Raw genomic sequence first — 71822 nt, forward strand, 5'->3', positions numbered from 1 at the left:
TTCTAAATTTGTACTTCATTTAACGGCACAGCCTGATGTCATGGATGGACATTTCTGAGACTTGATTTAATCTTCCATGAAGAATCCAATGCATCAACCCTCATCTTTCCATCTCTCCCTTCCTGAGATATGACTGGTTGTGTCATTTTGACCCTGGCCTTTATCATGATGACCTTGACCTTTGTGCCCCAAACATTAACCCTGCCATAATAATAGTGACCAACCTGCAGAATGAAGGACAGGGGTTTCATTCCTGTCTTGTGAGGATCCCCCGAGCTGACATCAATTACCTCTTTAAATGATTTCTGCACTCCCTGAAATGAAGAGCATATCGGTGTTCAACTGTTCAATAAGGTATTCAGCTGATCTAGCCTTAGCCTTAATAATTACTGTTGTTAGACAAGAGATGTAATTTACATCTCTTGTAGTCTAACTGTTGTCCTACAATACCTTTGCAAAGAGGGTCTATCCAAAGAAATCTAATGAATATATAGGAGTTAAATAAAGTTAAATAGCTACAACTATATAGATCTGCTATTTTTGGAGAAGGGATTGAAGTGTAGAGAGCTACTGTAAAAGGATGGGGCCCAAGTACAGACCACTGGGGAACCCCGGTCCACAAAGTATACAGGGTTTAAGTAGTTAAGATGGCTGTGACTTACCTGTGTGATCTACTCAGGGATGAGAAGTAACTCCTGCAGTACTGTGTGAGGGCGACGCTCTAATCGCCCTCACCCTGGGGTTCACTTGTTCCAGAGAACCCATTTCCCTTTAGACTGATATGGCACCTACTGTAACAAGAATCCCAAGAGCAAAGCACCAAGGCTACTACTGGGAACAGTCATTGATTAGATCCTTTGGGCATTTTTTGCAACCCTAACAAATGTCGGTGAGAAATCATTTATTTGAGATGCACTCCTCTCCAAGAACCCACTGAGAGCATAGAGTCACTGGCTACGTTTACATGAAGGGTGATCATTCCGAATAAATACTTCAGAATAAAATACATCCGATGTAATGTTTTTTGCCACGAGTTTACATGGGAAATGGTCATTCCGAATGAGTGTTTATATGGAGAAGTGATAGAAGACATGATACATGTTAATTCACGTGAAACTACGCCATCTGTTGGACACATAAAATATAGGCAGTTCATTCATTGTGACTTTCAGACGAAAGACGACACTTTGAAATCCCATCATTTCATTCCGCAGTAGTTTTGAGGCTGCTGCTTGGATAAGGACGGACATACTATGTTTACCGTCTTTTTTTCCCCACCTGCTGCGGCTCCCCTTCTCCGCTGGGAAGGTGATCATCTCGTTTTTATGTGTAGCCTACTTTATTATCTACAGCACGGCCAGGGCACGCAACACACTGATTATTATTGTATCGGGTCGCTCGTTATTTTTGAGAGAGAGAGAGAGAGAGAGAGAGAGAGAGAGAGAGAGAGTGTGAGAGAGAGACCGTTGAACACACACACACACACACACACACACACACACACACACACAAAATGCACGAAATAACGCGCTCTATGTGCAAACTCCTCAGCGCGCCTTGGATATGAGGCTTATGAGCGCCTTGGAGTTGGAGCGCAATGGAAATGAGCATGCTCAGAAAGACCAGAATTAATTTACATCCGAAGCAGTGTATACATGAGTCCAATTTTCTTTCAATCGCATTGAACATCGGAGTAATCCGGCCAGTGACATCGGAATGGTTTTTAGATCGCATCGAGCGTTTTCATTCGGATGTAAGTTTTTGTAGGTGTTTACATAACAACGTTTAATACGATTTAACTTCTATTCGGAATGAAAAGGGGATTTAACTGCTCATGTAAACGTAGCCACTGTCTGGTATACAGTAGTTCTAAGGTTGTGACGTGACACTGTAGGAAGTGAATCACTAACTAGAAAGGGACACTCAAGCGGAGCACGATGTGACATTGCCACGCATCATCATGTCTTACTGCGACAGTTGTAGTAATGTTTTACCACAATGTTTTATGGGATTTATTTGCCTCACGTGGAATAATAATGGTATTTTTTACTAACTACAAATTCCATAGTATGCTCAGAAGCACATTAGGTTATCTGTAATTACCTAATCTTCAACCCATTGCATACTGTTCAGCTTCTGTACTTTATACAAGCCTACTTTATGTAGCCTACAGTATGTAAAAGAAAAAATAAAATAAATATTACAGCTCCAAAATACATTTCTGTTGAGTCCTTCTATTTAAGAGTCAGTTGAGTAGAAAATAAAAACACGTCTCCACCACTACTATTGTCTTTATTTTGTGATGGTGGGGCTTCCAATTTGTCCGTTTGCCACAGCTCAGTGTTTGTTGTATTTATCATTCCTGTTGTTTCTTCTTTTGCAGCAGTTTCATCTCTACAGCAGAATCTGTAGACTACTTGCTTTAATTATTTTGGTCTCCTCTCTAAGTGGCTGCATCGTCTACTTTAAATGGTCTTACTTTCTTCATGAAAAGCTACAGTGAGCTATAAACTGACTGCGTTGTACAATGTACATGTTTAATCATCTCCCAGCCGGTCAAACAAAACCAGACCAGGGTGAATTGTCAACTGTCAATTAAGACTTGACTGGGAGCTTTTGCAAAGTTAGTGTAGACATAAATTTCTTATCTTAAAATCAGCCGTGTCATTACTAGTACTTAACTGGCTCTGCTTTGATGCTAGAAAATATCCTTGCTTATTTGCTATTGCACATTATTTACAAATTCTCGATTTTAAAATGATTTAGCAAAGAGCTTTACATTAAAGAGCATTATTAAACACAAACAGGAACTTGCGCATAATGTGTAATTGCAGAGTAGTAATACCCTATTGGCCTGAATATAAGACGGTTTTTTCAATGGAAATATCCTAAAAAACAGCGTTAATCGGGGACTAGACTATTTGACATTCAATGTTCTTTTTCCACAAATGAGTCTTGAAAAATGGGGGTCGTCTTATAATCTTATAATAATAATGGTAATTAAAGCTCTGTTCCTTTCTGGTAAAACAGAGTCAGGGTGCTGCTATTGGGCATGTTAGATCACTGGAAACACTCCAAATGGCCCTGTATAGGTGTGTACCTTACGGGTCCACTCTCAGAGTTATGGGGATTCTTGAAAGTAAAATGTTTGAGAGCCACTGTAGTCAAGAGTTCTTTCCAAAATGGCTGCTACACGTGGGTGAGGTTGAGAAGATCACCTTTGCATAGAAGCCCAGTGCATTAGCTGTGTAGGGAGGAGAGGTTTGTGTCTGTGGGGACATTTATAAGCGATGTCCAGGTTCAGATCAATGTTTCTATATACATTTACATTATTGTCTGTGTCTATTATGATTTGTTAAAGAAACAATACAAAGACACACAGATCCCAATGTCCAGATAGACCTGTGCTGGATCAAACAATGCCTTGTAGAGTTGAACAGAAAGGTCTGCACACCAAATAGCTCCTGTAGAAAGGATTTCTTTATTTTCTGCGTTCGTTTACCATGTTCTTTCATCTATTATAACAGGATCTACACTTGCGATAAATAAAATGTTATATACAACAACAAATATTTGACAGGAAATAGATGGCGAGAGGGTAGAAGCTAGAAAAGAAAGGCAAAGAAAGAGTTGGGGGGGGAGCAGGAGATCAGAGAACAGTCTTACCACCTCCTACTGTCAGGTGATGGACACTGATCCTGGATCAGAGTCCAGTCTTATTATCTCCTTGACTCCTTCTGTCAGGCGAGGCGACACACACACTGATCATGGGTGTGTGCTATATGTGTGATGCACAACCGGCAGGTAAGATGCTTTGCAAGTATTTCTCTGTGATAGCCCTTGTTTGGTCATGAGCCTGAGCCCCCTTTTTGTAGGTGACATCCAGGGAGCACAGCTATCTCTGTTTCCCCTCCTTTCCACTCTACTCCCCTTCTATGAAGGTAGTAGTATATTAAGAGCCCTTTATTGTTTATTAATTTTTTTATATTAAAAATACCTTCTAGGTGTGGTTTGGTGATGATGTAGCTAAAACATAGTCCAATGCTGTTTTTGTGCTCTCCCGGGCAGAACATGAAGGCTCTATGATGGGAACCCGACCATCCCCATGGAAGGGGGCTGTATATCTGGGTTCATCTGATCACCCAGAAAGGACTTTGGTCTTGATTATGAGGAGTAGACTTTAGTCTTCATTCTGTTCCTCAGCTTAAGAAACGAAGAAAATCCCTTTAAAACCCATTTCTGTATTGTATATTTTGTTGGCCAGACCAAACCATTCCCTGTGGTCTTTAACATGGCCCACTATTCCAGTTCTTTGAGAGAACGCCTTGCGCATTCAAATACTGAGCCTGGCCTATAGTAACGGCTGACTCACACTGTAGCATACACAGCTTATACCCTACAGACAAAACGCTGTGTCCCATATTGACGTCGAAGGCACAGATATTAGCTTTTTTGCTACGTGTGCCCCTCTGTTCCCTTTTTCATCCAAATACAGTATGTCTCAGTTCCATTTCATGTAACCTGAGTTTTCTGCTCCCTTATATCCTTTTATTTACTAAGTTTACTAAGTGATTGTTTGTCTTTTATAACTTAGCGTTATGAGGTTGTCGTTTTTTTTTGTCTATGAGATGCTTCTATATGCTGTATTTAATGTTTTTTTGTTTTTACTCTAATGCACTGCTGTTTGCGCACCATGGTGCTATAAAGTCTTAGCCAATATATTATTTTGTAGTGTGTAGCATGATTATTCCAGTTATTCCAAAGCAGTACTGCAAGTTTCTCCATATGCAGTGGCTGCACAGCACTGGTGTGGTGGGAAATATCAGGCACCGTTTGGGACGAAGGTAAGCAACAAAAGCTCAGCTACGCTTAGCTGCCACCTGCTGCCTCAGTTTCTCCCTCCTCTTCTTTTCAGTGAGCCTGAAAGGAGATGATAAAGTGCACTGGTTTGTTGCGAGTAAAAGGTTGTTTTTACATTTTCTCTACAGTCCCCTGTCTCCCTAATGTTCCCTTCCCACTAAACAGGTGCCCCGACCAACCAGTAGAAGTTGCTAGTGCAGCGACAAGAACGGCTTTTAGTTATCATTAAATTAAGTGTTTATTTCAGTTATGGACAAATTTGTAATGGTTATTTATAATTTTATCTTACTGGATATTTGTTATCCAGTCCAGTATGGAACTCTTGCTCATACTCCCCTGACCATCAACAACTAACATCTGTAGCTTCTGTTTGAACAACTGGCCTATATAAAACATGATGAAAACCCAGTCCTGTATAATATCATGATGAAAACACAGTCCCGGTACCTGCGGTTACGAGCCTCCACCAGCTCGCTGAGCTGGTCCTGAGCGGCCCTCAGCTCCTCCAGACTCTGTTGGTAGCTGAGGTCGGCGGAGCCCGACCGCTCCAGGACGGACACCTGGTTGGACAGCTCGCTGGTCCGATCCCGCAGGCGCTGGATGGATGTGTACAGGTTCTCATCATCCTCCTCCTAAAATCAGACGTACTATTTATTTTTCACATGGATGGTTCTATTATTATGGATGTTGTGTGCATACGTGCATAAGTGAATCATGACAAGTTTCTAATCTGATTTAGGACGAGAACAAGGCACATGATGACTCCTCACTGTGCAGTGTACACATAGAAGTAGGAACCATTCACTAAGCACCTTCGAGTAACTCAAAAGGTTGCTATTGGATAATGTAAATACTTCAATGTTGAAGAACCAATTCGTATACGGCATAAGATTTAACAATTCAAAGACCACTTGAATTACACAGTACCTTAGCGTTGACGATCTCAATGTGGATCAGAAGAGATGCCAACTCCAGCTCCTCACTGTAGCTGTTCTTCAGCGGGACACTCCTGTAGCCTAACAGCAGGCAATGCAGAACAGATGTTAGATTGTTTATTTGTCATTGCATATTAAAACAGGGGGTGTCCGGAGTGTTATGGTTCTCTCATAATGTTAGAGGGTTGTGACGAGACTCGGGTTTCTCAGGTTTGGTTGTGGGAAGCCGGCGATCCATTGAGCTGCTTTGATTGAATGAAGTTAGTACCGATGTTAAACGGGTTGTAAGTTATACTGTATTTCTTATTTGTTCGGTAACATCTCCATCTCTCCAGCTAAACCAGAAAATACTATTTCAGGTCAGGATACCAATTTTGTCTAATCAGTAAAGAGAATTAATACAGGATAAACTAAGGATAAACAAATGAAATTGGAAGTTATGAAAAAATGCAGACAAATTTAGAACTGAGACAGTATAAAAATAATAAATGATTATTTTAAGAGCTTAAGAGACCCTGTTATTGAACGCACGTACACACACACACACACACACACACACACACACACACACACACACACACACACACACACACACACACACACACACACACACACACACACACACACACGAGGCTATTCTTACTACTAATTAAACATTTGTTTTCTATTTTATGTAATTTCTTTGACTTTTCAGTAATTTCTTGAAAATAATTGTATATTGTTCTAAAAGAAAATCAATTTTCTTTTTTGCTCACTATTACCCACAGAAACTGTCCCCCCTCCACGCACACGCACACACACACACACCTGTTCGGAGGGAACGCACAGGGTAGGTAGCCTGGGCCAGGAAGTTTGGGTCACTGAACATGTCCTCCTCGTAGACGGTGAAACGCAGGAAGGTGAAGGCCGGGTTGTGGATGTCAAACACAAACTGTTTCTGCACCCACACAGGGTTCAGCCCGTTGTCCGCTGTATGGGGGAAAGAACGTGACAATGATTCTACAGGCTTTGGCATTCATTCAGCATGCAAGCGGATTCAAAGTCACTGTTTCTCAAATGTTGGGATACAAGATACAAGTACCCATAGGTATACTTTGGGCTACACAGTTTTAAACGTTTATATTTTTTCAAATATTGGTTGTGAACAATTTATCCTATGTTCAAAAAAGTTAAATGTGGACACTGACATACACTTTTTTTATTGGGAAATGAAAAAAACGGAAATCAAAACAAAGAACGTCACGTGTCTCACGGTGTCTCACCTACAACATCAGTCTTACTCTTGCTGCAGTCATATTCAGCACCACCTATCTCCACGTCCACAAAAGGACAGACGATGCTGCGGCCGTTCTTGGGCAGATGGCGGGCTCCCAGCACCTGACACACACACACAGCACAATGTGGTCAAATAGATAACAATACAGCATCAGAATCATCAGCCTTATTGTCACATCAGTTTTACAGGTAAGAAAGTGGGTGAAAAACCTGTTTAGTGCATAGTTTGTGCATTGTGTAAGAGTTGGGGGGAGGGGGGGGGGGGGGGGGGGGGGGGGGAGTCCGGAGATCAAGGCGGGAGGGTGGGGGGTGGGGAGGAGTCAGGAGATCAAGGTGGGAAAAAGGAAGAAAGCCTGAGTGCTTTTTCCACAAAAAAGTACAGGTAAAGGGTTTTCTTTTGTGTGGATCTTTACAAGCTTTTGCCACAATTGGTACAACCAAAAGGTCTCTTAGCTTTAGTGCTGTCCCCGACTAAGGATTTGTATAATCGACTGATAGATGAATAAATTTGCTGTTAGTCGACTAATTTTGCCCCAAAAAATTGTATATAAAAATACAATATTTACAAAAATATACAAAAATATTGTATTATTCCACTAGGTCTGTGGGGTCACTGGGGGACATAAACACATTTGAACATTCTGACTGTTCAAATCTCCAATGTGCATGTGGAGTGTGTCTGCCTGTGTGGCAATGTGCCACTGCCTGTGACTTGAATCGCACAGTGCGATTTTTTTTTTTTTTTTGTGAACAACTGAGAGGCTTGTCATTAGCCAGATTGAGCACAGCAGGTGAGATTGAGATTCTGGAGTCTATCAGGCCAGCGCACTGTGCGATTCAAGTCACAGGCAGTGGCACATTGCCACACAGGCAGACACACTCCACATGCACATTGGAGATTTGAACAGTCAGAATGTTCAAATGTGTTTATGTCCCCCACAGACCTAGTGGAATAATACAATATTTTTGTATATTTTTGTAAATATTGTATTTTTTTTTGCTCAGTCGACTAAGAGGTGGTCAGTCGACTGAGACCCGTTCCGATCGATTAGTCGACTATTCGACTAATCGAGGTCAGCCCTACTTAGCTTATTTACAAACTTTGATATACAAACTATACAACCAAAGGGTTTCTTACTCTTAACTATGTGTAAAACATATTTACACATAGTACCTACAGTAAGTACTATACCCAGCAACGGCTCCAGAACATTGTGACTGGGGGTGCTATGGGGGGGCTGGCTATTTAGAGGGGGGGCTAATGAATCTTGGTTTACATAGAAGTCAGTCAATTGGGCTTGTTTTGAGGTGGGGCTTGGGGGGGGGGCTAAGCCTCCACCAGAGGGGGCCAAAGCCCCCCCCCCTTGAGCTGTCCCTGACTGTACCTACTGTATGAGCAACTCGTCTGTGATCCACTCATATAACACTGACGAAGGTCCTATGACCAAAATGTCTGCTACCTTTTTGCACGTTTCACTTCAAAAGTTTATGTAGAGAGCAAATCTTTTTCTGCCAGTTTTCATATATGTTTTTGAGACCACCACACCTGGGCAGTTTACCCTGAACTTTGATACTGCAAGTGGGCCACCAAATAATTGCCAATATTGTATTGATAAGGTTGATATAAAAACAACAATAATACTGTTCATGTTCATTCAAATAAAAATGCTTTGAAAACACACGTGGCCTTAACACAGCCGTGTTCTGTGGTCAGATGGGTGGGCCTTCGACACATTTCGAGATCGCCAAGTGGGCCCTGATCAAGAAAAGGCTGGGATCCACTGAACTAAGAGATGGAGAGAAGAACACAGAGGCGTCCTGATTGGTGGATCTGACCTGTAGCTGTATGGTGATTGGCTCCACACGCAGGGAGTCCTTGTCAAACGGGTCGAAGGACTCGTCCCTCATGATGTCTGGCTGTGGCACGTAGCCACTACCTCCACCTAGCATGAACAACGCCTGGTTCAGCTGCATGGGCTTATCTACACACACACACACACACACACGTTTGTATTACTATACTTGTGACATCAACATCTTACGACAGCATCTAGATTAGCTATTTCCACTATTAAATAAAAATCACACGCATGTGAATTGAGCAGTGCCTTTTATCATGATGTTATGATATATAGATCCACTAAATCTCCCATGACGGTAAGCACAGTAACGGTGCCTAATAGACACACAAAGTCACATGTCGGAGCGGTTAGAAAAATGTAAATTATTATTAAATTATGTCAGTCATTTCTGTTATTCTTTATATCTGGCCTGCATCATTTGTGTTTTAGAAAGCTAAAAGGCAAACAGAAATATATATATGTTTTAATATATTCCACTGTTCAATGCCAGAACACAATGAAATGGTTCATCACGACAGCCCTAGCACTGACCCGGGGTCTGGAAGTTGAGTGCGACCAGCTGGGATCCGCAGAGCCACATGGGGAGCGGGTCGTAGTTGGAGGAGTCCAGCCTCTGTCCTCGAGGGTAGACCCTGGACAGCTGGCGCCTGTTGTACTGCAGGAAGCGCTTCCCTCGGGCCCGCGTCGCAAACTTCTCTGCCTTGGTCTCCGGGAACGAGGACATGTCCCTGTAACAGGCCCTCTCCGTCCCGATCTCTGGGAGGACAGCAGGGTGGCAGAGACCACATCACATTATGAGGACATGTCCCTGTAACAGGCCCTCTCTGTCCCGATCTCTGGGAGGACAGCAGGGTGGCAGAGACCACATCACATTATGAGGACATGTCCCTGTAACAGGCCCGCTCTGTCCCGATCTCTGGGAGGACAGCAGGGTGGCAGAGACCACATCACATTATGAGAAAGCACCGACTGCTACACCATGAGTCACGGTTCAAACCATCCTGGAACATTAGCGCGCAAAAATAGTAGCCACAGTTGCATCAATGAAAAATAATAAACTGTTTGAAATCCATGCCATTGATGTCAATGACAGAGAGAGAGAGAGAGAGACAGAGCATCCTTACTCTCCTCGTTGAAGGGGACAGGTCTGCAGTAGACCACCAGCTCAGACAACTCCACCGCTATCTTCTTCCTTCTCTCCATCTGCTTCTCCTCCTGCATCTGTTACCATGGAGACCAGTAAGGGCATACACATTACACACACATCTGTTACCATGGAGACCATGGCGGCTCAGTAAGGCCATGCAATTCAATTCAATTCAAAGGGCTTTATTGGCATGAGAAAACATACGTTTACATTGCCAAAGCTCTGCTTTTGTGTTGCTTCTTTCCAATGTGTCAGATAGTTTTCCTTTTGCTGTTTTATAATTTGGTTTAGTCCAATGGGTTTTCTATCTCGTGGCTCTGTTTGTGTTTGTGCCCGGAGTTCCAGGGCCAGCTGGCTGAGGGGGCATCTCTCTAGAGTTCCACTGTGTGTGAGTGCCTTGTTATGGAGTGCATCTAGTTGTGTGATTCTTTCTAATCGCCAGTCTTTTTTTCAGTCCAACCCGAGGGGACCGCCCGCTTATAGAGCTGAGCTTTGGAGGAGGAGCCGAGCGCTTCCAAAGGTAAGGCCAAAGTTTGACTTTTGAAATAAGCGCTAATGGTGATAAATAAATAAGCACTTTTCTAATCTTAAGATTCTTAAACATGGTTTTAAATGCCACACTGCATATTTATTCTGTAAAAATCCCTTTAATAAACTTACTGTTCCTGTGTGTCAGTGGTGGAAAATAGGGCTTTAAGCAACTAGTAGACTAGTAAATCCACTAGACCTTGTTGGTACTAGTTGACTAGTTAATACGTTTTTATAGGCCTCATGATCAGCTAGATTATAGTTATTGTCACCAATGTACACAGTTTTATTAAAAAATAAAAAATAAATAAAAAAAAGTTAAACAACTGGTCTAGGCAACTAGTCAACTAGTAAAAATCACTAGAAGTGAAAGCCCTAGTGGAAAGTAACTAAGTACATTTACTAAAGTGTGTCCAAATTTCAATACTTTTTACGTCTACTAAACTACATCTCAAATATAAATATTGTACTTTTTACTCCACTACAATTATTAGAAAACCTGAGTTAGTACCGGTAGTTATTTTGTAGATTTTGATTAATACCACTTGGTACTTTTGTACTTTTACTCAAGTAAAGTTTGAATTCAAGACTTTAAGTAAGTATTTCAAACATAGCAGTATTGATACTTTGATACTTAAGTAAAAAATGTGAGTACTTTTTTCCACCACTGTGTGTGAGTGAGGTGAAGTGAGGTGGAGTGGAGGTGAAGTGCTCACCCGTGCGTCTGCGCTCTGAGCAGCCTCCCTGATCTTGGCCACCCAGCCGGTGAGCTCCTCCAGGGTATCAGCTGCCACATCCAGAGACTGAACCGGGTGAGAAGACAGATTCTGGGAGTGCACGGTGAAGACGTGGGGCTTGGAACTCTTCCCATCCTTCAACACCACTGGGAGGAGATGGAGATGGAGGAATGGAAAGACATGGAGATATGACAGAAACACACTTTAGAAATGCATGGCATGAGTCTTGCCCAGTGGCATGATGACAGGCGATGTCATTATAGGCTGGCCCCTAGACCTATTTTTGCTCTTCCTGGACCTACTGTGGATTATACCAGGGACTAGTTGACTTGGATTGTAGTTCTTCCTTGAACCACCCATGGACAAGGTATACTTGACTTCATTATACCAATGTCAGCCCTCTATGTGGCTTACATGGACTGACTCCTTGCACCTTAATCCATGTCCTAGCACTTTGAATAATGTCCTTAGTATATATAATGCACACTGCACAGTACACAGTGGAGTCATATTATGATGTATGACTCCACATTACAGCACGATCACAGCCTGATTGACTTCCATTAAAAAATATACAACTTTCTGTGGCCTACTGGCAGTGTGCTGTGTGCACACAAAGGGCGCATTCGGAAATACTGCATCGGAGCGCACTCGCCTATTAGTTTGCATTTCACAGTGCGCTCAGTGCGCTATTTCCGAACGCACACAAATTTTGGTGCTGATCAGTCCAGCGGTTTGTGAGATTAGCTCATGACGGGCAGACACACACAGAGACCCTTAGGCTCTTGTAGAGACACATCGTAAAGAAATGCCTCCACTTTCCACAGAAGGTGAAGAAGATGGAGTTGTTTTCCACACTCACCTACATGACATGAGGGTACGTCAATGAAGCCTTTGAGGAAGGTTCCCAGCGGGCTGTTCTCTGTGGCCTGAACCCAAACACAAGGAGGAACATGAATGACAGAGCTGTGACAGTGTGTGTGTGTGTGACGTGTGTGTGTGTGTGTGTGTGTGTGTGTGTGTGTGTGTGTGTGCGTGCTAGAGTTCTCATCGGGCCCGAAATTTGAAGCCCGGCCCGGCCTGGCCCTAACTGGGTCAGCCCGAAGCCTGGCCCGGTCCTAAAAAATACCATAATGTTAGGCCCGAAGCCCTATAAAGCCCGACAAAGAAAAAAAAGAATGCCACTTTAATGCATGGCCAGCGCAGCAGCATGCGCGTGCTGCTGCGCTGGCCATGCAATAAAGTGGCGTTCTTTCAGTGTGTGTCTGTGTGAGAGTGAGAACGGAGTTCAATGGACTTATCGCCGAAATAAAGGATTTATGTAGCTCACGTTAGACTGTTAATGTAGCCTACAATTTCCATATCATTCTAATGGATTCCATTTCCAGTGGTGGTGACTGGTGAGTAGCTCCACGTTTCCTCTGAAGTGCAGCTATGTCCAAGACCCCAAGTATCGTCCCCGTTCGGTGTCCAAAAGAACAAACATAGCCTACAAAGTTTACAAACCATCCATGCACCCGCTCATGGCGTGTCTCGACAGCTTAGAGATCTGTTATTTTAAATCGGGCACATATAACGAGGAGCGCCGCTGCCGCACTGAGGGACGGCAGTTATAATACTAATCATTTTGTAAATCAAATAGCCTGTAGCCTGCAGTGGACTGTAACATTGCGTGGTCAGATCATACACTACAGAATTATATGGATGGTTGGTGACTAATACTATATGACGTTGATTAGGCCTAATGATTAGGTTATTCATCGCAGCCAGCTGGGTTTAACGAGATGGCTCAGTGCAACTATTTTTGTCATGTTGCAGTCTATCGTGTGATAATCCGATTGATTTATAAAACATTTAGCATTATGAACTGAAGCAGAAGCTCATTTGGTGCGCCGCAAAACAGAGGCCAGCCAGCGGTATAAACATTAAACAACCACCCCACCGTTCACTTCTCTCTGCCTGCGCAGTCAGTAATCCATTCCAAGCCCCCCGCCTCCACTCCTCCGTCTTCCTCCTGTCACAAGTGAATCGCCATAGCGCAGCCCTCTTCATAATAAATACATACTTGTTGCTATATAACCTACACATTACACAAATAACAGAATTGCTATTTTTATTATAATAACATTCTTGAAAAAATAAAAATAAAAAATCACGGAAAATCACAGAGCCCGAGGCCCGGCCCGACTAATTAGCATATTTTTTGCTAATAGGCCCGGCCCGGCCCTAAAATGTCGGGCCGGGCCGGGTTGGGTTCGGGCAGAAAATGAGAAACTCTAGTGCATGCGTGTGCGCGTGTGATCAGCTGATCACATACCACCACTTCATTTTCCGGCTCTGGGGTGGGACAGCAGGGCACCTCTTCCACATAGTTGGCCGGGAACCACAGCTGCTTCTTGCCTCCGTAATCACCTCGCCACCTAAGGACGAGGACAACTTAGATATGATTGATAATGAACGACAAATGAGACAGGTGGACTGTAGTTCTTGTCCCACCGTTGTATGGAATCGTTGTGTATCAATGATTTTCATAGCTATTATTCTTGCGATTACGTTTTCGATTCACTGGACAGTCTTGAAGTGTTTGCTTTTTTTTTAAATATATATTTTGCGTATTAACAACTTGAGATCTAAAGTTAAATAGTCTGAATGCCGTACTTTGTCTGCAGAATACCCACACACTCACCAGCCACCCTCCTGTTTGTCTACGTTGAGGATGAGGGCCTGCTTGGGGAAACACAGCTCGTCTTCCCTCTGAGCGCGGTAGTCATACAGTGCCTTGACTGTGCACTGCAACACACAGGAGTGACAAGCATGACTTCTGTCATTCTCTCAAAGACACAGTCCTGCACTCGGTTAACATTATTGCAGTATTTAAATCAGTGGTGCATAGGCACAGTGGGGTGTTGTTAGACAAGTTCAGGTGCACCTTGAGATTTTGCGACATATAGAACCATACAAAAAGTTAATATTATTTTTTATTGTAGTTATTTGTACGTTTGTGCACACTCATTTCCCAGTACAGAGGAAAACTCTATACCCACTAAAGCATAAACCGTCGTCAGATCTGGAGGGTTTAAGTTAAACTTACCCGTGCTGTGGGCATCTTATTGGCCTCAACGTAGAAGTGAGGAGTGCGAACTTCATATAGAGCCCCGTAATCAAGCTCCTGTAAAATAAAGGACAAATACGTTTCAACCTGTTGTGGGAATTCTGGAACTACCTGTTTTGCTGACATTATGGCATGTCATGGTATGTTTTATTTATATCTTGTGATATCTTGTCATGTCTGTTGTTTTCTTGGATCTGCTCTGGTAAAAACGGGGACCACCAGGGATAGAAATGGACCATTATGGGTCTGTTACTCAGAGAGTGTCCAAATGAGAGGATTTCACGGTGTAGATTGGGCCCCCAGAGAGAAAAAAATACTGTCTCAAATGGGGGTCCATGGCCTTATCATGCATATCAAACTGGCGGAACTTTAAATGAAAAAGGGTTGAGAAACATTGGTGTGACTGACGGTGGTGCCCATGCGGTCCAGGGTGTCCTCGTTGATGGGGTAGCGGAGCCTCATCTTGCGGTACAGAGGGTGTTTCTCATAGTAGCTGACCAGGTCCACCAGGCTCTCAAACTCTGCCGAGCTGCCCAGCATGAACAGACGACCCTCCTGCTGGATACGACAGTGCTTGATCTTACCCTCCGCTCTACGGATGCACAGAGGGAGGGAGAGAGGTCCACACCACCATAAATACAATATGTCTGCAGTATGAATAGACTAGACTCTAGTCTATTCATACTGCAGACAGATTTGATACTAGTCGCTAGACTGCTAGAGTATCCAATCTGCAAAAACAAAAAAAGACTATACCAAACAAGCTAAATTGATCTACTATCTTTTGTTTTGTTTTAAAAGTTATTTGTTGTGTTTAGATTTAACTTTATTTGCGTGTGTGTGTGTGTGTGTGTGTGTGTGTGTGTGTGCTCCACCTGAAGGAGATGGCAAAGGAGTTGAGCTCGGAGCGCTTTCGCACCAAGAAGGCTCCATCCCTGGGCACCCGCATCAGCATGTGTTCAGCCTGAACGCGGGACAGACTGGAATGGAACCATCTAGAATACAGGGAAAGACTAGTTAACCTCCATGTTGTCTCATTCAGTGACGTCTCATTCAGCCATTCATTGACTCAGTTCCCTCACACTTTCACGCAAAGACAACTCGGGAAAGATTAGACTTTTTGGAGATTCCTAAACCACCAATTACTGATGTTTATATATTATATTATTACAGTAGGTCAAAAATACAAAATGTTGTTAATTTAATCGACTGGAGAACTACTGGAACTAATTTAAATAAACACAAATTATTATTTGGCAGATTATTTATTTTTGACTAATGCTATATTTGAACATTTGGGAAGTTTTACCCCAAACCGGTGTATCGACCAGGCTCTAACTCATACACACATGGCAATAAAGCAACTTCACACACATTTCTTTCCTATGCTATCGCTCTCCCAACACACACTCTTCTTCACGTCTCACTCTCTGCTCTCGTGTGCGTTGGGCTGCGGCACAGGGCTGCCCAGCCTCATCTCAAACTCGTTGCAGCGGAGTGGTGTGTCCCTGTAGTGGCAGATGAGGCGGTACAGGCTGTCGAACACCAGGTTGTCCGTCAGGTAGAAGCGTGTGAAGCCCGACTCCTGGCGGGAATGGATCCGGCAGTGCTGGACGCGTCCGGAACGCCTGGAAAGTTTTGTTGTTGTTGTTGTTGTTTACAGGAGGTTGGAATTAATTGGAATTGGAATTAATTGTGTTTTTGCATTATATATTTTTGTACCGTGTGTTTGTCATGTATGTAAAATCATTGCTGTAAATGTTCTTTGTTTGTATACAGGGCGCAATTGAAAAAGAGACCTGGGTCTCAATTGGATTCCCCTGAAATAAAGGTTTCAATAAAAAACAGGCGGAGGGGGTGGAGTTCATACATGTTGGTACCTCTGCTCTATACCTTGAGTATTTCTCTAGTCTCCTCATTATTCATCCCTACTTTCCTCCTATTATTCAAGGCCAGAAAGTAGTATAACATACAATGATGTCATGTGCATATCCTCTATAGAGCGTCGCAGTCCCTCCCCCTTTCAGAACAACGAGTGGCCCAGGAAATTAATCCCAATGCATTTTTCCCATTTTTATTTAATTTATTTAAAGACCTTTTAAGCGTCGTAAGAAGCCAACTCTTGTCGTGACAAATCATGACAACACACACAATTTTTCGGGCCAAACAAAGAATTAGAAAGTAGAAAAAAACGGCAGGTTACAACACTTTTTTTGTTGCTTTTCTTCTTTGTAATTATTTGTTTGGTCCAAAATATTGTGTGTGTTGTCATGATTTGTCACGACAAGAGTTGGCTTCGTACGACGCTTAAAAGGTCTTTAAATAAATTAAATAAGAAATGCCTATGGGAAAAATGCATTGGGATTCATTTCCTGGGCCACTCGTTGTTCTGAAAGGGGGATGGACTGCAACGCTCTAAAGAGCTAAAGCCAGACGCGAATCAGCCATTGGCAAAAATAATTGCCACACGACAGTGTGATTTGAGTCTGGCTTATTAGCCAGGCTAATCCTCTATAGTAGTGGTTCCCAAACGTTTTAGCCTGTGACCCAAAAGAGAAATTAGATCTACAAGCTCACAATGTGGCGCTTTGCCCCGCGTTGTGAGCTTGTAGATCGTCTATTTTCTTTGATTTCTGATTTGATTTCTGATATTACTGAAATAAATCATTTAATTTTGTTTTTAATTAATGAAAATGATTGCTTTTTTTATGTTATGAAATAATACTAATTAAAAACAATATGTAGGAAACAAATATAAAGGGACCCACAAGAATGTATCCGCGACACAAGACATGGGTTCCGACCCAGTGTTTGGGAACCACTGCTCTATAGGACCGGAATTGCCATTTACTGGTGAAAGGCATCAAAGCAGCTACTGTACATGTAGCTACAAAGCATGACGCACCAGAACGATAGGGTGTAGTCTCCCACAAAGGTCTCGCTCTCTCGGACCAGGAAGGTTCCGTCTTTGGCCCCCCCCTCACAGTACTCCTGCAGCAGTTTCTCAGCCACCTGGCGGCCATCGCGGCCGCCTCCCAGCTTCCCGTGGAACCAGCGCTCTGCACAGTGCTGCTCATTGTTGTTACACTCCTGGTGGCAAAGAGAACCCGAGGCAAGTTCGAGTTATAATTTGGGCTACAAGTTTGAGAAAAACCCACTTGCTTAAAAAGAAGACACAAAGAAAATGGGAGATGTAAGACAATGTGGAGATGCAAGACAATAAAAATAAATCAAGTGTAATAAAAACTTAATTTTCGTCATGTAACTATGGTTTCCAAGGTCGTACTGCAGTTGTTCATGTCGCAAAAACGAGGGCGAGGCTTGATTTCATAGGGCGTGCCAGATAGATTTCAGCCGTCACATTTATTAACGTCGGAACGAAATTAAGTAAGGATCAGCTGTTTGCGATCACTTTATAAATGCTGCGGCGAGGTGAGTGTACTACAAAACCTACACTCGAATTTGGGGCAGATTTTACACTCAATTGATAAATGAGGGCCATAGAGTGAATAAGTCGCTAGTGCAGCGACAGAGATCGGCATCCCAACCCACTTTTTCCACCCATAAACACATAAACTCTCACAGTCCTCTCAACATTAACATCGTCATCAGCATTATCATCAATGCTATCTTCATCATCAAAATTGTCATCATCATCATCGTCATCATCTGTACCTCTTTTCCTTCATCCTCCTCCTCTTCCTCGGTTGTCTGGTAGTGAGATGTTTCCTCTGAGTAGTAAATCTTGTTACGGGTCAATACAAAGTAGTGAGGAGTCCATGTCTGAAACACACACCCACAATAACATCACCTTCAACGCTGTAAAACGCTCTGACATTGAGCCTCTTCCACCCTCTAGTGTTTACACAGAGAAAAGCAACGAGCGTTCAAAACACAGAGAAGCTATATAAGTTATACTTTATTGCTAACCTGGGATCAATACGATTTTATAAAGTTATACTGTATTGCTATCCTGGGATCAATACCATTTTATTAAGTTATACTGTATTGCTATCCTGGGATCAATACCATTTTCAGGTTTCTGATCCGGTTGGAGCTTTTACGCTGATCGACCGTGAAGAACAAATACCAGGTTTTCCTCCGAGGTAGAAGGTCTGGTGATGCGAGGTTACTGTTTTGCTTGTAACACAAAGACGTGTACAGTACATACTGTAAGCTAGTAGTGTTATACTGTAGCTTGCATAAAAGTACTATTATTGCTTCCCTTGCCCGTGCAACACACTTGTGCATGCACGCACACACACACACACACACACACACACACACACACACACAAATGCACGCTCACATGATCGATAGGGTCTTCGAGGTACAGGATGCCGTTCTTCTGTGAGTTGCTGATGTCATTGTCAGACTGGCTGGCCGAGGCCACCTCTTCATACAGCGTCCCCTCCACCAGCTTCTTGTGCTGTGTGACACATTGACATTGTTTTTTTTTTTGTTTTTTTTTTAAGATATTTTTTGCGGCTTACGCCTTTTATTGATTTTTGAAGGGACAGACAGTAGGCTGACAGGAAACGGGAGAGAGATGGGGGGATGACATGCAGTAAAGGCCGTGTCGGTTCCGGGAGTCGAACCCGCGGCACACTGCGACTGGATTACCAGTCCGGTGCCCAGACCGTTACGCTACGGCCTGGGCCCACATTGACATTGTTGAGCTTTAGAAAAGGCTACAGTCATTTAACCACTTAAACCCTGTATGGTTGAGCTTTCGTAGAAAACGAATTGACAAGCTCACGTGTTGTCGATTTGCTTTTTTTTTTAAGCTATATGCGTAGGGCGCAGGCACACACGCACGCATGCATGCACCTGCGAATACACACAGTGTTCTACTTCTATGCTGCTAAGTGTTGATGGTAAACCGCTGTGGACAACCGCTTACCAGTGACATCATCATTAGGCAGGCTTTATTTTCCAAACAATATATATATATTATTTTTTTAGATCATAATGAGCATTAGTGAGTACCAATTATATGAAGATCGTTAAGGGACAGCGTGTGTGTGTGTGTGTGTGCATGTCTGAGTGAGTCTGACCTTGATGAGGATTTTCCTGCGCAGCTGGTAGGGTGAGGGCAGCTCCTCTGCATTGGTGTCCACTGGCTTGGTCAGCAGCAGCTCCCCAAACACCTTCTTGAAGTGAGTAGCCATGTTCCTCTGTTGTACCACGCTGCAGTGGTCCTCTATGGACAGGACCACAGGGTACCTGCACACAAGGGTTACTCTGTTGGGTACTCTGTTGTACCACGCTGCAGTGGTCCTCTATGGACAGGACCACAGGGTACCTGCACACAAGGGTTACTCTGTTGGGTACTCTGTTGCACCACACTACAGTGGTCCTCTATGGACAGGACCACAGGGTACCTGCACACAAGGGTTACTCTGTTGGGTACTCTGTTGCACCACACTACAGTGGTCCTCTATGGTCAGGACCACAGGGTACCTGCACACAAGGGTTACTCTGTTGGGTACTCTGTTGCACCACACTACAGTGGTCCTCTATGGTCAGGACCACAGGGTACCTGCACACAAGGGTTACTCTGTTGGGTACTCTGTTGCACCACACTACAGTGGTCCTCTATGGTCAGGACCACAGGGTACCTGCACACAAGGGTTACTCTGTTGGGTACTCTGTTGCACCACACTACAGTGGTCCTCTATGGTCAGGACCACAGGGTACCTGCACACAAGGGTTACTCTGTTGGGTACTCTGTTGCACCACACTACAGTGGTCCTCTATGGTCAGGACCACAGGGTACCTGCACACAAGGGTGTGAACTTATTTTTTTGTATGAATAGGCCATAACACTAACCAATGCCTTACTCCAACACAGTGTCCTGTCCTATAAGATACTCACTCAGATGTGATGAAAGCATGTTCTTTGATCGTATGCAGGACGTCAAGGAATTTGATCTTAGAGGTCAAGGTGTGGCCGTGGTAGATGATTGGGAGGTCGTCGGGCCCGTCCCAGCAGTCCACTAAAAACCAGGGGACAGGTGCCACAAATCATTATTCCTCCAAGCTAAGACTCTTCTTTCTTTTATCTTTCATTTTATTTATTTGAGATGCTTGCCTTTGAAACAAGAGGGGGCATCCGCAGTTCCGCACATCAATAATTTACACTTTTTATGCGTTTGTAGCAAAGCTTGTAAATAAGATAAGAGGCCTTTTGGTTGTACCGTTTGTGGCAAACACTTGTAAATATCTAAGACCCACACAGAAGAAACCCCTTTACCTGTACTTTCTTTCTTCTCCTGCCTTTGATCTCCTTAACCCCCACCCACCCCCCCCCTCTCTCTTTTCTTCCATTTCTTTGTTTTTCCTGGAAACATGACAAGATGGGAACTATGCACAAAAATACATTTTACCCACTTTTTTTACCTGTAAAACTGTGATGTGACAATAAAGCTCATTCTGATTCTGAATGTCTCTCACCTTTCCAATCTGTCTGTTTAAAGAAACAAACAATAGCAAGGGGAGCGGACTTCCCAGCCCACTCTAGTTTTTAAAGAAGAAAAAAAAAAAAAAAAAAACGTTTGGGAGGCTCTCACGTTCAATGCAACGGCAGCCCATCCTCAGACAGCGAGCGTAGGCTTCAAGAGATGACTCGCTGGAGAACTGGTCGCCTGTCAGATACCTATAGGAGAGACAGAAAGCATACAGGTGGTGCAAAGGTTCACAGACCTTTCCGTGAAAGGCAGAGGGAGACACAAACAGAGAGAGGAGAGAGATGGGGAGGGAGACGTACGTGTTGTGCGATGAGGAGATCCAGTATTGGGACAGGGGTCTCCTCATGTCGTCGGGGACAGCGGGAGAAGGCCGAGGCTCACACACAGCGTTCTCCTTGGAGAACAGGAAGGTCAGGAACTGGGAGGACATTTTGAAAGATTACCTTGCATGTTCATAGCAGGACTCCATCGATTACCTTTTTGATTCATCGAGATGTGTGTGTGTGTGTGTGTGTGTGTGTGACCGCGCGTTTCACCTCATCAAGTTGTAGCGTGGGCTCCATCTGGGCTCCACCCCTCAGGTATCCCATGAGGAAGTCCCTGACGCGACCCAAGTCGGATGCCCATGACTCCTGTGAGAGACAGCGTTATAATGCCTACCTCATCATTACAGAGTTGTTGTCGGCAGTGCTGCTGGAAAGTACTACTTCAATACTTCTACTACAATTATATGAAAACTTTAGTTACTAGTTAGTAGTTACTTACTTTGTAGATTTTTATTATACAAAACAGTAACCACTTCAGCCCTAGATACATTTCGGCCATTTGAAAATAGCCGATCAGCAATTTTCTAAATATTTTTCATACATTTTGAACTGTGAAATAGGGACCTTCTTCACAATGACTAAACTTTTACGATCTACATTGCAGTATTGATACTTTTACTTAAGTAACACATGTGAGTACTTCTTCCATCACTGGTTCTTTTGTCTGTACCTTCTGGTCCATCTGTAGGAACTTCTGGAAGTCGTAGAGGGAGATCTGACAGAGCTCTGGCCTGTCCACATTCCTGCAAACACAATGATTTAGAGCACAGTGGCGTCAGAGAGAAAGAGAGAGAGAGAGAGAGAGAGATAGAGTGAAAGATGGAGAGAGAGAGTTCCAAGCTGCCAGATGGCAGAAGAAAGGTGAAAGGTGGAGTGGTAGAGCAAGAGAGAAGTGCAGCTGGAATGTGAGAAAAAGATATGCGATAAATTAAAAGGGGGGAAAAAAACATTGTTGTTGTTTATCTCAAATTATACCTTATATTTAATATTGTATCAATTCAATATAATAATGTATATTATGTAGCAGAGGTTAAATCACAACCCATGTTTTTGTCCTGTACTACAGAGAAGTATAGGCTACACTTTGTCCTGTACTACAGAGAAGTATAGGCTACACTTTGTCCTGTACTACAGAGAAGTATAGGCTACACTTTGTCCTGTACTACAGAGAAGTATAGGCTACACTTTGCCCTGTACTACAGAGAAGTATAGGCTACACTTTGTCCTGTACTACAGGGAAGTATAGGCTACACTTTGTCCTGTACTACAGGGAAGTATAGGCTACACTTTGTCCTGTACTACAGGGAAGTATAGGCTACACTTTGTCCTGTACTACAGGGAAGTATAGGCTACACTTTGTCCTGTACTACAGGGAAGTATAGGCTACACTTTGTCCTGTACTACAGGGAAGTATAGGCTACACTTTGTCCTGTACTACAGGGAAGTATAGGCTACACTTTGTCCTGTACTACAGGGAAGTATAGGCTACACTTTGTCCTGTACTACAGGGAAGTATAGGCTACACTTTGTCCTGTACTACAGGGAAGTATAGGCTACACTTTGTCCTGTACTACAGGGAAGTATAGGCTACACTTTGTCCTGTACTACAGGGAAGTATAGGCTACACTTTGTCCTGTACTACAGGGAAGTATAGGCTACACTTTGTCCTGTACTACAGGGAAGTATAGGCTACACTTTGTCCTGTACTACAGGGAAGTATAGGCTACACTTTGTCCTGTACTACAGGGAAGTATAGGCTACACTTTGTCCTGTACTACAGGGAAGTATAGGCTACACTTTGTCCTGTACTACAGGGAAGTATAGGCTACACTTTGTCCTGTACTACAGGGAAGTATAGGCTACACTTTGTCCTGTACTACAGGGAAGTATAGGCTACACTTTGCACACTGGCATGGTGTGTCAGTTAACTGGCACGGTGTGTCAGTTAACTGGCATGGTGTGTCAGTTAACCCATTTTCGGCGGGAACCTCTTTTGGTGTTTTAAACATTGTTATAATTTAGCAGATCTACAAGCTCATAGCGAGCTTGTAGGTCTGCTATTTCTTTTAAATCGTGAAAATATTTATTTCAGAAAACTGGAGGATTCAGAAGATTTTTTTATTATTTTGAGGTCAGGCCTAAATGGGTTAACTGGCACGGTGTGTCAGTTAACTGGCACGGTGTGTCAGTTAACTGGCATGGTGTGTCAGTTAACTGGCACGGTGTGTCAGTTAACTGGCATGGTGTGTCAGTTAACTGGCATGGTGTGTCAGTTAACTGGCACGGTGTGTCAGTTAACTGGCACGGTGTGTCAGTTAACTGGCATGGTGTGTCAGTTAACTGGCACGGTGTGTCAGTTAACTGGCATGGTGTGTCAGTTAACTGGCACGGTGTGTCAGTTAACTGGCATGGTGTGTCAGTTAACTGAAATGGTGTGTCAGTTAACTGGCATGGTGTGTCAGTTAACTGGCATGGTGTGTCAGTTAACTGGCATGGTGTGTCAGTTAACTGGCATGGTGTGTCAGTTAACTGGCATGGTGTGTCAGTTAACTGGCATGGTGTGTCAGTTAACTGGCATGGTGTGTCAGTTAACTGGCACGGTGTGTCAGTTAACTGGCACGGTGTGTCAGTTAACTGGCACGGTGTGTCAGTTAACTGGCACGGTGTGTCAGTTAACTGGCATGGTGTGTCAGTTAACTGAAATGGTGTGTCAGTTAACTGGCACGGTGTGTCAGTTCACTGGCATGGTGTGTCAGTTAACTGAAATGGTGTGTCAGTTAAGTCAAAGGAGAAAGTTGACGCACAGGAGGACAAAAACAAGGGAGAGTGATTGAAAGGAGCAGCAGCAGCTGGAGGAGAAACTCACCTGAGGGGGAAGGAGAGTTCCAGCTGCTCGATAATCTGAAGGAGCAGACGCGAGGAGTCAGGTGACGACAGGAGAGAGGCAACAGGGAGCAATGGTGACACAAACGTACTTAAGGAGTGGGTGAGCGTGTTTGTGTGCACAAGCGCGCGTGCATGTGTGTGCATGAGGGGTGGGTGGGGGTGAGGGGTTGGAGTGGTTACCATGGGTATCTGGGCCTTCCGCTCGGCTGCTACTCGACTTTGGAATGACCTCCCTGACCACCTGAGAGCACCTCAATCTGTCAATGCTTTTTATATATATTTTTAGCTACACTTGTTTTCCTCCTATGCGTTTTTGATATTTTATTATGCAAATGCTTACCCCGTGTGCATTATACTGTATATTTTTGCAGTACTATTATTAGTGTGCACCTGTGTGTGTAAACACAAAGTCATACTCACACTCCTTTGTGCGTCAAACATCAGTGTTCTGTAAAGCTGTGCAAAGTTGGGGTAGGACAGATCACTCCTGGCCTCCACTTCCTGCACAGACAGGAAGTACAAGTGTTAATGTTAAAACTTGCTGTTATACGGTAACTCAACAATAAACAATGGAACTTTTATTTTATAAAGAAAATGCCACCACTTGTCACTCTATAACTGAACTGAACTGAACTGAATAGTGTATGGTTTGTCTAAATTGGAGGTAATCAGAGTTAGATTTGTGTTGCATCAGAATGATCAAAGTTATGTTTTTCTTTCATTACAATTAGGGATGGACCGATGTAACATTTCTGGCCAATACCGATAACCAATGTCAACATTGCTGTTATGGTTAAAACCGATATTTACCGATATCTGTATAAAACAAGTTCAAATGTTGTCCTTTCTGAAAAAGGCATACAGTATGCTATAAACACAGAATTTCAAAAAAGCATTGCCTCTTTATTCCAAAACTACAGATGCACCGTTGTTGGCCCATATCCCAACAAAAAAACATCATGCATGTAGTATTCCAACTTGTTGACTCTTTTGAAAGCTTCCCCAGAAAACACTGAATCTGCAGCCTTCACTATCACAAAGGCTTTTCCAGCTTCAAACATAATTATTATAAAATAAAATATCAGCTAAAACCAATATTTTATTTTGTTCGATACCGATATTGCATTTTAAGGCCAACATATATGATGTGTTGTTTTGCTCCCACCTGAAGTTTGTCTTTGAGAAAGCGTGTGTTGGGGACTCTGTAGTTGACCTGAGGAAGAAGAGCTTTCACGTCCTTCACTGTGATGCTGGAGTAGAGAGAGAGAGAAACAGACAGTGAGGGGAGAACAGAGCAATAGAGGAAGAACTTTAGAGGTACATGAGAACAATCTACTAGAATTAACTGGAACAGTGGTTCCCAACCTGTGGATCAGATTAGGAAACCTCCCCCCCTCTCTCTGTCTCTTGGTTTGAGAACAAATGTGGTTCTAGCGTGGAAGCTGTTTTCATGTCTCCTCTTCACCAGGAGATGGCGCTGCGTGGCTAGAGGAAGTACCATTCGGCTTCTACTGTTCCACAGTGAGCAGGGAGAGGAAAGAAACGCCTTCTGTGAGGCATTCATTGTTTGGGCTCTACAAGGATGGCTGGAGAGCAGGGGGTGGGTGAGGGTGGTGGGGTGTATCTCCTTTACTGTAGGTATAAAGCTGAGTACATTGATCCTCAGCCCCTCTCTAGACCAGTGTTTCTCAAACGTTTTTAAAATCAAGGACCGCCAGGCTGGTATGCAACTATGCATTATAGGCCACGGACCCTCATAACTCTGAGCGTGAACAAATTGTATAATTTGTACAAATCGTTTGTATACGCTCAAGCGTTACAGATTGATAAGGGCCCATTTGGCTATAAATCAATGTTGTCTACTACCTCAGTAAAGATGACAAGTCATCCTTCTTTGAAAACCCATCGATATAAAATGTTTCAACAGAGCATGGTATCTCTCTCTCTCTCTCTCGGAAATCTTTGGTTTCTTCCGTTGCTCCCTTTTCCTCCCCAGATTGTTCACGCACAACCCTGATGTCTTTACCTTTACCTCCGTCTCCCTCTTTCTAGGGTAAACGAATGCCACATGGACAATCACTTTGCTGATTAACAAAACACACACACACACACACACACACACACACACACACACACGCACACGCACACGCACACGCACGCGCACAGAGGAAAGCAGCAGAGAAAAGCAGATGCAGAGAAACCCAGGAGGTGGACGGATGTTGCAAGTCAACTTTCTGTGACAGAGATGAACTCCACCTGTGCGGTTATGTGTAGGGAAGGAGAGGCTGTTCCATGAGCATCTCTGGCACCCCGCCAGGACCCCCACCCTCACAGGTACCTCCCTCGTTCTGTCCAGCCCTCATTTCTGCGTTCAGATTTTTTAGCTACTGTTATTATTTCTGCGCAGACAGGAAGTTGCCCTCTCCCAATCACAACGCATCACTTCCTGGTCCCTTATCAGGCGGTGGCAGGCTGTTTGCACTGCTGGAGCCGCTTCCACCCAGACCACTACTCTGGGCGTGTCATCACAAGCCAAACATTCGGCGAGAAGAGGCAAATGTTTGGCGAAAATAGCAGATCAACATCAGGTTTTCGGGAGGTTTGGTGTTGAGGGATAAAAGGAGGGGACCTAGTACAGAGCCCTGTGGGACCCCAGTCAACAAAGTACTCTATAAGAGAGCGGTGCTGAAAGAGAAATAATAGAGAGAGAGAGAGAGAGAGAGAGAGATTGTGTGTGTGTGTGTGTGTGTGTGTGTGTGTGTGTGTGTGTGTGTGTGTGTGTGTGTGTGTGTGTGTGTGTGTGTGTGTGTGTGTGTGTGTGTGTGTGTGTGTGTGTGTGTAAATGGTGCATTTATATAGCTTTAGATAGATTATGCATTACATTCACCCATTCACACACACATTCATACACCGATGGCGGCAGAAACCATGCAAGGCACCAACCAGCACATGAGGAGCAATTAGGGGTTCAGTATCTTGCTCAAGGACACTAACTCTGGGGGAGCCCGGGTTCGTGTGTGTGTGTGTGTGTGTGTGTGTGTGTGTGTGTGTGTGTGTGTTTGTGTGTGTGGAGGGTGCAGAGTCGGGGTCAGAGCAGGTCTCTGGGAGGGGTCAGATGCAGTCTTTGATGACATCTGGATTGGATTCCACCTTGCATTCCACCTGCTGTTGTAAAAAGGCACAATCTGGTGATGACGGCATCTTCACGAGTGAAGTTACCCACCTGCCCTCGTGGTTCCTGTCCATGACTTCAAACTGCTTCCTTAGCCATCTACAGAAGGCAGGAGGGAAAGGAAGGAAACAGAGGGGGGGAGAGAGAGAGATAGATAGAGAGGGGGGGGGGGGGGAAGAGGGAGAGAGAGAAACACAAAGAATGAAAGAAGAGTTTGGTGTGGTGGAAAAGACGTGGCACAGTTTGTTGTAGCACAAAGGCTTCATTCAATAGCAACAGTCTACAGGGGACAGTGTTGACAGAGCACTGCTTTCAAATCGGTGCAGTGTTTGTGAAAGTGTGCCGGAAAAACGCCCAAGGTTTACGCTCATAAACAGACAAATTTGGTTTTGTATCCCATTTAAAAAATAAGTTTATAAACAGCAATCCCTCATATTGTACCGAAAACAAAACTCATCTATTTTTTTCCTCTCCTACGCATCCTCACAGTCACAGCTTCTCTCTATTTTGTCCTCTGTACACTGCCTCCACACACCACTCCATGTCGAGTAAATATTTCTGTCCCAAAACAAATATTTGTCTTTGCTTCCTACCACCAAGTCTTACCCCCACTTTTAACTTGCTACTCTTCTCAAGCTGTGTGGGTATCAACTTTTCACTCATTGAGGCCGGGCAAAGTCAAGTATGATATACAGTAAGCAAGTTCCTCTCAAACAAACAATCCATTGTTGTGATATTGTATGTGTTATTTGAATTGAAATGGGTTGAGCTCAGTTTGGAAAATGTAATCGGTGGACATCATTTAGCCATTTATTTGTCACATAAATATATACCAGCTATGAAACCATGGGGGAAATGGCAGTTGCATTGCAGTGAGCTACATTCATTTTCATATCATTGTGAGGACATTTACCAGATGGAAAAAGAGATAAAACTGTCTCTCTGCACGCGCACGCGCACGCGCACGCGCACACACACACACACACACACACACACACACACACACACACACACACACACACACACACACACACACACACACACACACACACACACACACACACACACACACACACACACACACACACACACACACACACACACACACACACACACACACACACACACACACACACCTGTCTATCTGCTGTGGTGCTGGGGCTCTCTGTGTGTCCATCATCAGCCAGTTGAGACCGGTAATCCACATGTTCACCTCCTCTTCACTGAACGCTAGTAGGGAAAGTAAACCATAAGCAATAATCGTTTAAACCTCAGGGTGACACCAGTAGCACTGAAGCTTACTCGGCCTCCCTCTTGAGCCTCACATCCAAGCCACAGTTATTGCATGCACTCACTGCTTGCTGCACTGTTAGGACTGAAATGACAACTGAGATTATGTTGCTGAATGCTGTAATCATGATTATTGATGATGATAACATTGTACTTCTCTGTGTCATATATTTGGTCAAATAATATGTCATTATCTCTGCTGGTCAAGATATTACGTTGTTTTCACCCCTGTGTGTCCGTCTGTCTCTGTGTCTGTGTGTTCTGGGTTAATCTCACAAGCCACTAAACTAAACTGTGCGGGTGGTTTCCTCTACCTCAGGTTTAGAATACCCTGCTTATTTTCTTCCAACACCAGTTTTACAATTCAGACAGAAATAGTGACCAATGCTACACACAAAAACACAGACACACAATAGCAAGTAGCGACCATGGTATGACATGCTTAGGTACGTGCACCATCACACAGAGACATTGTGACATCTGACATGTGCCACATGCGTCACATGCGTGTGCATGTGGCTCGCAACACAGATACACAGAGAGACAGAGACACTGCACAGTACAGACATGCCTTCAGTTAAAGCTAGGGTGATTACTGGTTACATTTTGCATTTTGAAGGACAGCACCGAAGAAAGATATACAGTATATAATATGCACGTGTAGTCGTGTACATGCGCTGATGATTTTCCACTCTCTCTTTTCATTTTTTAGATCTTTCTACAGTTTCATAAGTTTTACTCTTATGTACCTGTACACAAGATGTAACAACAATAAAGCACAACCTTGAAGTTGGAACATTTGTGAGAGAGAGACAGAACACAAAACCATCTCAACAAAGGCCAAATATAAGTACAGCTGCACCATGCCAGGAGTATTACACTTCTGTAGCCTACTAAAAGAAGATAGATAATGCCGGACTCTGCCCATTCCAACAAGAAATACAAGTTCAAGCACAGTATCAATTAAGAACATACAGTTCATGTGTTTAAAAAGCAACAGCAGGTGGATATCTGCGCTCCACAGAGCACACTTTTGTACTGGTCTCTATGATTGTATTGCTCCCCTGTGAGCCTTATGGATGGAGACATCCAAAAACATATAGATTGTCTATTTTCATTATTTTCTTTAATAAGAAAATTGGGATGCCAGCTGGTGGTAAACTGCTACATACTTTCAAGTTCATTCATAGTACTGTATTTAAAAGAAAAATCACACACGTGTGAACTGAGTGTTGCAATTCCCCCTCCCCCCCCCCCCCCCCCCCCCCCTCTCTCTCTCTCTCTCTCTCTCTCTCACTCTCTCTCATTAGAGTCACTACCCCTCTCACTGTTTCTGGCGCCCCCTACTGCTATTATTAAGTCACATACTCATGCTCACACAGACACACAAACAAGTACGAGACAGACACACACACAGACACACAAACAAGTACGAGGACATTGCAAGCTGGTTGTAGGAGTGGTTGCACCACTCAAAAAATCACAAGCAAAAGTTAAATCCCCCAAATACATTATTGCAATGAAATAGATTTATGAATAAATCGAGATAAGCTCAAACCCAGTTGCACCCCTTGAGGATTTCACAGTGTGTGCACATACTGACCAGCCACGCTGAGGGTCTTGAGGCGAAATTCCAGTCCGTAGAGCACAATGAAGCAGAGGGCGGAGTCCAGTTTACGAGCCTCCTCCGGATAACGCTCAAAATCCCGGGAGCCTTTTCCCAACCGCAGCTCCCTGATCTCCCGTATGTCAACTGGAGGAGGAGGAGGGGAAGGAGGGATAGGGTTGCATGAGTACCAAATATGCACGGCATAAATCTGCCTTTAGCATGGTGTACATGCATAGTGTAGTCCTGCAGAAACCTCACTGCCAAGGAGGAACTGTGCACGTATGTGCACACGCGCACGCACACATAAACATATCAGCTGTCAGCCGCAAGACACTCAGGACAACGGGCTGAAGGTCTCTCTGGCAGAATTCTTCAGCTGCAGCTACCCACACCCACACACACACACACACAGTACAGTCTTAATAGAGACCGGCCATGTCGGGTTAACAGACCACAGAGTATGATGTAAACTCTGGACTCGTGCAGTGTCACCACACAGCTGACACACCCGCAAAGAAAACCTATTCCTATTGACTTGCTTAGCAGATGTCTTCAGCAAATACACGGAAATGTATACTAGACACAGAGAGAGAGAGAGAGAGAGAGAGAGAGAGAGAGATTTTCTGGCGTGAATAAACTAAACACAGGCCTACCGGGGCCCACACATCTTTCCTTCCAATTCACTTCCAAAAATGTTACAATTTGATGAGAAGCAAAGGACTGGGATAGAGAGAGAGAGAGAGAGAGAGAGAGAGAGAGAGAGAATCTTTCAAACGTAACTTTAAGAATAAAAGTTACTGTTTTGACATTTTAATCTTAACAGATTATCTTCTCTATAATCTCAAAGACCAAACAGCGAGAAGGCTTTTGGCGACCGGGCCGTAAAACGGGTCGGGCCTTGTCGGGTTTGTGCAGAACTCTACACAGAGTAAAAGTGAAACGCCAGTCAGCACCATCTTCATAATAGATAAATACACAAACAGACATAACGGAACTATTATTTTTATTATTATAAACAAATTAAATATATATATTTTTTTCATGGAACCCCTAGGCCCGGCCCGGCCCTACTGATTAGCATACATTTTAGGCCCGGCCGACATTTAGTGCCCTCTACTGTACTGTACTGTCACGGCACACCCGAAATCATCATATATACGGTTAATATATGCGTGTGTGTTTGTGTTTGTGTGTGTGTTAGGTTGTGCACAGGTGGTGAAAAACATGCTGTTTTCGTGCTCAGACCCACCCAGCCACCCAGCCACCCAACCACACACATAGTTCCGTAAGGGAGTGGTTGCACCAAACGGTAGAACTAAAGGGTCTCTTAGCTTTTTCACAAAAGCATATTTACTGCTGTGTACTGTGCATTATATATACTCACGCAGGTCACATTCCCACCTAATACTTCGGTAGACTCGATGCGAATGGGCGGAGAAGTTGGGATTCTTGCATATTTAATTTGCTGCGGTTTGCCTTCACACTGCGCTGTATAACCGCAGCAATTAGAAACGCAGCAGGGACCTTATCAATGTGTTCAATTCATAAACTATAGCCTGCACAGTAAAATCAAAAATTATACTCATAACGTGCATGTGTCGTGCCATCGGGGACTGGATCTGTAGGCTATACACTGCAGTGTTTTTATGTGTTTCATTAAGCAATTGATTAATGTACTCATTTCGACCAGGGCTTTGGTCTGTAACGGGACATCATTGCGCTGTGTAAAATATGCCTTCTCCGTCTCCAACTGTGTTTAGTTCCTCACCCGCCACAGTAGTGTAGTCGTGTACACTACTGTTGTCAGTGTGTAGTGTATAGTGTAGTGAAGGGGTTCTCAAGTTATCTCAACCTTTTCAGGAAGTGACCCCCCAAAATAATCATATTTGAACTGGGAAGTCGGGACCCCCCAAAACCAAAATAATCATATTTGAACTGGTGACCACCCAAAATAATCATATTTGAACTGGGGACCACCCAAAATAATCATATTTGAAATGGTGACCACCCAAAATAATCATATATGAACTGAGGACCCCCCGCCCTGATAAGCACTTGGAATTGTAGTTGTTCAGACATTAAATTTAGTTTGACTCGGTTCCACAGATAATTATTGTGAATATAGCCGAAGCTGTGAGCTTGTAGATCCGCTGTTTTGAAAATGTTTGCCTCTTTCTTATATTATTTCAGAATTTGGCTAATGTTTCACCAGTTTATATAGTATAGTTTGATTACTTCTGATGCAGTAATGGTCTTTCATCATGTGGGGACCCCCGCCCTGGGGGTCCCGACTCCGACCACTGGTATAGTGTAGTGTACTGTAGTGTAGTACAATGTACTGTAGAGAACAATACCCTACCCAAGCCTCTCCACTTTTCTGTATCTGGCACAAGTTAGCCATCCTCAGCAGGTTATATATGAGATTGTATCAAACAGTGGACGGGCAGATAACGAGAAATCTGGTTTATATATTGGCCTGAAGTGTGCCGAGATGACAGGGGGCAGCTTTGGCACAGGATTAATAGAGAACCAGATTATCCTCAGATGGAGATGTGTCTGCCCTAGCCCTTTTCTTTTTACTGCGAGTCGGCTCATTGCCGGTCTGCGCGCACGGACACGCACACACACACACACACACACACACACACACACACACACACACACACACACACACGAGATGCAAACCTCACAAAGCACACAGTGAGACACCCAGCACAGAGTTTGGCCCAGACTGAGTGCAACCGCCTGGTCTCCGTTTGATGTCGACGTAGAGCCAAAGGGAATTTTCATTCAAAGATCATTGTTCTCTTGAAAGGTACTGGATAGAAATCCCTTTGTGCAGGACTTAGAAATTAAACGCTTGGAGGAGTAAACAACACAAACACATGCTCCCGGTGGATAAGCCACAAGCTATAAACTTGACACGACATCCTCCTAAAGTTGAATAAAAATACCCAACAAAACCAGTTCTGATTTTGTTTTTGCGTGCATTTGTCTCACCCTTTATTGCTTCCTGTCATTTAGTCTGGAAGTGGGACAATAAAAAGTGAACAGGCATGCCCGCCAAAAGTCACGCTTCTCTCACGATAACCACCACTCCCACTCCTCTCTTTCCCCCCCGTATGCTTGCGGGAGTGATACAACACACCACAAAGACACAAAGTTCTAGAGAAAGGGGATAAGAGAGGACTAGAAAAAGACTGACTCACACTCTAATCCATCTTTCTTTCATCCCAGGCTAGCTGAAAACAGATAATAAGTGATGAATACATGTCTAATGCAAACATGATTGTTGATTTTCTTCTTAGACATTATTCTATCGCAACATTTTTTAGTTAACCAAGAAGCGTAAAAAAATATATATATAAATAAAAATCATTTAAAGCCCTACTTTATTATACTTCTTCTTCACACAACGGTGTTGCGGAAACATAGTGAAAATAGCTAATCAAATAATGAAAATACCCAATCTACAAGCTCACGTGGTTCACTGCAAGGTAATGTGACCTTGTAGATCTGCTGTCTGCCTGCTATTTGTATTTTTTTGTGTAAAATCATTAAATCAACCAAATTGATTAGATCGGTTAAGTCTTGCACACCAACTCATCACAGGACACAGGCCAACACCATGCACACAACTTCACCTATGCTTGTTATGATTCTGCTGTGGAATGCTGTGTTGTAGTCAGTACCTGCTCAGCGTATAGCATACTTAACTCCCATTATTAAGTGAATGCCAGTGAGGCAGCAACGCAGACCATTGTTTCTTTTTTCGGGCCGCGGCACAGTGCACGGCGCCAGGGTGGTGTTATGCGGTACAAATCACTGAATGTTCCTGTAGCCCAGCAGTGTGCGCACCGCTAACCTCAACCACAAGCGTTGATAATTACAGTGTAGCTGTACTTGAAAACAAACTGTTCTGCCGGTGACATCACGGCACACCAGATGGCTGGGATCCGTTTGCAGATTTGATGTAATAAAGGGTAGAAAAGCAAATAGAGAAATAGAGTCCCTAATGTTGATGGTATAATGGTATAATTACATATAGCCGCCCCCGCCCCAAACCTTTCCATCCCCTGTGATACCGCTACATTGCCTGTGACCATCTCAGCTTTTCTACCGTTAGCCTAGAAAAGAAACAATAAGTAAGGAAAGAAAGAAAAAAGACAAACACGATGTAACAATGAGAATTCTCAAATCTTGATAAAATAAGCATGGCTGTGTGGCAGTGGCTGTAGTCATTCAAAGCACTTTTTTTAAACAATCATAATTCAGAAATATCAGATCTACAAGCTCACATGGCACGAAGTATAACATAGGGCTCAAGAGGTTAAGAAAACAACTAATATATTAACGCTAGCTGAGAAGTTGAATATTGAGGCTAGTGAAGGGCAGGGATATAGATTTGTCGATAGCAGTTGATCATGATATCTACTACAATGAGGTATGTATATAATGTACAAGCTTATGCAGAGTGCAGACATCCACTGCCTTTTTGGCCCCTGCTCGAGACGCCGGAGCCTTTTGTTTTCCCGAGCTAGGTTCTTCAATCTGAGACAGGAAGTGGGACGCTCACTGATAACCCTGAACTTCCTGTGCCTCGGGGGTTGATACCTTCACTGTTTGCCCAAGTGCTGCTCATCTCAGAGAACAACGCCAGCGGTGTGTGTGTGTGTGTGTGTGTGTGTGTGTGTGTGTGTGTGTGTGTGTGTGTGTGTGTGTGTGCGCAGGGAGTGTGTAGACTACTGATGCATTGCATACCGGGATCAGCCAATGCACTGGCCTATCCACAAGGTTCCGGTGAAGAAAGTCTAAAGTAAACAGTAGGAAAAAAATTATACTGACAAAGAAAATAAACAGCAAAAAGACAGCCGAAAACAAAGGAAGGAAAAGAAGGGGGAGGATGGAAGGTCTAAGAGGAAGGGTGTGTGTGTGTGTGTGTGTGTGTGTGTGTGTGTGTGTGTGTGTGTGTGTGTGTGTGTGTGTGTGTGTGTGTGTGTGTGTGTGTGTGTGTGTGTGTGTGTGTGTGTGTGTGTGATATGACTAAGTTGGTGGACAAAAACTCAAAACACAACACAACCTTGAAGCATTAAAGTGTACACAGAGAGACAATGACAGACAGAGCAGATGAGAGGCTGGTAGGGGAGAACACAAGGGAGGAAGTGGCAGAGAATGTGGGAACGGGTGGGATTGGGAGCAGATAAGTTTAATCGTCAATATTATCACATAGATTGTGAAGGAGACATGGGGGGTACAGATTGTGCACTCTCTCTCTCTCTCTCTGATTAGAAGTGGTTTGTGTGGTTTATGATCATAGATAAATAATTGACTAGGCTCTTAAGCAAAAACATTGCCTAGATGTGTGGAGTGGCTATTACACCCCCCCCCCCCCCCCCCACACACACACACACACACACCCACACAGCTCTTACTGAGCATGAGCGAGGGGGTGGAAGGGTGGGAGGCTTAGAGAGAGAAAACAGACCAAGTGAAGGAATGGGATGAGCTGAGAAAACAAGTGTACATTTCAGTCTCAGGTGTCAAAGAAAATATTATATCCCACTCCCACACACACACACACACACACACACACACACACACACACTTCATCAGTAAGGGGCCAAGACTGATGTACTATACTTGCTTGCATGTCGCACACCAAACATAGCCAATTTACAAGCTCACAGCATGTCACGCTGCAGTGCGTTGTGAGCTTGCAGATCGGCTATTTTCAGTGTGCGGCACCAGTTCTCAACAAAGTATAAATCACCCTTGAGGCGGTGATGTGCATCCCAAGCCACGGAGATGGAATAACATGTGGCAGACGGTAGGAAACCCTATCATGCCGTTTGTGAGTGCAGTGGATTTTTCACTGCATTAACAGCCATTGTAGCTACCAATCCCTCCCTCGGGCCACAAAATCCAGGGCCCACACAATAGCCTCCACGCCCCTGACAGACACACAGATCGACAGAACGCCACTGCTCCACCAAGACAATGTCAAACAGTACAGCCGCCCGCGGCTCCAGCTCCAAGTATCACACCACCGCCACTTGACTCCACTCCAGCCAGTCTTTTCAGGAGCTCAAAGCCACATTCGGCCAGTCTGTCGGTACATCGGGCTGACGGGAAACTGTTGTGGTGTGATAAGTCCACATGGATCATGGCCAGCATGCATGTATGCACATTGCATGCTACACAGCAGAATCCAGAGAATTCGTTTAGGATCTTACTGTGCACCAGACCAGCATGGCTCAAAAAAACAGCTAAGGAGGCTGACACAGAGGAAGCAGAGGTCATGATCTGTCTGTCTGCTGCTGAGGAGACCGTGACAGGCGGGGGGGTTGGGGGGAGACTGCTGCTGGCTGCCTGCTGTAAGGTAGCTTGGCCTTTGCCATGTGATAGATGCAACATCATGCTAAGTGTGCATACTGAATGCAGACATGCGAACAAGACAGACACGCAACGCAAGCAAACAAGCCCACACGTACACCACACACGTGTGCGCGCACACACACACACACACACACACATACTGTACATACCTTCAAAGCACAGGCTCGTGTTATGTTAGGCCTAACACACAGCATTATCGTATGTATATGTATATGTATGACAATAATTTTACTAAAGAACGTTCTGTTATATCAGTGTCCTAATGCAACCAATAACTATGACTAGAATGTCTATGACTGAAACTAAATCTAAATGTTGAGTAAGGAGAGATGAGCTCAAAACCATGAGACCACAGCTGGCCGCTTATCCCTTTGGCTCTGTGTGCCATGTGGGGGTGTGGGATGATGGGGCGCGGGTGCGCCATGTGGGGGTGCACTGTAGGGAAACATGTGATTTGTTTTATACTCACTCTCGCCCTCAATTTTGTCAGGGTTGCGGCTCCACGCTATCTGTCGCGTATCCTGCCTTATCTGGAAGGTTCTTCTCTCAGGCCTCTGGGACTTCTTCTGGTAGAAGACGGTCATCACCGTGCCCATCTCCAGGCTGTGGAGGATGCGGGGTCCAGCCTCTGTCCAGTCCAGCATTCGGGTGGCTGTGGCAAGGCCCCCCATGGCTCCGAGGCCATTTGTTGCCTCCTCAGCACAACCGTTGTTGAGGCTCACAGCAAACCTGGCAGCACACATCTTCACTGCATAGGGAATGCCTCACAGAATTGGCGTTTTGTTCAGGTGTTCAGGAAAGGATGGCGGTCATTTAACTGTTGAGCATTGGGCAACGTATGCACTGTGGGCAAGATTTATGCAACATCCCAAAGTCACTATTGGTGCCAAGTAATCTGATCATGACCTCAAATTATGCCACAGTGGCAAGCAGCCCAGTTTGTGTGCCAGTAGTATAGTTAAAACCATGCAATTGCACAGTAAAATACATAAGTCAGCAGCCATAAAATGTAAAAGCTTAGGTTGTCTTGAGATGTGAATTCTTCTCCAGTCTTCTGGGGGAAGTGTATCCCCGTGTTATCCTTTCCAGATGCTTCTGGCAGCACACCAACGACGTGATCCACTTGGAGGGGGAGTTGGTCTTCTCATCACCGCTGAATTTAGGTTTCTACCCTTCTGCCCTGCTGGCCCTTGGTCATTCAGTCCATGACAACCAGCTGCTAGTCCAGTCTGGCCCAGGCCGATGTCTGCTGATACACCACCACCAACCTCCTCAGCCTGGTGTAGACTACACCACGGGACGAACACCCACCATATAAATCCCTCTGCTCTGTTCCCTCGCCGGGAGATGAAGTCAATGAAAGACAAGTGTTATGTAATAACGAGTCGGACGAGCACCCGATTGTAACGGCGAAGGTGTGTGCAATGGAGCAGCTGTGGTGTTATGGAAGTGTACCGACAGGCGCTCGCTGGCTTCGCGGTGAGCCCGGTCTGGTGGATGGGAGAGCCCGGTGCGGCGGAGCCCTGTGCGTTCCCACCGGTCGAACCATCCCGGTCTAGTAGGCTACGGTCTAGTACGGATACATTCCCAAGCACACGCCGCCGACAGGATGCATACAGCCCGGAGTAACAGCTCGGTGTGAGAACACCGGATTAATATGCCGCGTTCATCACCCAATATCTCAAGCCGCGAATCCTCGCCTGGGCTGCCAGCCTGCGCTTCCCCCTGCTCGAGAGCCTGAAGGTCCTGAGAGGAAACTAGGGCTAGCAGACCGGAAAAGCTTGAGCAGATCTCTCTCTCTCCTCTCTCTCTGTCTCTCTCTCTGTGATCCTCCCCTCTCTCTCGCTGTAGGAATGATGAGTGGAGGAGGGAACTGCTGAGAACAGAGGAGCCTGAGGAGGGATGGCCGACGACGAGTAAATAGCGACCTCCACGGGCCTCGATGAAAGCTGCAGCCGGTAGTGGAAGTTGAAGTCCGTCCCCAACGCCCCCCAAAACGCACACACACACGCGCACACACACACACACACACACACACACACACACACACACACACACACACACACACACACACACACACACACACACACACACACACACACACACACACACACACACACACACGAGACACACAAGAGGAAGGATGGACGGGGAAGGAACATATGGAATGTCAGAACAGGTCAGCTCCATATATGGAGATCTAAGGGTTTGAGGTCAGATGTAGAGATGCTGGCCAATATTGATGACATCAGGGATCTCCATATATGGGCTTAATTTTGATGACAATTTGATGATGTCACGTGTTGTCACATGCTCCATTGATTGATTGATTGATTGAAATATTTATTAACAGTTTGTAGAATTTACAGTACATTTTAAGCACAAACTCAATACAAAGACTGTTAACTGTGAGTGGACGACCCAATTAAGCATTACACTTGTTTACAACAGGGTCCACATTGTTCAATTCATCAAAACATTTAGAGACATACAAACATTTAGAGACATACAAATAGACATTTCTATGTAGCTAAAGAACAGAACAGGAATTCATCATATAGGAAGCAAAAAAGGGAAAAGATACATTATATGAGGGGAAATGGGGGTGGGGGGGGGGGGGTGGGGGATACAGATTTTACAGAGGCCAGTTTCGAATTGCAGCCATCCGTAGGTGCCCTTTGAGAGCGGTTTTGAAGGAGTCAAGGGATTCACATGTCTTAATGACTGTTGGTAGGGCGTTCCACATTTTTGTGGCATAGGAGCGAAAATAATTTAGTCCCTTGTTTGTGCCGAATCTGGGTTGTACATGGTTTGTTGCACTCCCTCTGGTGTTGTGGGTGTGGACTTCGTTTACATTAAGGAAGTATTTAGACAGGTACATGGGTATCTTGGTGGTGTATCGAATCTTGTGGACCAGACCCATTGCAAGATGCTGTACTCTGTCGTCGACCCTAAGCCATCCCAGCCTGTCAAAGTGGGCAGGGGTGAGGTGGGTTCGGGGGGTGAGGCCAAGTAGGAGCCTGACCAGTTTGTTTTGGGAGGTCTGGAGCCTCCAGGATGGAACCTAGGTAGGTAATTTGATCTTTTCGTGTGATAATATTGTCACCCACTCTAACCAAGAAGCCATCTGCCTTGCTGAGATTACTATTTGATCCGAAGAGGATCATCCCTGATGATGTCACGTGATTTCACGTGCCCGACCAAAACACTAACTTACGGGAAATGCACGAGTCTATAGTTAACTGTGACCTTCGGTCGCAGCAAAAGCCTATTATTTGGGGCATATTGTGAAATGTCATTATATATGAGTAAACATGTTTGTGTGTGTGTGTGTGCGTGCATGTGTGTGTAATATATACATACACACACACACACAAAAACCCAAAATTGTAAAAAAAAGAATATATATATATATATATATATACTAGAATTTCGCGGCCGCTTTGCGGCCGCTAATCCCAGAGTTACGTTGCCGCGCACTATGGGAAGAAGGAAATTGCGGGAGTTGACTCCACATGTAGTAACGGATGGGTTATTAGTTATTATTATGTGTCCCGACTCCTTATTAGTGTAGTGTAGTCAACACGTTATGGCTCATACACACTGCCCGGTATTTGCTCCGATTATGCTGTCGGGGAGCATTTTTGGCGCTGGCCGACAAAACCCCTGATCTGACGTTAAGCGGTGCCCAAAAGTTATAGATCACAAAGGCTTTGCAGGTAGAGCACATGACATGGCCCTAAAAATATATATCATTTTAATATAAAAAACTATTTTTGCATCTGCCGCTTGAGATGACCTGAGATGACTTGATTGATTGACATAAAAAAGGGCCTGTCAGCTCAAACACACAATGCAATAGTTGTTGTTGCGTACAATCATCAGTAGAAAGTCAAATACCAAAAATAAAAACCCTACCATTTCCATTTCCCCCCCTCTATTTCCCATTCCATGTGCGTTTGTCTTATAGTTTCTCTGGCCTCTGTACTACTGCCACCTACCGTCCATTCATTGTATTACACAGTGGGTGAAAAAAACACACCCCTTAAGACTAAACCCGACCAATCAGAGGTGTGGCTTCCAGAGGTACCTTTGACATGACATTTTGTGTGTGTGTGTGTGTGTGTGTGTGTGTGTGTGTTTCGATGTGCAGGGCGTTGCTGAAAATGAGCACCTGTGCTCAGCTACTTCCCTGGGTAAATAAAAAAAAAGAAAAGAAAAAAAAAAGAAACGTACCTTTCAAAACCTATAGAAGTCAGCCTGGTACAGACGAAGGGAACACCACTGTATGTAGCCTCAATTACATTTTTTAACTATTTTCTGCAATGGGATGATAGTTTTATTTGGTGGGTATATGAGCTGGTTGTTTTGAAAGTAGCTCTGAAGTAAAAAAAAAAGTGTGGGCAGCCCTGGTATAGATGAATATATATATATATATATTCATTCCGTGGGTAAAACCCTGTAGGCTACCCACATATTGGTAGCCTATATTAGCCCAATATTGGCGTTATGCATTTCACTCGAATAATGTTGTGTGCGCACGTGCGCGTGTGGAGAAAGACAGTTATTTAATGAAAGTGAAGAGAGAGAGAGAGATCTTGGCTTCCAGGCGTGCGTGTGTGTGTGTGTGTGCAAGCCAGGCATCAGCGCTGGAAGGGGGGTGCGGAGGGTGCTCCAGCACCCCTTGCTGGTGGAGAGGATAATTCTTTGACATGTCTATCAGAGCGTGCTGAATTCAGAATGCACAGGGAGTGAGTTGACAGATAGACACAACATGACGAGACAGCAAAAACCTATTGTAGTTTTACTTTCACCTGCACCAGGTTTAAAGAAATGTAACCCAAACAACAACACAATAAGAATCACATACTGTTATTATGATTAACTCGCTTAACTAGGTCCTAAATAAGTCATTATTAGGCCAATTATACCTGAATAAAAAGCGTTCCGTGTAATCGTAATATGTAGGCACAAACAAACTACTGACAAAGTACAATGTTGATGTAACTAAGAGATTCGCTGAGAGAGCGATATTTTAAATACAGAGATTTAGAAGGAATAAGCAAAATCGTGAGGCTACAATTCCTCTCACCTTCCTCACCCTGGGCAAGACCTAAGCTGAAAAGACTATCAGCGGAAGTTGCGGGATTTTAGCGGAAGTGAAATCGTTGATGCTTTACAAATCAGTTTACATTCTCCGCGAATGAAACAAGTGTTGTGATTGGTCTGGAAAATATCGTATCCGTGGGAAATACATTTGACGGCTGTGTTGCCAGGTTTGCGAATTGTAAGCGAGTCGTAGTGTGTGTTGAATGGCATTTGAATGGCATTTGTGGGCTTGTGAATGAATTTTCTCACATGTAATTTGTGCTCACTTGCATAGACCTGGCGAATTTAGCGTGGTGAAAGGGCAACAGTGTTCCGGGGGTGTGGGTGCTTCGGGCAATAATGTTTGTAGTAAACAAATGCATTGCCGCCGTGAGTGTGGACGGGAGGCATCTTTGGTGGCACTGCAATGATCATTTTTTGGCGGGTGGTGTCGAGTGTTGGCGTTGGGCGCGATAGGAGGAGAATGGAGATAGGTCCCGCACACTGCGAAGGTAAGTGTGTGACGTCACTGCCGTGTGAGTGTGTATGGGTGTAGTGTGTAAGATGGTGTTGTGGGTGTTGCAATAGCGACGTAGCTGTTGTGGCTTTGGGTTTCTTGCCATGTGTTGGGTACAAGTTCTCTAATATATAATAGATATGGGTCACATAGTGCTTAAGTCAAAATGGTTTATAAGTGGTTAACAACACGATGACCCAAGTCAACACTTTTGAGCTTATGTGCTGGAGTGATAGAAAGCAGTCACGGATGACATCACAGCCTTGCTATGGCTAATCAGCTCCATATGTCCTAATTTATGTTACGTTGCATGCCGGTGTCGCGCATGGAAAATAGCCGACCTACAAGCTCACAACACGTTGCATCTGCGACGTGTTGTGAGCTTGTAGGTCGGCTATTTTCATCTGGCTGGGTGTCTCTGCGCTGTAGCTACTACTGGCCAACCCACAGCCAATCACAATTCTAGGAAACCCATCCCAGTGTCCTCCTTGGGAGGAGGAGTACAGCCAGGGGTGGGGGCGTTGCGTGGGATAGACTCTCCGATAGAGGGTCAGCTGTTCCTCAACAGAGTTGAGGTGAAATAGAAAGAGCCTTTTAATAACACACACACACATTGTAGTGAAATTACAATACAATTCATCAAATCGTGAATACTATCTCGCGAACACACACACACACACACACACACAGACGTTTCGCCAAGAGTGAACAACACAAAAGGGTGTTGCCTCTAGCATTATTCAGACTTATCTAGTTTATTTTTAGTGCCATCAACTTGAAACTAAATGCAGACTTAAGACTGCTTTCAATTACAAAAACACTCACGTAATGGAAAGTGACAGACAAGAACAACAAGATGTGTTGTATGACTTAACAACACAACTAAGTTACTGCCAACAAACCCATAAACTGCAGACATCACAATCCAAATCTATCTATTATGTGGTGTAACAATGGTTAAGGCAGTGTGCAAGATTGGTCACAAACATAACAATCATTATGACCCCTGCACATGATGATGTGATGTTCCAACAAAAATATACTTTTCTTTGGCAGCCAACAATATAAGTTATATAACACTGTTGATACTCAATTTATAGTTATTAGGTAAGGTTGAAGTGACTTGTCCTGCCTCAAAGAAGCAAGGGTTGAAGGTCACTTGATAGCAATACGACTGCCTGCCTGCCTGCTTACGTACATTCCTTTCCGGTGTAGGAACTAGGGAGTAAAAGCTATTGAATTTTACTCGTGTATATATAATGCACCATGTGGTAACCTATATAGGTTACATAATGTGTATGTATATGTGTAGGCTATGTATGTGAATCAATCTATAAATCAATCCCATAAAGGCAAATGTAAAATAATGCTTTAAATATCTTTTATTTTTTTTGTCCCATGCTTCTTTTCGTTTCACCACATATTGTATAGTTACTCCTCTTTAGTTAGCCAGCCAGAGGTATTGGTGCACTTGGTTTTACTGTAGCTGTGTACAGTAATATGCTGTGCAGCTCAAAGGCTAGAATATGGCAGTAATACGGTTTAATACAGACAGGGCTAGAGATGTTTAATGCACAAGGCCATTCATATATACAAACAAAGAAAATAAACAAGAAATGACTGAAGTCATATTTTATCAGCTTGTGTGTGTGTGTGTGTGTGTGTGTGTGTGTGTGTGTGTGTGTGTAGGGAAAGTCTCAAATAGCCAATGGTCAAAAGGTGTTGAGAAGTGTTGATGTATGAGCTTCCTGATACATGATCAGCTCTTCAAGCTGATTAAAAGAAATGCATGAATAAAAGTGGCCACTCAATGGCATGAACTTCAGTGATGACAATATAATTAACCATGTTTAAAAAGACAGTCTCTTTCAGTTGGCCAGTAGAAAGTTGCTGCTGTTGTTGCAGCTGCCTCCCCGGATGGCCTTGATCAGGTTATGAAGATTCTCTGACACTGCTACCTAGTGGAAAGATAGGAAAGACAAAATATCCCTTTATTTAATTTCAAACTTGAAAAAGTGCTCCTCGGAGCACAGGTCTCCACCACCAGTCCAGGTCAGGTTATTCTTACACCTCCTGGTGGCGCTATAATAGGCCAATGTGAAAATGGTGCTATTTCTTCTTATGCCTTTGATGGCAATTTTGTTCAAATTTATGATTTGTGGCATTTTGTTCCAAATAATGTTGCAAAAATGCACCTGTTGCACCTGAACAGGTGAAAGGGGTGGGATTTTTGCCTCGGCCTAGTAGGAAAGTGTGTGAAAAATGTCACGTAAATTGCACGCTGTGTTCATGATTTGAGGCTTTTTATTCAAAACGGGTCAATCCTGCAAACTTTGGAAGCCAATGATAGCCAATTAGGATGGAATATGAAATATCGGACAGATTCGTCTTGATCACATGACTATAGAGATACTGTGTACCTATTTGCAGGATCTTTGGACAGAATCTGGAGGAGTTACTTCAGTCAGATACAGTATACTCGAAGAGTTAATACGCTGCATTACTATGTGGGTGCAAGACCCACATGTCAATTGGGCAGGGTATTTAAGCTCACCTATTTAAGACTTACATGAATTATTTCTGCCTTCCTTCTGTGTTCCTGGTTGTTGTTATGCGCTGTTTGCTCCCACCGCCACCCCAACACCACCGGTGGGCTGTGGGCTCTGCTATTTCTGTTCCCCATGGGGGGTTGTTATTGTCTCCACCAGGCCGAAGGCATGGGGGGAGAGTATGTTTTGCACTCCGTCCGTCCGTCCGTCCGTCCGTCCGTCCGTCCGTCCGTCCGTCCGTCCGTCCGTGTGTCCGTCCGTGTGTGTGTGTGTGTGTGTGTGTCCGTGAGCAGCTAATCTCGGCCACCGTTAACCCGGTCGATGCCAAATTTTGCACACACACTCCCTGGATGCCAACGATGAACCTCTGCCCCAAACTTTCCAGAACGGCCTGTTATAGCGCCACCAGGAGGCCGCTTTGTGCAAAACAAGTTTTTGCACAGTACACCTACAGATTTTGTCCAAACATCACGCAAATTGGTACACAGTCTCTCTAGAGCCATTCAACGAAACCGGTCTTTCAGATTTCTCAGACTCCATCCTGATTGGTTAAGATTGGCTTCCAAAGTTCACAGGAGTGCTCAGTTTCAAACAAAATGCTGCAAATCATGAACACATCGCGTGATTTCCGTGAAATTGTGCACCCACATAACCCACTAGTTTACTTTTGTTGCCCTTTTATCCAACCACCAGATGAAGGCAAGCTGCAATGTCCTACATTCCTATCCTGGTGGAGACCTGTGCCCAGAAGGGCACTTTTTCTAGTTGTATATCTATCTCCCTGCTCTGGTTAATGATGGTTGCATAATTGTGCCGAGACGGGAGAAATAATTTAGCAGAGCCGAACGCCAAAATAAAATTCTATAATAAATACAGTATTTGTTCAATCTATTCGCGAGTTATCTGACTGAAATGTGTTTCACAAAAGTCAGACTCCTGGTGGTGCTATAAAAGATGTGAAAGATGCAGGTCAAAGGTTTTTCCTTGGCCTCTAGGGAGTGTGCATGCAACGTTTCACGCAGATCAGTGCAGTTGTGTGTGAAAGAGAAACTCACTGTGTAAGAGTCTGGATCCTGCAGTCTCTTGTGTCGAGGATTCAGGTTCTGAAGGGAACTCTGGACTTTCTCCCTAGTTTCAGCAGCACTGCATAGAGGGTGTGTGATCTAGAACGTAGTAAAGTACAACATACATACAACAGTTTGCAATATTCAATTATATACAAAGTACCGGTGAAAGTACTGGCTTACTTCTTTAAAAAAAGTACTTAAGTATTCAAAAGAACATGCTTTCCTTTTCTTATATATTAATGCATTGATGTAATAAAATGTTTGTGAAGAAGAGACTTGCATACACCCAGTTCCTTTCCAAGCAGGTGCGTATGTGATAAGGCAGTAGCCTATATGTAGGAGAGAATAGACACACGCACTGCAACTTGCTGGATCAAGATAATTATTTATTAAGGAGAGCAATGTTTTGCTCATGAGACATTCCTCAGGCTTCGAGGCTTTGTATTAAAATGTTGAAATTTTCTCAAAACATTAGGGATTTTCCAGAAATCTTAAAAAAATATCAACAATAGTTCAAATAGTGAAACGCATCTCGTTGTGAGCTGGTAGATCTGCTATTTTCACGTTGGTGCTAAATAACGGTAGTTAATTCATAATGTACTTTTTCCACTCCTGTGGATAAAAAAAAAAAGTACTAGTAATATGTGTAGTATGTAATAATGTAGTTAACTACCATTCTTGTATGTACTGGCAATAGGCCTGTTCCACTCATCTCCATATAGCCATAACTTTAATATGTCTGTGAAAATCTAACAGTGACAGTGTGTAATGACAACAGTCAATAATATGTTTCTGTGTCCGTTTCACCCCTCACCTGTCCTTTGATAAAAACATCTTTGCGCAGACAGGTGACCTGAGCTGGAGTGACTGACTGACGAGTGTCATCCCGTCCCAGGGGGAAACAGCTCATTGTGACGCCTGCTTTGGGAACAGGCTCCTCTGCCAGGCACAGCAGGTCCAGGAATGGATGGCCTGCAGAAAAATAAAATGATGGAGCAGAGAAAAAGAGAGAGAGGGACAGAAGGACACAGGGAAAAAGTGAAGCGAGTATAAGAGTTATTAATTGGTTCGTCTCTTGAGACAGATTCTGTCAAAACGAAAAGAGGGCGCTGTTTTTCCTTTATTTTTAGTGAATCCGTAACATTAGTCAAATAATAGATTTATGGAGGGTAGGAAAAAGGGACTAATTGGAAACCAAACCACAAAATTTGACCAAATGAGCACATTTCAGAGCAGTGCTTTTGCCTGTTTTTTTATTTCTTTATTCACAATCCTGCCCAGCCATTTAGGCAGGATCGTGAGGCCAGTGCCAGAGAAATGCGCAAAATAAGCAGAGAGGAAGAGCCACTTCCGCCCGAGCCGGAAGTGATGTAGTCCACATCTGTAGTCTAGCGAGGGCTCTAGGTGGTGGACGATCGCCAGCGCGAGCTCGGATTAATGTTTTAATAGGCTCTAAACATGGCACTTTATGCCATTCTGAGCATAAAAACCACTAGTAACTAGAACTGCACTCTGTCGAGTGCCTACTTGCACGTTGCACAATAGTTTTATGCGTATGCCGTGGCTGCGTTTGACGTAATGAAGATATGTACCAATGTCAGGGTATAACTGGCTCTAGATGGTGACTTAATAATGATGATGTTTCGGGTGGATTAAAGGTAATGCCCCTATGTATACATGTATGTAATCTGAAACCAATGCCATATCAAGCACAAATTAATCATTACGTCATACACAGCCACAGGACATACGCATCGGAGCACCGGACAAACAACATTAATTGCACGCTCTGCTTGCGCAAGTAACTTTAAGGCACCAACCTGCACATTGGGAGCAATTAGGGGTTCAGCGTCTTGCTCAAGGACACTTCGACACTAACTCTGGGAGAGCCCTGGATCACTATTATAGACAAATTATTGAAGAGAGACAGTTAGTAAACCAGGCAGTGAAAATTAACTCTCACCCTCAGTGTCTAGCAGGCGGTAGACAGATTTCCTCCCAGGAACGGTGCTCTTCTCTGTGTCCTCACTGAACTTCATCCTGGGGCTGCCTCTCACCTCCACCAACTAACACGCACGCATGCACGCACGCACGGGATAGAGGGGGACAGAGGCCATACAAACATAAGAGTACGGAGTATGGATTGTGGACTGAAACACATATGTTCTTGCGTATTAATTTAAAAGCATTACTTTGTAGACACAACCAAGTGAAGGCTGTCTCGTGCAAGTGACCAGGTGTGTTCCCACGCCGACCACGTCAATCTCATTCTCCTGAAACACGGGCAAGACAAGACATATCAAGGAAAGTGAAACGGGTAAGACCAGGCTTCGCAAACACAAATGATGTTCCTGTCTCTTACCTTCTTGTTGAGTTCTATCATAGTTTGCTCTGAGATGTTATTGGTGCCAACGATTGTCAGTGATGGGAAATCTGAGATGGAAAATCTGTGGGATTGGGGGGAAATATGATACCAGGTGGAATACTGTAGCCTATATTAGTAAATCTCTGGCAGGCATTAACCACTTCAGTCATATGTACTTGGTTCAAGGTTCAAGGTTCAAGTTAATTTAGTGTCCCCGAAGGGCAAATTGGGTTGCAGTATAGACAGTACATTAAACAATGAAACAGTACAAATAAACAAACAGTTCACATAGCAGATACCAAAGTACAAGGTACACATAAACCATTAAAGTGCAGGCGTTAAAATGCTATGCGAGAGGTCATAAAAGTGCATGTGCATAGACATAGGCACGAGACTAATACAGTAAAAAGTGATTATCGTAAGTTAACTCCTAGATCTACCCACAGCAGCATTTAGTGTGCAAATAGAGACAGGGACAAAGGAATGTTTGTGCCTGTTTTTTGTGGCACAGGGGGCTCGCAAGCGAAGGCCAGATGGGAGAAGGATGTACTCTCCGTGTAGTGGGTGAGCAGCATCAGATCGGATACACAGGGCTTTGTTAAGCACCGGTTTCTTAAAGATCTGGTCTAGGCTGTTCATTTGTGAGCCAATTATTTTAGAGGCCACTTTTACAAATTTCCCTAGGGAATTCTTATCTCTGATGCAGAGATTACCATACCAACAGATAATCGAGAAATAAATGACGGACTCGATGTAGGCACTGTAAAACAGTTTCATCAGAGTCTTGTCGACATTGAACTTTTTCTTAGACAGTACAGGCGTTGTTGACCTTTTTTATACATCACATCAGTATAATGTTACTTGTATAATGAATAGCGAATATAACATATTAATAAGTTCACAACGCATCACATTACAACACATCGTGAGCTTAGGTCCTTCTGCAATTGAATTTTCTATACATTTATGTTTTTGGGGGCACGGTGGCACAGTCGGTAGTGCTGTCGCCTCACAGCTAGAAGGTTCTCTCTTCCACGTCATCAGTGCCCATACCCGAGGCGGGGTTGGCGAAAGGGCCTTTCTGTGTGGAGTTTGCATGTTCTCCCCTTGTCCCCTAGGGTAGGTACCCTCACAAAAAACATGCAGTAATCCTGGTCTCTAAACTATACTACCTCCCCATGGTCAACCACCCCGGCCTAATGGAGGAGAAAGGAACTGGTTCCTTCCACATGCTACGTCCGGCCGGAGAAACTCTCCCATGTCAGGTGAAAAGAAGCAGCTTGGACTACTCAGGTACAGTATAGAAGGAAGCATGAGGTCAGTCCGCTGCCCAGCCAGGTTGGCAGAAAAAGTGTAGCGCCCAGGATTACATTAGACACTGGGTAAAAAAATGGGTTGCAAAACCGTGAGATAAAAAATTATAAAAAAACATTTATGTTTTCATTTTTTTAACATTTTCAAAACCCTTACTCACTGCTCGCCGCATAGTTTGAAGGCATTCCGTACGTCCACCGACTGCCTGCAGAGGTCCCCGCTATCCAAACGGACTCCCAGGGGGCAGTAGCCGAGCTCAAACAGGGCCAGGGCCACTGCACAGAAGTTCAGCAGGCCACTACTGCAGGGTCAGTTAGAAACACAGTCATTCATTTAACTAGGAATGGAACATGTTGTCATTGTCTAATTTTGGACTCAGGTCTTTCCCAAATTATTTGTTATATGAAAGTAGAGCAATGTTGGAAACTTTACCTGAGCTTTGTAGAAAGAGTACTAGACTAGTACATAAATCAAGCCTGTAGTACACAGCCTTCAACTGGGAAACCATTATATCTCTCTATTACTTGCTAGTTGCTACACAGGCTAATGACTTGATGTCAATGGTGATGCTTATACATTTTAGAGTGTTGGCTTTTGGGCAGTTTTTAGAACTGTGGTTCTCAAACATGAGTGAGCATGGATTACACACATTATTAGTACGCCTGAAAGAGTGCACTGGTGCTCATCAGACATCAGAGCAGGCGAATACCCAAAATAGGGCAAAATACTGTTTTGCCCTATTTTAACATTAACATTAATAATAGCAACAACAGACAAACTGTCCAAGAGCAAGAACAAACATTCAACACATCATTCTGTAATAATAAGAAATAATGTCTTGTGTCTCTTTGGATTATGTTTGTGTAGCTAAGCTTCTATAGACTGAAGTGAAAGTGTTGTTAAGGAGGTGAATTAATGCCCAGCATTCTATTGTTATGTAATGGCCCATTAATCACAGTGGCAGCACTCTCTGAGAGCGGACAATTCACTTGACGGCACCATGTGGGGCAGACTATTATTGGCACACAAGACAGGAAATGGACAGGGTGGGCAACAAGGCAAGGCAGGGTTTCAAAATCGGGCTAGAGCTGGTAATGGGTGGGCCCAGTCCTGGCGCAGCACCCGTGTCAAGGTATTAGGCTGTAGAGTGCAGACCCCCAAAGAGAGAAGATCATGCGTCTTGTTAGAAGTACAACATTTTACAACTGTCCATACTGTAGGTGGAGGCAGTGAAATCTATCATCGTCTCATTGGGTGAAATAATTGTGAAATTAACCCCCTATTTTGGTCATGTATTATATTTATGCAACATTTGTTTTTTTTAAGTGAAAATAGCAAGATCAAAATGCGCTGTCACCTTACAGATTGGACATTTTCGCTATTTGTGATGAGGTCAAGTAAAAAATAGGGTTCAAATGGTTCATTGTTAAACTGTTCAATTGTTCATAATAATTATTATATAATAATTTTGCTGGGGACTTTTGGAACCCCCTCAATAACCACTGTCATTTCTGATGTAGTCATTAGTTACAGTATCTCCTCATCATCTTTATTGTACTAACAGCACCATGACAAGTCCCATCATTCTAGAAAACACGGTTACACGGTTTGTAAACTTGCAACAGCTTATAATTATAAAGCTATTAATTCAGTCGTAAGCATGTGCATGATTACCAACTGACGCTGTAGCTATCAATGACGGGCAGGAAGTTGTGTGGATAGGCGATAGCGTAGGACAGGAAGGCAGCCAGCTCGCCCTCACGGATCTTCCCGTGCTCCGCCCCCAGCAGCTTGCACACGCGACCCAGCCAGCCCTTGGTCAGTGAGATGAGGTCGACTGGGTCCGAGCCTCCCTTTGCCGCCACCAAAGTCTGATCGGTTCGACAAAGGGAAAAGTAGAACTAGAAATCATCTTAAACATAAATTCTAAATGCTTGATTGACCAGAGTCCCCCAGAGGTCTATAATAGGGCAGGCTCCCTCCTTTTATTACTCTACATCTCGTCTAAAATACAGTAGCTGATCTACAAGCTCACAACACAAGGGTTTGTGAGCCTGTAGACCGGCTATTTTCCCAGAATAGGGATGCTAGGGTTCATATTCTTAACCATACATTACTTGGTGTTGTGTCGTTTGAATAATTTGAGAATAAAGCTTGACTGTACGCAGCAGTCGATACTCATTTCGGACATTTGCAGACGATCGAGGAGGGGACAAGAGAATCACCTGTGGCCAAACTTCTTCCAAGGAAGAGAAGGAAGTGACAAAGGAATGTGCCATGGTGCCTGCTACGGGAATCCCAAACAGGAAACCGGCCTGAACGTTACTGGTGAGATCGAAACCTGGAGGACAGATTACAGTGGCAGCCTATAAGTATACATATACTGTATTTATGTATGTATGTATGGGTATGAATATGGCCAAGTGTGGCTGTGTCTTGTTCACCTCCAATGTGTGTGTAACGTGAAGCGGTGAGGCCGCCATCTGGGCCCTGAGCTCTCCGGAGCCCCATCTCCAGCAGCTTTCTCCTGGGGCCCGCTGCCAGGCGGAAGCGGGCGGCATTGCTGCACACCAGGCTAAAAGAAAAGGAAAAGCAACAGAGAATGACAGAAAAGCAGAGAGGGGGTGAAGATTGAGAGGGAGCAAGAGGAAGGGTGAGAGTGAAAGAAAGAGATTAAGATGTGGTTAGGTGACCATGTTTGCTTAAAGTTTCATCTTCCTCTAATAAAACATGTTTTTGGAAGCATTAAAACAGTGAGTTGATTGCAGGAAAAAGTGTGGGATGTGCTTAAATCTTTTCCAAATAGAGAAAGAGAGATACAGTATAGAGAGGATGGACAGAGTGAGAGAGGGGATACAGTATGTGTGTGATCGGATGTACCTAATACAGATAGAAACTGTTTATACAATAACCTGTAAAATTATCTGTGTGCAAACCTGGCATAGTTGACCAGACACAGCAGGCTGGTTTCCAACAGCTGAACCACCGCCAGAGGACCTGCCACTTCTATCAGAGGCACCTGCATGAGATCACACAAACATAACAGATCGGACCTGTGACCAGCCTGTGACCTTTTGACACCACACTGCATGACCCATGATGCCAGCCCTGCAGCTCACCCTAGCAAACACCACGGTTCCCTCAGGGACGGATCGGATTGTGACCCCAGAACAGTCCAGGCCTCGCAGGAATGTGAAGAAGGCAGGGTCAGTGGCAGGGGGCAGGACCGAACGCAGATACTCCACATCTGAATGGAGACAGATTTACCCAACAGACAGGGCAACCAGGACACATTATGGTCTTTCCGACCCGTCAGCCTTCAAAGTACTTTACAATGTTTGTACATCAGTTCACAATCTACCCTCACAAGCCAATGGCGCATGTGCGAACCTGCTCTTCAGGAGCAGTTAGGAGTTCAGTGTCTTACTCAAGGACACAAGGACACACAGTCAGGAGGAGCCAGGGGAAGACGAACGCTCTATATGAATCCTGAGCCACTGCCACCCACAATACACTCACAGCACTTTTGCATCATAAATCACATACATTACAAACCAGCTGGTACAAACCACCGGCTTAGCAAAGATTGCCGATCACAAACTCACGTGTCACACAACCCCACCACACACATGCACTCACAAAGTTACAAACACGTGCATCTGTCACACACATGCAGTTTGCACACGCGCACATACACACACACACACACACACTCACACACACGGTCCACAGAGGCCTGAGTGAGTACACACATTTAATAGAAAGAGAGTTGAAAACTAATAATGTGCACCTAATCTCATTAGACCAGGAAAGACTGAGTTGGAAAACACAATTTTCTTTGGCTAGTGGGCAGTGTCTGAAGACATGACGCAGATGAAATGACATAATTTGAGGCCATATTTGACTTTGTTATAGGGCTATTGCTATATTGTTAAAGGTACAAATAATACACGCACATCACCTCAAGTCAAATTCACCATGGTCTACACAGTATAGTATGTATGTAGTTACAAAATGGCTATGATTAGGCCTACTTTACCAGAATAAGCTTACAATGTGATGTTGGGTTGGCTTCATGAGTTGCTAAATTCCTGTCTTTGAACAGACTAAAGCACTAGTAGTAGCCTACTAATACAATATATGGCGGCTTATGAGTCAAATGTGGCCGAGGTGGCAACATTGTTGAATTTCCACATTACAGTGTAATGAGGAAATTCACTGTTTACCTTTTACTTATATAGATAGACTAAATCGCATGAAATAGCACACGCTAAAAACATGGGTACAGACAGTGGGAACATATAGACTTGTTATCTGTCAATTCACTCAAAGTATTCTACTAATTACAAAATATAAACAGAGCGTCTGTGGGTGATGATGACACCGAGTTAAGACTCAAGAGTCGTCCGTCATCCAGTGCACTGAGTGCAGTTCAGCAGTGACTCACTGTAAAGTGTAAAGTTCATGACATTACCAAACAGTCTCTGAGATATTCATAGAATGTCCCTGAGGTTGAACGCAAACTTCTTGCGCAACATGTACAGTACACTATCATGCATGCGACAAGTGTGCTATAGGCTACTGCTATTGGACTTCATGGAGGAATATAATATAGGCTACGTTAAATCGTTTAAAAAAAAAATACTTCCGTTGATGAATCTACCTTATAATTTATTATCTCATGTGGATCGTGGGCAGTGAAAGCAAAGCCCTCACCTTCATGTGTTAATCTGAAGGTCCGCACGAACAGGAGACAGTCGTGCAGTCCGGAGAACAGAGAGAAGCCGCCGTCAAACGGGTTATCCCTGAAGAACAACTCGAACACAGCCGGCTCGTTGTGTCTGGCAGCTCGCCAGTAGGCATATGCCATGGTGAACTGGTACAGGTCCGTCAGTAGCGGAGGGACCCGGTCCCTGATGGACCGCTCCATGGTCTCACATGCTTCCCTGGACGGCGCTGCCATGTTCCCGTCCAAGTTGAACTAGTGCCGACTGCCGAGATCTCTGGGACTTGCAGTTTTTCCAGGCGCCCCTTTGGACGTCTACTGGTGACATTCCAAAGACTATAGTGTAACAGGTCAAATGCGTCAATGATAACCTAGGAAATGGAATACAATTACAAATCGTTGCGGGTCATTCCAGTTTAACACTGACTGGATGCTGTATTTCTGATGGGACGCGGTCATGCATGCTATTGATGAAGACACATTTATGAAACGGCCTTTAACAGGGGTAGGTTATATGGGTTAAACTAACTACAACTTCATCAATGTTTTTGAAAAACTTTTAATATATTTTTAGTATTCCAACAATTCCACGGGGGAAAACATCCACTTACATAGCCTACACCAGTATTGAAATCATGTGAACTCCAGCACAGCAGCCAGCTATCTGAGCTAGTTGAGAAACTACAAAAATGACTAAATTGTTTATATGACGAAGTAGGCCTATATAGACCTATACAGGCAGCTGAACTAGACTTCTTCATACTTGAGGTGGCCATCTTCATTGACAGGAATCACAGGATGGTCATTGTCATAGTAGGCCCCTGCAGGTTGAGCTTGAGATCCTTCTCCCAACCGGTCTACCTGCACTGCGATTCCCAACCTGTGGTGGGTGGGCCTGTGGGCCATGAGGATATCATCTTTTGGAGCATATGAGTGTGCGGGTTCCCTTCTCTTTCCATGAGGATATTGCCAGTGGGCACTGGGCACCCAATAATTGGCAAAAAAGATTTTAATAACAATATTCTTAAACGAATGGGCGGGGAAATTCTTTAAAACTTAGGGGGGGGATGTTAGCTCCATTGATCCATTCATGCGGCACAACATCTGACCATCTCAAGTGGTCAGATGGGTGGGCCAGTGCCACAAACACTTTCAATATTTTCAAAGAGCCCTGATCCAGACTAGGTGGGGAACCACTGTAACATTTCCCCCAAAACATTTCAGTTCACAAATATGGCTCCATGATAGCAGTGATGTAAATAGGTTTTCAGTGTAATGCGTCCCGGGACCCAGGGGTGGTCTTTTAGATGGGTCCCAGGGAAATGTTATGAGTCCAACTTCAATGACATTAGAGTACAGTACAGTATTGCATCCCAGGAGCCAGGACCCCCGGAGGGTGGATTGCGTCCTTTCTCAATTTAGTGAGTCTAAGGATGCAGGCCATTTGCATCACTGATATAGGATAGATCCATAGTGTATTTTTGAGGGGTGCTAGCCCCTCCTATCAATCAATCAATAAATCAACTTTATTAATTCAGACTCAGGTCCAGTTAAAATAGACAACATAAAATACTACATACAAACAGGAACATGTTATGTCATGATGATGTACAGTGATAAGAGCGCCCCTCACTTCACATGGGTGTGATTTTTATTATTCTGGACAGGATTTGAATCCATCTCCTGTTGTATGTATAACTTGCAACACTTGCAGGACTTCATATCTGAAGATTCAATGTATTTCACCATCCTTTCTATCGACATGAAAGGACAGCTCAACTGAAAAGTGCTGTCACATCACATTTATTATTAATTATTTTTTACTAGGTGTTCTAAATGATGCATCATTCCAAATCTGTGAATAATATATATATATTTCTCTCACAATAATCACAACCCAGCAAAAATATGATACAAGGCTCTAGCAGTGTGTTTACATTGATCCATACATTTAAAGTTTATTTTCAAATTAAAGTACCGCTACCTTCCACCTGCCACATTAGCCTGTACCTCCCTCTCCCCCCCAGTCGTCCTCTTCCCTGGGGAAGAAACTTGCAAGCTCATTGGTTAGTGTGAGCTGTTGCTCTCCCCATAGGAAGTGTGTTGGCTGCCCCGATTGGCTCTGATCCGGAGGGTAAATGAAGGAAGAGCTGAACTCGATTGCTAGGGCTGACCTCACCAGGCCCACACCCCCCTGCCGCTCTGAGCAGGGGTGGTACACCCGTCCACTGGCCGGGTGCATGTAGAGGGCCTCTGGGCGGAATGGCACTGACAGCCCTTCTCCTCCCCAGCAGTAGGACAGTGTTCCTGCGGATCCCCCAGACCCCTGCTCCTGCTGTAACAGGTGGGTAAATACCAGGGGCTGGTCATCACAGCAAACAAAGTTTCTCTCCCGCCCACACAGCGACAGGAAGGGGAAGTCCTCCTGGTACCTCCCACTCTGATTGACACGCAACCGGTTAAAGAAGAAGACCAGGAACTTCTTATCTGGAAAGACAATGAAAATGTGTATATTATTGTTGAATGTCAATCAAGTTCAACTTAAACTGTATTGTCATGTGTATTACTATTATTACTCTATATTAATACAATGCCATACTTCTCTCTCTGCCCAGTTAAAACAAAAGGACACACCATCACAAACACAACAAAAACATGCCTACATTGTCATTCATTATATGCAATATACAATAGATTATACAACAAGTGCAGTGCATATGGTTTTGTCACCTGGCTGTAGAAAAAACTGTTACCGACATCATGTGTGATTTGATGTTCTGAGCGAGAAGAGAACATGAGCAGGGTGGCTACTAGTGTCCTTAAAGGTGTGTTATTCTTGTGTGTTTGCTCTATCTTGTGATAGTAATTATTGCTATAGAGTGTGTGTGTGTTCAGTAATAAGGGATTCTCTGTCTCTCCAGCTCTTTAGTAAACAGAAAAGAATAGGTTGGGATACCAATTTCATTCAATCAGGAGAGAGAAATCATACAGCAGAATACAGGATAAACAAGTGAAATTTAAATGATGAAACAAAAATAATGAGCTAACATGGAATTGGAATACTAGAACACTTAAGATGATAAATAGGCCATATAATCTGTTCTAAATGATGATGCATCCTGCCAAATCTGGGAATATCTATTTCTCTCATACACATGACACAACCTAGGAAAACTTTGATACAAGGCTCTAGCAGTGTGTTGTGTGGAAATATATTTATGGAAATAAAATGTATGCAACACAGTTCCATACATTTTCTCTGAACTGGAGAGATGGGGAGACCCCTGTTACTGAACAAACAGCAGTATCATTTTAACAAGAACAAAACAAAAACGGTTTCATATTTAATCAAAATCACATATTACAGTGAGGGATGTACATGTTACACAATTGTGGTTGTAACGCGGTAGTTCTGGGTCCATGAATTTAGCTGCTAGTCTTTTGCAGCAGTGTGCACTGTGCAGTTATGTCAGGTTGTCAAACCACACTGTGAAATGTGTGAATACAGCCTGTGTAAGCACACTCTCAAGTTCAAAAGAGATTTTCTTTTTACTCAAATCAAATCTATTGAGATACATTTGGTGTATTAGGTGCCAGTATTATTACTGCTGTTGCACTGCTTTTGTCTATAAAGTGCATGGGCATTTATAAGTTATTAACAACTTCATATTAAACCTGCACAGTATTAGGGCTCAAACATGCTTAGATTTGAAGCTGAGTAAACTAATTCAAGGCATGTGACACATGTTTTGTTCAAGAGGGTTAAATGGTCAGCTTGAGGTAATCATGTTTTTTAATGGTTTTACAGGCTTATGTCAGGTGGAAGGGCTTTCCAGTAAACATACAGTAGTCCCAACAGTAAATGATCGTTGGGCATGTCATATTAGGTTGTCAGTCAAACATGTGGCATTTTGATGTGTGAGGTCTTAGTTTTACCTTTGAAGCAAGTGACAAAATTCTTCACTTTAGTGTCATCAAGGAACAGCTGTAAAGAACATGATCAAGATGTTAAACTTAAAATAACCCATGTTCAAATTAGCAAGATTGTGCACTCGTGCAGTGAGAGATGTGTGTGACATCAGGGACTAAATTATTTTCGCTCCTATGCCACCAAAATGTGGAACGCCCTACCAACAGTCATTAAGACATGTGAATCCCTTGACTCCTTCAAAACCGCTCTCAAAGGGCATCTACGGATGGCTGCAATTCGAAACTGGCCTCTGTAAAATCTGAATCCCCCCCCCCCCCCCCCCCACCCCATTTCCCCTCACTGTATATGTATCTTTTCCCTTTTTGCTTCCTATATGATGAATTCCTGTTCTGTTCTTTAGCTACATAGAAGTGTCTATTTGTATGTCTCTAAATGTTTTGATGAATTGAACAATGTGGACCCTGTTGTAAACAAGTGTAATGCTTAATTGGGTCGTCCACTCACAGTTAACAGTCTTTGTATTGAGTTTGTGCTTAAAATGTACTGTAAATTCTACAAACTGTTAATAAATATTTCAATCAATCAATCAAAATCAGTCACCTGTCCTTGGTGATCAATGTAATAGAAGTATTCACGGATGCGAGGTTCGGGGCTCTGGCCCTGGATATAGGTGACATTGGTCCGAACAGAGTTGGATAGGTTCACAGTCACACTAATGTTAGAAAGGAATCGTACAGCCTTTAGTCCACTTCTGCTACTGCTGACAGCCAAAACCGACGGCCAAAACATGACTGAATGACTGGACCACACTAAGATCAGAGCCTGTTGAAAACCATCCGGAATCGTAATCGAGATTCAATGAGCAACAACACGCGTATACAAAATAAATAGATCGCTTCTAGTGAGCTAATTTAAGACTTCCGGTGGACGATCTCTTCAAAATAAGAGTACCCTCTAGAGTATTGAAAAAAAGTTTAATTTGCACATTAAAACTACAAATTAAGCATTTAAATGATGCTATATGATGCTATAAGACACACATTATGTTTCTGTGTAAGAATAAGTAATTAAATCCTTATAATAATAATAATAATAAAGTTATCTAATGGATAAATGCTATTCACTGGAGTGCATGGACTTTATAAAGTGGACACTGGACAAAAGACGGCTCCGCAAGGCAACTATCTGGACATACCCACGCGTTCGGGGAGATGTCCTATAGGGGAGGATGGGGGAAGATGAACCACTTTTTACTTAAGTTGTCCTGGAAGCAAGGCAAAATGAGATGGCAGTCAAATCTAATGATCTACACATATTTCAGGATGTCCTCTGTCAATTGAAATGATGAGTAAGCAGCTATGACAAAGGGCCATGAAAATATGACCTTTAAAAAAAAAAAAAAAAAGTGGCACAATTTGCCCCAGGTAAGGGGTAAGTTGATCCAAAATTGAACCACATGATATTTTAATGTAAAGAGCTTAAACTTGAACAGATAATGTATTCACGTATTGAAAATAATTTAATAACAGTTTTCCCTTTTGCAAATAGTCTTATTTATCTGTTTATTTATTATTTAAACAATATAAAGACAATTAAATAAAGTTTTTTATTCAGAACCTTATAATATTTGCAATATTGTTAATACAATATAGCAAACTTGCAAACATTTGCAAACATCCAAATTAAAGGTCATTCAGTATAATTTGAGTAGCTAATACTTAATACAAAAATATGAATGGTGATTCACATTAAGAAAATTGGCTCAATTTACCCCAAGGAATTGGTTCAACTTGCCCCATGGCCACTTTTTGACAAAACATGGCTAGCTTAATGCTCCAGGCTAATGTTTAGCTAAATGATTCACATGGGTTTTATACATTGGTATATCACCAACATGCATGATATATAAGTTTAGACCTGGGTGCTTTTGCTTTAATATAAAAATGATTATTCCAGAAAAGTTTATTTTTTTACTTTGACCAGCAAAAAACACTTTTTTGTGTATAAATGTACTTTCCACTTTGTCCATGTGTCTCTCATCTTCACAGTCAGGTTGAAATGGTGGGTGTGTCCTGATTTTGAGGTCACATGACAACTCATGTGTGTAGTTTTAAAGATACAGGGGGTGGTTCAACTTACCCGTCGGTTCATCTTCCCCCATCCTCCCCTACCACACCCCACTCTCCGCTAAGCGGGAGAGGTGTAAAATTCACAGCAGCAGACCTTCTACTGGGGTCAAGGCTGACAAAAAGTACCGTTTCCGGACCCAGAATGGACACTGGACAAAAGACGGCTCCGCGAGGCAACTATCTGGACATACCCACGCGTTCGGGGAGATGTCCTGTACCACACCCCACTCTCCGCTAAGCGGGAGAGGTGTAAAATTCACAGCAGCAGACCTTCTACTGTGGTCAACGCTGAAAAAAGTACCGTTTCCGGACCCAGAATGGACACTGGACAAAGAGGCCTCCGCGAGGCAACTATCTGGACATACCCACACGTTCGGGGAGATGTCCTCTACCACACCCCACTCTCCGCTAAGCGGGAGAGGTGTAAAATTCACAGCAGCAGACCTTCTACTGGGGTCAATGCTGACAAAAAGTACCGTTTCCGGACCCAGAATGGACACTGGACAAAGAGGCCTCCGCGAGGCAACTATCTGGACATACCCACACGTTCGGGGAGATGTCCTCTACCACACCACACTCTCCGCTAAGCGGGAGAGGTGTAAAATTCACAGCAGCAGACCTTCTACTGGGGTCAAGGCTGACAAAAAGTACCGTTTCCGGACCCAGAATGGACACTGGACAAAAGACGGCTCCGCGAGGCAACTATCTGGACATACCCACGCGTTCGGGGAGATGTCCTGATGTACTCATTTTGGTGGTACAGACAGGATAAATTGAACGTTTTTGGAATTTTTGTGCCAGCTCTTAACAGGAGAAGTAAGGTCTGTGGGCTGTTAATTATTAAACATTAAACATATGTTGATAAGCTCTTTTCCTGCTGACATGTTTCACATTGTTCAGATTGAGCAGGTAATATTTGTGCAATAGTGTCTAAGATGCCTTTTTGTGACACGTCAAGTGGCTGCACTATGAATTGTGACATGTTCTTTGTAGATGGTAAGGCCTTGTCACCACATTGAGTACAACTATACAGACTAAGACTTTTCAGGCAAAGCAGGTCATCTCCAAGGAAAGGAGACCGAAGTGTGTATTCTACAAAGCTGTTTAATATGGTGCATTCTTCTGTCCTAGAACATTTCTGAGACACTAATGACACTGATGTGTTGGCTAGATTGAATTTCTCAAGTTTCCGTCTAAATGTTGAGTCCTGCGCTGCTGCTTCTTCAAGCCGTGTGTGACATTTTTTGATAGCAGATGTTGTAGAAATGTTAGAATTGGTAATGGTATAGCTTCACACATATTGTCATTTAGACTTTCATTGCATAAAACCACATCATCATCATCTTCTTCCAAATTGTCCTCCGTTATTGTTCTGTTAATTGCTTTCAACTGTCCAGGCACAGAATGTACAGATGTCTGTATGTTTTGCTTGAACAACTGTGTGGACACCACACATACTCAACCAAACTACTAGTTTGTGTATAAAATCTAATGGGTCATTGTGCATTCCTAAGGCCAAGTAAGATGCTATTCACTAGTTGTTGAGTGACACCACAGATTGTTTTGCAATCAAATGTGTGACCTGGATTTTGAAAAAACGCTTGAATGAGAGCTGCTAAATTCCCCGGCATAGATGACAACTGAACCATCGAAGTAGGTGTCAATGGTTTCAATTTATCTTGTACTACTTGTAGATGCAGTATACCCACGCGTTCGGGGAGATGTCCTGTACCACACCCCACTCTCCGCTAAGTGGGAGAGGTGTAAAATTCACGGCAGCAGACCTTCTACTGAGGTCAACGCTCAAAAAAGTGCTGTGCCTTGGGGCATTGACAATTATTTAATTAACGAATTAAATAACCTTATTTTATTCTGAAGGCAACCGGATGTCTTAAATTAGCTAGCTCTCAGACAGGAAATTCTAAATTAGCTCATAAGACGGAGCCAAATATCTGTCTGAGAGTGGAGCCTGCCTGGCAAATGACATGGGGGGTCCTTTTTGTGGGCTTGGCCGAAAGTGGGCGTTACCAAAAGGTGGGCGTGGCCATGGCCGCCAGAAGTCTGTCAGATTTTGACAGCTTCAAATTAGTGTTAAACATAATATAACCCAATTGACTCCAGTCCTCTCTGTTTAATATATCTATAATGAAACTATATAAACTATGCATATACCATGAAGTGCTATGACTACTAGCTCTGGTCCATAGCTCTAATGCGTTTCATTTAGAGCTATGTTACTCTAAACTTCCCCGCTCGCATGAATATGAATGCAGACCAGCCTCTACTCTTTGGCGTAAATAAAAAGAACGTTTTTGCTACACATAAAAACAAAGGCGAGTTGTGTCATTAGAAAGCCTACTTTGGTAATTGGTTCTAGTTCTAGTGAACAGAAATAATAAATAAATAGACTTGGTAACCTAACTGTAGGGAGTGCAAACACATTAAAGAACCTGGGGGTTATCATCTATGAAAAGGCAACACAATGAGCAGAAAATAAAAATGAACCATGTAAATACAACAAATTGAGCAGAGCACTGCAGGGAGTTGAACCCCATTCCGGTAAACCAGAAGTACCACAACCAGTGCCTTGGTTTTTGTTTTGTTTTACGAGGTCCATTCGTTGAAATGTAAATTTTGCATTGCAACGGTAAAGTAATTTCACAATTGACATTGTAGGCAATAATTAATAACGGTATGGCACCAGGCCAAAGCCATGGGGATAGAGTATGTTTTGCACTCTGAGTGAGTGTGTGTGTGTGTGTGTGTGTGTGTGTGTGTGTGTGTGTGTGTGTGTCCGTCAGTTTGTTAACAGCTAATCTCCAGCACCATTAACCCGGTCGATGCCAAATTTTGCGCACACACTCCCTGGATGCCAACGATGAACCTCTGTCCCAAATTTTCCAGAACGGCCTGTATAGCACCACACATTTTTGTATGCCCTCCGTGACCATGGACTATAGCCTTTCGCTTTTCCGCAATTTTACCTTTTTTCAAATCGTAAACAATGATGAAGAATCGCGCACTATAGCATGCCACTTAATGACCTTGGGGTCATCAAGGTCATTGATATTGATCAATGACCTTGAGCAGTATAAATGACCTTCAATAAGACTAGTAAATGACCTTGACCAGTATAAATGACCTTGACAAGTACAAATGACCTTGACCAGTATAAATGACCGTGACCAGTATATGACTGACCAGTATAAATTACCTTCATGAGACTAGTAAATGACCTTGACCAGTATAAATGACCTTCATAAGACTAGTAAATGATCTTTACCAGTATAAATGACCTTGACCAGTATGCGGTCCGTGACCATGGACTATAGCCTTTCGCTTTTCCTTGATTTTCACCTTTTTTTTCTGCCTTCCTCATGTGGAAGCTGCGTAGTTGAGTTTGTGTGTGTCTTTCTTTTTCTGTCTTTCTTTCTTAGGACGAAGATCAAGGTAGACGCCGTTGGAAGGCTCAACACAAGCCGATGCCCCTAGAGATCCATCCCAAAGCTTCCCTCAGGGAGCCCAGCTAGCCAGCAAGCCCGCCCAGTCAGCCAACGCAGCCAGCCAGCTCCGCCAGTCAGCCAGTGTAGAAAGTCAGGCTGCCAAGCCAGCGCACATCAGCCCTTGCAGTCAACCATTGTAGCCATACCAGCCTTGCTCAGTCAGCTCAGCCAGGCCTCTCTCGAGGCCTGGCTCTCTGTCTGCCTGGCCCGGTCTGCCCCGCCCTGCCTTGCAGCAACAGAACCAGCCTTGCTGGCAAGCCAGCCAGCTCAGAATACGAGCTCAGCAAGCCAGCGCAGCTGGCAAGCACGCAGTTAGTCTAAACCAGTTTCAGACTGGCAGGCCAAGGCAGACAGACAGGAAGACCGAGGCGCCTAGGCAGGCAGACAGGCCAGGAAGGCAACAAAGTGCAGGCAGGGGGACTGTCCGGCCTAAGGCTGCGCTGCAAGGGTTGGAGCCTGGCCAGCTCCTGCTGGTCTAGACTGAGTGGCTGTGGCTGCACAGTAAGGCTGCGGTAACCTAGTCTGGGCTTGCTGCTGCACTGGCTTGCTCAGCTCGCATTCTGAGCTGGCTGGCTTTCCAGAAAGGCTGGTTCTGTTGCTGCAAGGCAGGGCAGGGCAGACCGGGCCAGGCAGACAGAGAGCCAGGCCTCAAGAGAGGCCTGGCTGAGCTGACTGAGCAAGGCTGGTATGGCTGCAATGGCTGACTGCAAGGGCTGATATGCTCTGGCTTGGCAGCCTGACTTTCTACACTGGCTGACTGGCGGAGCTAACTGGCTGCGTTGGCTGACTGGGCAGGCTTGCTGGCTAGCTGGCTTGCTGTGCTCCCTGAGGGAAGCTTTGGGATGGATCTCTAGGGGCATCGGCTAGTGTTGAGCCTTCCTATGGCGTCTACCTTGATCTCCGTCCTAAGAAAGAAAGACAGAAAAAGAAAGACACACAAACCCAACTATGCAGCTTCCACCTGAGGAACCGAGACGCGAGAAAAGAACTGAGCGTCACTTGGGATGGTCACAAACTCTCCAACCATACCCACCCCATGTATCTTGGAGTTACACTGGACAGGACACTCTTCTTCAAAAAAACACCTGGAGAACACAAAAGCCACGGTCAACACCCACAATAACATCCTGTGAAAACTAGTGAACTCCCAAGTGGGGCGCAGACCCACAAACAATCCGTGCAACTGCCATGGCCCTGTCTTTCTCTACAGCAGAGTATTCCTGCTCAAGCTGGAGCCGATCACGTCACACCAAATTGGTCGACACAGCCCTAAATGACACCTGTCGCATCATCACGGGATGGGTCAAGAAAACACCTGTCCCGTCCGTGCCTTTATGCGCTAGCCGGCACCTCCCCCCGCACATCAGACGACTGTGTAACGCTCAAGATGAATGGAAAACACAGGAGATAGACAGTGAAGTCTGGAATGAAATGATAGAGAACACCTCACACACACAGTTTCCTTTCGTGGCTGTTTACATTCGAGGGTCGCCGGTCCTCTCAAACGGAACAGTTTAACGTCATGCCCAGGACGAAAAGATATAGAGAACACCATAATGACAAATGACAAATAACAGCAGGAAGGCATGGGCCACAATCCACCGTCTTGGCAAAGACCACACCACCCATAATTCACAACGGTCACAGCAAATTCTGTTGCATCACAACTAGTGTAGGTATTGGATGGAGCCCGCACACCACAGGTATAAGAAAGACGTGATGCAGAGGAGGGAAATGGGTCGGTAGCTCTTCGGGGATAATGGGTCTTTGCCAGGTTTAGGGAATGCAACCACTTTGGCCTTTTTCCAGACAGAAGGGGTGGTTTTCTGTGCTGTGCATGTGTTCAGCATCCCCACAAGCCAGGGCCTTGAGTTAGGTCCCAGGTGCTGTATCATTTCTGCCAGTAGGTCATCAATCCCTGCTGCTTTTCCGGGTTTCAACTTTCCCATTGCAGTTTCAAGTTCTTCTAGGTCGAAGGGTTTGGTTTGAGTGATGGCTGATTATGGTTGGTCTGATACCACTGTGCGATGGTATTCTATGTGGGTCGGTGGCGGTGTTGGTTACAACTGTTGGCCACCAGTTGTGACCAAGACCGCCACCAACCCACAGGAGAATACCATCGCACAGTGGTATCAGACCAACCACAATCAGCCAGCCTTCAAACCAAACCCTTCGACCTAGAAGAACGTGAAACTGCAATGGGAAAGTTGAAACCCGGAAAAGCAGCAGGGATTGATGACCTACTAGCAGAAATGATACAGCACCTGGGACCTAACGGAAAGACCTGGCTTGTGGGGATGCTGAACACATGCATAGCACAGAAAACCATCCCTTCTGTCTGGAAAAAGGCCAAAGTGGTTGCAATCCCTAAACCTGGCAAAGACCCATTATCCCCAAAGAGCTACCGACCCATTTCCCTCCTCTGCATCACCTACAAGCCTATCCCGTCACACCAAATTGGTCGACACAGCCCTAAATGACACCTGTGGCATCATCATAGGATGCATCAAGACAACACCTGACCCTGTCCCAACACCTGTTTACATTCGAGGGTCGCCGGTCCTCTCGAACGGAACAGTTTAACGTCATGCCCAGGACGAAAAGATATAGAGAACACCAACATGACAAAATAACAGCAGGAAGGCATGGGCCACAATCCACCGTCTTGGCAAAGACCACACCACCCATAATTCACAACGGTCACAGCAAACTCTATTGCATCACAACTGGTGTAGTTATTGGATGGAGCCCGCACACCACCAAAAAAAAAGAAAAACAACATACTATAGTATGCCCTCCGTGACCATGGACTTTAGCCTTTCGCTTTTCTGCAATTTAACCTTTTTTCAAATCCTCAACAATGATGAAGAATCGCGCACTATAGCGTGCCACTTAATGACCTTGACCAATATCAATGACCTTGAGCAGTATAAATTACCTTCAATAAGACTAGTAAATGACCTTGACCAGTATAAATGACCTTGACAAGTACAAATGACCTTGACCAGTATAAATGACCTTCACCAGTAGAAATGACCGTGACCAGTATATGACTGTGACCAGTATAAATTACCTTCATGAGACTAGTAATTGACCTTGACCAGTAAAATGACCTTTAGAAGACTAGTAAATGATCTTCACCAGTATAAATGACCTTTAGAAGACTAGTAAATGATCTTCACCAGTATAAATGACCTTGACCAGTATGCGGTCCGTGACCATGGACTATAGCCTTTTGCTTTTCCTTGATTTTCACCTTTAAAAAATCCTCAACAATGATGAAGAATCGCACACTATAGCGCGCCGCTCAATGACCTGAGACCATGGACCAATGAATGAAATACAACACATTGAGCAGGGCACTGCAGGGAGTTGAACCCCGTTCCGGTAAACCAGAAGTCCGACACCAGTGCCTTAGTTTTTGTGTTGTTGTTCATTTAAAGGTCCAGGTGTGCATACGCATGTGCCCCTGTGTGTGTAGGTGCATGTGTGCATGTGTGTGCACGCTTCAATGACCACTGTTGGACCCAATGGCGATCAAGGACCTCAGGGAGCCACCCATAATTCACAACGGTCACAGCGAACTCTGTTGCATCACAACTGGTGGCCAACAGTCGTAACCAACACCGCCACGACCCACAGGAGAATACCATCGCACAGTGGTATCAGACCAACCACAATCAGCCAGCCCTCAAACCAAACCCTTCGACCTAGAAGAACTCAAAACTGCAATGGGAAAGTTGAAACCCGGAAAAGCAGCAGGGATTGATGACATACTGGCAGAAATTATACAGCACCTGGAACCTAACGCAAAGACCTGGCTCGTGGGGATGCTGAACACATGCATGGCACAGAAAACCATCCCTTCTGTCTGGAGAAAAGCCAAAGTGGTTGCAATCCCCAAACCTGGCAAAGACCCATCATCCTCAAAGAGCTACCGACCCATTTCCCTCCTCTGCATCACCTACAAGAGAGGCTGCTACTCCAACGCCTCATACCACTCATAGACACCAAGCTGACTAAAGACCAAGCTGGTTTCCGTCCCGTCCTGTGCTGGACAGAGCTCAACCTCACCCAACACATTGAGGATGGGTTTGAGGGAAAACAAATAACTGGAGCAGCAACTGGAGGGCGAAGCAAGCACGCAGGCAGCTTGTGCCTGCCTGCGTGCCTGCGTGCCTTCCTCATGTGGAAGCTGCATAGTTGAGTTTGTGTGTGTGTTTCTTTTTCTGTCTTTCTTTCTTAGGACGAAGATCAAGGTAGACGCCGTTGGAAGGCTCAACACAAGCCGATGCCCCTAGAGATCCATCCCAAAGCTTCCCTCAGGGAGTCCAGCAAGCCAGCTAGCCAGCAAGCCCGCCCAGTCAGCCAACGCAGCCAGCCAGCTCCGCCAGTCAGCCAGTGTAGAAAGTCAGGCTGCCAAGCCAGCGCACATCAGCCCTTGCAGTCAACCATTGTAGCCATACCAGCCTTGCTCAGTCAGCTCAGCCAGGCCTCTCTCGAGGCCTGGCTCTCTGTCTGCCTGGCCCGGTCTGCCCCGCCCTGCCTTGCAGCAACAGAACCAGCCTTGCTGGCAAGCCAGCCAGCTCAGAATACGAGCTCAGCAAGCCAGCGCAGCTGGCAAGCACGCAGTTAGTCTAAACCAGTTTCAGACTGGCAGGCCAAGGCAGACAGACAGGAAGACCGAGGCGCCTAGGCAGGCAGACAGGCCAGGAAGGCAACAAAGTGCAGGCAGGGGGACTGTCCGGCCTAAGGCTGCGCTGCAAGGGTTGGAGCCTGGCCAGCTCCTGCTGGTCTAGACTGAGTGGCTGTGGCTGCACAGTAAGGCTGCGGTAACCTAGTCTGGGCTTGCTGCTGCACTGGCTTGCTCAGCTCGCATTCTGAGCTGGCTGGCTTTCCAGAAAGGCTGGTTCTGTTGCTGCAAGGCAGGGCAGGGCAGACCGGGCCAGGCAGACAGAGAGCCAGGCCTCAAGAGAGGCCTGGCTGAGCTGACTGAGCAAGGCTGGTATGGCTGCAATGGCTGACTGCAAGGGCTGATATGCTCTGGCTTGGCAGCCTGACTTTCTACACTGGCTGACTGGCGGAGCTAACTGGCTGCGTTGGCTGACTGGGCAGGCTTGCTGGCTAGCTGGCTTGCTGTGCTCCCTGAGGGAAGCTTTGGGATGGATCTCTAGGGGCATCGGCTAGTGTTGAGCCTTCCTATGGCGTCTACCTTGATCTCCGTCCTAAGAAAGAAAGACAGAAAAAGAAAGACACACAAACCCAACTATGCAGCTTCCACCTGAGGAACCGAGACGCGAGAAAAGAACTGAGCGTCACTTGGGATGGTCACAAACTCTCCAACCATACCCACCCCATGTATCTTGGAGTTACACTGGACAGGACACTCTTCTTCAAAAAAACACCTGGAGAACACAAAAGCCACGGTCAACACCCACAATAACATCCTGTGAAAACTAGTGAACTCCCAAGTGGGGCGCAGACCCACAAACAATCCGTGCAACTGCCATGGCCCTGTCTTTCTCTACAGCAGAGTATTCCTGCTCAAGCTGGAGCCGATCACGTCACACCAAATTGGTCGACACAGCCCTAAATGACACCTGTCGCATCATCACGGGATGGGTCAAGACAACACCTGTCCCGTCCGTGCCTTTATGCGCTAGCCGGCACCTCCCCCCGCACATCAGACGACTGTGTAACGCTCAAGATGAATGGAAAACACAGGAGATAGACAGTGAAGTCTGGAATGAAATGATAGAGAACACCTCACACACACAGTTTCCTTTCGTGGCCGTTTACATTCGAGGGTCGCTGGTCCTCTCGAACGGAACAGTTTAACGTCATGCCCAGGACGAAAAGATATAGAGAACACCATAATGACAAATAACAGCAGGAAGGCATGGGCCACAATCCACCGTCTTGGCAAAGACCACACCACCCATAATTCACAACGGTCACAGCAAACTCTGTTGCATCACAACTGGTGTAGGTATTGGATGGAGCCCGCACACCACAGGTATAAGAAAGACGTGATGCAGAGGAGGGAAATGGGTCGGTAGCTCTTCGGGGATAATGGGTCTTTGCCAGGTTTAGGGATTGCAACTACTCCAGCCTTTTTCCAAACAGAAGGGATGGTTTTCTGTGCTATGCATGTGTTCAGCATCCCCACAAGCCAGGTCCTTGCGATAGGTCCCAGGTGCTGTATCATTTCTGCCAGTATGCCATCAATCCCTGCTGCTTTTCCGGGTTTCAACTTTCCCATTGCAGTTTCACGTTCTTCTAAGTCGAAGGGTTTGGTTTGAGGGCTGGCTGATTGTGGTTGGTCTGATACCACTGTGCGATGGTATTCTATGTGGGTCGGTGGCGGTGTTGGTTACAACTGTTGGCCACCAGTTGTGACCAAGACCGCCACCGACCCACAGGAGAATACCATCGCACAGTGGTATCAGACCAACCACAATCAGCCAGCCCTCAAACCAAACCCTTCGACCTAGAAGAACTTGAAACTGCAATGGGAAAGTTGAAACCCGGAAAAGCAGCAGGGATTGATGACCTACTGGCAGAAATGTTACAGCACCTGGGACCCAACGCAAAGACCTGGCTTGTGGGGATGCTGAACACATGCATAGCACAGAAAACCATCCCTTCTGTCTGGGAAAAGGCCAAAGTGGTTGCAATCCCTAAACCTGGCAAAGACCCATTATCCACAAAGAGCTACCGACCCATTTCCCTCTGCATCACCTACAAGGCTATATGAGAAGCTGCTACTCCAACGCCTTGTTGCCACTCATAGATACCAAGCTGACTAAAGACCAAGCTGGTTTCCGTCCCAGCCGCTCCTGTGCTGGACAGAGCTCAACCTCACCCAACACATTGAGGATGGGTTTGAGGGGAAACAAATAACTGGAGCAGCATTCAGAGATCTCTCTGCTGCCTACGACACTGTCCAACACCGCACAATGGTCAGGAAAAGCCTCCTCAACAACAGGCGCTTCTATGTCCAGTTAAATGACCAGAGGAGTAAATGGAAAGCCCAAAAGAACGGCCTCCAACAAGGTAGCGTGCTCGCCCCCCTCCTTTTCAATATCTACACAAACGACCAGCCACTACCCAATGCCTAATGCCAGCGTTTCATCTACGCCGACAACCTCTGCATTACGACCCAACAAGCAGACTTCCAGAAGATTGAGTCTGTCCTTGAAAGTGCCCTCCAAGAAATGTCAAGCTACTACAATACAACCACCTGAAACCCAACCTATAGAGAACACCTCACACACACATAATTTCCTTTCGTGGCCGTTTACATTCGAGGGTCGCTGGTCCTCTCGAACGGAACAGTTTAACGTCATGCCCAGGACGAAAAGATATAGAGAACACCAACATGTCAAATAACAGCAGGAAGGCATGGGCCACAATCCACCGTCTTGGCAAAAACCACACCACCCATAATTCACAACGGTCACAGCAAACTCTGTTGCATCACAACTGGTGTAGGTATTGGATGGAGCCCGCACACCACAGGTATAAGAAAGACGTTCTTTGTTGAAATACTGACAGCGTTTCGATCCATTTGATCTTCATCAGGTCATGTGTACACAAAACATACACTTTTATACTAAGGGAGTGCCCCCATTAAACAATCAAAATACCACATTTTGGTGCCCCTCCCATCACTGCAGGTGTGACACGTCAACCCTGAGTGAGTAGGTGGGGACCCAGACATATTGATGTAAATATAGTCTGTTCAGAAATTGTAGTGCCTCTCATAGAGCTTGTAGGTGATGCAGAGGAGGGAAATGGGTCGGTAGCTCTTCGGGGATAATGGGTCTTTGCCAGGTTTAGGGATTGCAACTACTCCAGCCTTTTTCCAAACAGAAGGGATGGTTTTCTGTGCTATGCATGTGTTCAGCATCCCCACAAGCCAGGTCCTTGCGATAGGTCCCAGGTGCTGTATCATTTCTGCCAGTATGCCATCAATCCCTGCTGCTTTTCCGGGTTTCAACTTTCCCATTGCAGTTTCACGTTCTT

The 71822-nt window shown here is 44.5% G+C and overlaps 4 protein-coding genes across 5 annotated transcripts in view; all 4 read right to left on the reverse strand.

The window, feature by feature from the left end:
* The window catches only part of LOC310859919 (alanine aminotransferase 2-like), a gene marked incomplete at both ends in the record, with an annotated part of 1321 nt that extends 556 nt beyond the window's left edge, over positions 1–765 (reverse strand). The window contains 2 exons of the mRNA XM_083766685.1: positions 225–314; positions 736–765. Coding sequence (XP_083622811.1) covers positions 225–314; positions 736–765 — 120 coding nt within the window. The remainder of the gene's footprint in view (positions 1–224; positions 315–735) is intronic.
* Positions 766–3462: 2697 nt separating this feature from the next.
* LOC310859776 (1-phosphatidylinositol 4,5-bisphosphate phosphodiesterase gamma-1-like) lies at positions 3463–38440 on the reverse strand. Its single transcript, XM_083766502.1, has 32 exons — positions 37075–38440; positions 30204–30353; positions 28447–28540; positions 27362–27409; positions 25304–25388; positions 24559–24639; positions 24119–24153; positions 21923–21995; positions 21463–21558; positions 21226–21344; positions 21029–21114; positions 20335–20455; positions 19514–19682; positions 18766–18885; positions 18132–18239; positions 17362–17546; positions 15884–16084; positions 15332–15451; positions 14865–15048; positions 14436–14513; positions 14031–14134; positions 13662–13764; positions 12207–12273; positions 11324–11490; positions 10057–10153; positions 9464–9688; positions 8907–9052; positions 7058–7172; positions 6603–6764; positions 5788–5876; positions 5308–5492; positions 3463–4920 (listed from the first exon to the last, which is right to left on the reverse strand). Exons 1-32 carry the CDS (start codon positions 37346–37348, stop codon positions 4860–4862), a joined length of 3948 nt encoding a protein of 1315 aa, XP_083622628.1. The 5' UTR covers positions 37349–38440; the 3' UTR covers positions 3463–4859.
* A 5129-nt stretch (positions 38441–43569) lies between these two features.
* naprt (nicotinate phosphoribosyltransferase) lies at positions 43570–54491 on the reverse strand. Of its 2 annotated transcripts, none has more exons than XM_083766504.1 (13): positions 54222–54491; positions 52625–52752; positions 52442–52524; positions 51950–52080; positions 51731–51846; positions 51180–51376; positions 49666–49806; positions 48189–48273; positions 48019–48099; positions 47790–47892; positions 46641–46798; positions 45815–45922; positions 43570–44168 (listed from the first exon to the last, which is right to left on the reverse strand). In XM_083766504.1, the coding sequence occupies exons 1-13, from the start codon at positions 54466–54468 to the stop codon at positions 44079–44081; spliced, it is 1668 nt and encodes a 555-aa protein (XP_083622630.1). In that variant the 5' UTR covers positions 54469–54491; the 3' UTR covers positions 43570–44078. The 2 variants fall into 2 exon arrangements, with proteins under 2 accessions (XP_083622630.1, XP_083622629.1); XM_083766503.1 differs by having other exon boundaries at positions 43570–44164; positions 45811–45922.
* Positions 54492–54742: 251 nt separating this feature from the next.
* Positions 54743–59055, reverse strand: LOC310859702 (UPF0598 protein C8orf82 homolog). The gene is made up of 3 exons (XM_083766390.1): positions 58763–59055; positions 58168–58216; positions 54743–56718 (listed from the first exon to the last, which is right to left on the reverse strand). Exons 1-3 carry the CDS (start codon positions 58949–58951, stop codon positions 56231–56233), a joined length of 726 nt encoding a protein of 241 aa, XP_083622516.1. The 5' UTR covers positions 58952–59055; the 3' UTR covers positions 54743–56230.
* Between the last annotated feature and the right edge of the window lie 12767 nt (positions 59056–71822).

Source organism: Protomyctophum parallelum (genome assembly GCF_964188405.1).
Source record: "Protomyctophum parallelum genome assembly, chromosome: 6".
Lineage (NCBI taxonomy): Eukaryota > Metazoa > Chordata > Actinopteri > Myctophiformes > Myctophidae > Protomyctophum > Protomyctophum parallelum.

Coding starts and splice junctions, on each gene's coding strand:
- LOC310859776 (XM_083766502.1), bottom strand. CDS start 37,348: ATGTGTGCTGCCAGGTTTGCTGTGAGCCTCAACAACGGTTGTGCTGAG. Junction 10,154..11,323: donor CTCAGAGCGCAGACGCACGG/GTGAGCACTTCA, acceptor CCATGGTAACAG/ATGCAGGAGGAGAAGCAGAT. Junction 9,053..9,463: donor ACTCAACTTCCAGACCCCGG/GTCAGTGCTAGG, acceptor GTGTGTGTGTAG/ATAAGCCCATGCAGCTGAAC.
- naprt (XM_083766504.1), bottom strand. CDS start 54,468: ATGGCAGCGCCGTCCAGGGAAGCATGTGAGACCATGGAGCGGTCCATC. Junction 52,081..52,441: donor TGTCTGGTCAACTATGCCAG/GTTTGCACACAG, acceptor CTTTTCTTTTAG/CCTGGTGTGCAGCAATGCCG. Junction 47,893..48,018: donor CACTTGGTTGTGTCTACAAA/GTAATGCTTTTA, acceptor CGTGCGTGTTAG/TTGGTGGAGGTGAGAGGCAG.
- LOC310859702 (XM_083766390.1), bottom strand. CDS start 58,951: ATGTTTTGGCCGTCGGTTTTGGCTGTCAGCAGTAGCAGAAGTGGACTA. Junction 58,217..58,762: donor ACATTGATCACCAAGGACAG/GTGACTGATTTT, acceptor TGTTCTTTACAG/CTGTTCCTTGATGACACTAA. Junction 56,719..58,167: donor TTTTGTCACTTGCTTCAAAG/GTAAAACTAAGA, acceptor TTGTCTTTCCAG/ATAAGAAGTTCCTGGTCTTC.